At 38.2% G+C, this 64541-nt stretch overlaps 6 protein-coding genes and 1 pseudogene across 7 annotated transcripts in view; 1 reads left to right on the forward strand and 6 right to left on the reverse strand.

The window, feature by feature from the left end:
• The window catches only part of LOC149042524 (uncharacterized), an 11744-nt gene extending 10402 nt beyond the window's left edge, over window positions 1-1342 (reverse strand). Inside the window, exon 1 of one of the 2 annotated variants that reach the window (XM_089213072.1) lies at window positions 1166-1342. In XM_089213072.1, the coding sequence (XP_089069198.1) occupies window positions 1166-1238 (73 nt within the window). In that variant the 5' untranslated portion in view covers window positions 1239-1342. The remainder of the gene's footprint in view (window positions 1-1165) is intronic. The other variant, XM_089213073.1, reaches the window with a different exon arrangement.
• A 9675-nt stretch (window positions 1343-11017) lies between these two features.
• On the forward strand, window positions 11018-22010 carry LOC149042525 (zinc finger FYVE domain-containing protein 1-like; annotated as a pseudogene).
• A 2866-nt stretch (window positions 22011-24876) lies between these two features.
• Window positions 24877-26528, reverse strand: LOC149042526 (putative skeletal organic matrix protein 5). Its single transcript, XM_089213145.1, has 2 exons — window positions 26409-26528; window positions 24877-25395 (listed from the first exon to the last, which is right to left on the reverse strand). Exons 1-2 carry the CDS (start codon window positions 26526-26528, stop codon window positions 24877-24879), a joined length of 639 nt encoding a protein of 212 aa, XP_089069271.1.
• A 1044-nt stretch (window positions 26529-27572) lies between these two features.
• Window positions 27573-29396, reverse strand: LOC149042527 (uncharacterized). The gene is made up of 4 exons (XM_089213607.1): window positions 29249-29396; window positions 28528-28650; window positions 27997-28119; window positions 27573-27733 (listed from the first exon to the last, which is right to left on the reverse strand). Exons 1-4 carry the CDS (start codon window positions 29394-29396, stop codon window positions 27573-27575), a joined length of 555 nt encoding a protein of 184 aa, XP_089069733.1.
• A 10295-nt stretch (window positions 29397-39691) lies between these two features.
• On the reverse strand, window positions 39692-40496 carry LOC149042528 (uncharacterized). The gene is made up of 2 exons (XM_089213608.1): window positions 40470-40496; window positions 39692-40309 (listed from the first exon to the last, which is right to left on the reverse strand). Exons 1-2 carry the CDS (start codon window positions 40494-40496, stop codon window positions 39692-39694), a joined length of 645 nt encoding a protein of 214 aa, XP_089069734.1.
• A 15759-nt stretch (window positions 40497-56255) lies between these two features.
• LOC149042529 (uncharacterized) lies at window positions 56256-58837 on the reverse strand. The gene is made up of 2 exons (XM_089213105.1): window positions 58364-58837; window positions 56256-58259 (listed from the first exon to the last, which is right to left on the reverse strand). Exon 2 carries the CDS (start codon window positions 57902-57904, stop codon window positions 57194-57196), a length of 711 nt encoding a protein of 236 aa, XP_089069231.1. The 5' UTR covers window positions 57905-58259; window positions 58364-58837; the 3' UTR covers window positions 56256-57193.
• A 5463-nt stretch (window positions 58838-64300) lies between these two features.
• LOC149042530 (uncharacterized) overlaps window positions 64301-64541 on the reverse strand; it is a 10538-nt gene continuing 10297 nt past the window's right edge. Inside the window, exon 8 of the mRNA XM_089213143.1 lies at window positions 64301-64541. This exon is cut by the window's right edge and continues 278 nt beyond it. Within this exon, the coding sequence (XP_089069269.1) occupies window positions 64301-64541 (241 nt within the window).

Below are 64541 nucleotides of genomic sequence, written 5' to 3' on the forward strand. Positions count from 1 at the left end.
AGAACGTGTTTAGAGTGTTTTCAAACGTCGGTCAATCGAGAAATGGGTTCCTTGTTTATTCGTTCTCAATACCTGTGCAAATAAACAGTACCTATATCGCTGATTGCAGTATGCTTTCCAGATATCGCAACACCTATGTTTGTTTGGAAATATTTATTCTTCTCAATTTATATATTAAAAAAAACACTAGCTTCAGAGAGCTTACAGTGTTTTAGCATTTAAGCGTCCTTTGTTCGTTTTCATCCTACACAAGCAGACGTTAATAAAAGAGTGTGAAAAAAGGCGTGAAATACTTTACATTTCCCAACAAAACACTGAATACTATTGAGTGAAAGCTGAAACAACTAGTATTTTGGTCACGTTGCCCTATTTTTGCGTAAATTCTGGCACCTTTTGGCAATACTTCTTTTGCACTATTCCCACTTACACTGTTCGCTTCCATAGACAGCTTTTTAGGTCTTCCCGATTGAGGTAAATTTGCCACGGAACCGGTGAGACACAACTTTCTAATGATGCGCGAAACGCTTACTAGTAACCCTTAGCGATTCAACGCTTTTTAATGTTTCAGCTGGGTGGAGGCCTTGCTTGTGGAGGATACTGATTTTTTTTCTAGAATAATTCGAAACTTTTGCTACGATGACTACGAAAAGTAGAGTACGTAAATGATCCCAAATGCATCGACACAATTAATACCCTAAATGTTGCCATGGTTGTAAACGAAATGGGTCGCGCAGAGACTGAAATCGTAGCGGGAAATTCTATGGGAGTTTTACATGGATCAGTAACAAACCACAAATCCAACCAAATCTTTTTGAGAAGAATGAACAATAGCAACGAATTTTCGTTCCGAATATTCCCCACATAGAGCGAATTTTCGCCCGAAATTTCGAGTCGCATTAACACCATCAAGGAATATGTCGCCGAAAGTTCGAGCGGTTCAAAACAATACATGCCTCGGACACGAAAATATCATATTTCTTCAAAGTACTAGCTGTAGGTTGATGACTGAATATTTTAACGACAATTCTTCAGTTAATATAGGTGGATAAAGCCTTTTTTTTTTTTTACTTCATGACGATTTCTTATAATTGAACGTTTCCTAAAAAAAACCAATACTCGAACCAAAGGTAAACATGAATTGGATGTAAGTCATACTGAAACTAACCTTGTGATCTGACAGCCCTTTGTATCATAAAGCAGACTTCCAATAAGAGAAGGGAGACAGAAACAGAACGCATGTTACAGAAAAGGATTAGAAAAGTTGTGGCCCATTAAACGTATGCTTAAGAAACAAATTCTTTACTTGATATTACTTATCATGACAGGGGAAGTTTGAAACAATGGAAATTAGGTTATCGGCGGTTAAACCAATGGCAGTCAAATTATTTCGTATGCCACCTGTTGTGCCTTAGGTACTGCCAGTACAAATGTATAATTTGCCCGTCAAGTGTCATAATTAAGTTTTGTCACATCTTTTTGTGGCCTGACATGCTATCATGAAAAATTGATAAATAACAGTTGTAATTATGCAGGCATGTCACACGTCAGTAAATTCACCCCCACGACACCTTTCAAATCCACACGGTCGTCTCATTTTAGAAATGATAAATAAAAATTTGTTAAACACTGATATTTAAACTGTTTGTGCTGAACTAAGATAAATTGGACCTGAAATCATTTTTTTAGGTCACGCAACTTTCCTACAATTTTATATTCATAACAAAATCGGGCAGACGTTTAGACCGGTAAAGCTCGCAAAATTTCTGTGTCATAAAGTAATTGACTAAATTAGTTCGTCGTGGAAAATGTGTGCGTTAAAGAAATGGATAGATGTAAATCTAGTTTGTGAAAATGAAGAATTCATTTGATGGTTTCCAAGGTTATCGCTTTTCCACATGCACATCAGGTGGCATTGTGAAACTTTGCCAAATTATCATGCAACCACTGTTTATTTTGGTGGTGGTAAGAACTTCCTGTGTGTCATGATATTCGTGATGGATAAGTTTTAATTATCATGGAGCCTTGTTACAAGGTAAGTCAGCCAATTCACCTCCGCGACACCTTTCATATCCATATTTCTGTGAATATTTCCGTCTTCCCCTTTTTTTCGCTGAAAGATATGTAGAACAGCTGGGATTGTGATGCTTTGTTGAATTACCTTAACAATGTTTATTTTGGTTCTCTGGTAAGAACTTCCTGTGAATCATGTTCCTTCTCCATTATTTACTGCTCTCGTCTGGCAATAATGTCAATTAGAGGCAATGAATCAGCAGAAATTCATTTTCACAAGTTCAAATTAGCTTTGATATCTACACAAGTTTCAAACTTTTCACTTGATATACACTAATACACGGTCTGACTTCTTATCTTCATTATCAAAAACTGGAATGATGTTGAGGTAGAGATTGCTGACTTTTTCTTGTAATTATTATTATTATTTTTATTATTATTGTGATCATTTTTAGTCTCAGGAGGGAGAAGTCCTACTTAGTAAGCCCTTAGCTTTTTTTTACCAATTTAATTATCAAAACAAGTACCTCTTTCGGACTCTACAAGCAAACGTTCACTTATCGATAAGAAGTTCTAACGAACGAATTTGATGAAGTAAGTCCATTATATTCCGATTTTGTAACGAGTAGGAAGACAAAAAAATAAATAAAAAGGTGGGTTTTCAATAATCATAGAGTGCCATAGAAAATTGAAATGAGTTTCCGTTTATAGAAAGTTACTTCAACATCGTGGTGGCGCACACGTTAAAAAATGACCGTACAAAAAATATTGAAGGAATATTTCTCTGCAAATGAAATCTTTGAGGAGAATCAGTTGATTTTTTTTTCTATTAGTGGTAGTCTTTTGGCATACCTTCAATGAATTTACATTACTTCGTGTTTTCCCTCTAAAAATATAAATGTTGTCAAAATAATGTGCTCGTGTTTCTTAATTTGTTTTGATCACTTTTATTATTAAAGAGGTTATTTATATTGCTTTCGAGTTAAAAGCAGATAGAGCAACAAACCTGTCTCCTTGGAGCTGTATTGTTGCTATGGTAGCCTTGATTGTTAGAAAAACAAACACAGTTTGATTACAGTTTATTGGGCATTTTTGAACATCGATTTCGAGAAAACAAACAGAAAAGCGTAGAAGCTATTATCCATCAAAAAGAGTAAGTTTTTTTCCAAATAAAGAAACCATTTGAACCTTAACAAACTTTGAATCCAGACTCATTTGACCTCAGACTCTCGCAACCATCGATTCCCAGTAAACGGACGAATTTTTTTAGTTCAGGATAAAATTGATTTAGATAGTCTTTGAAATTCTAGTGCAAATCCTAGTTGCCATCCTTGTCCCCAACTTTATTAATATTATTACCTGTTATGAGCAAAATCAAGAAATGCTTCAACATTTTGCTAAATGATTTCATATCATAAAGAAACGAATATTTTTAGCTATACGTAGAGATGTTTTTACCACCAACGAACATTCTGAAATTTTCAAAAATATTGCATATCATAAATTTGTTTTACTGTAGTTTTATAATTGTTATTATTACTTTTTTCCATTTATTTATTTATTTATGGAACAATCAGCATTGTAAAATATGATATTTTGACTGATTTTACAAACACATATTTCTCTCCTTTACTATACAGCTATTTGCAGAGAATGCAGGAAAAGAGTAGGATTGCTACCGAACAGAGGGCGAAGTGAAGAAGACTAATTTGAGAAAGGTGGTGGTCGTACTGATAACGATGACGATGAGATGTTGGTGATGTTAATATCAGTTTTACCGAGTATGATAGCCGTGGTGCTGATAACGACAACAATGGGAGGAGTGCCAAAGATGTTGGCGATCTCAATATCAGTTTTAACGAGGATGATGAGGGCCGTGCTGATAACGAGGACAATGGGAGGTGCCAAAGATATTGGCGATGTTGATGTCAGTAAAAACGAGAATGATCGTGTAAATACTGTTAACGATGACAATAGGAGCGATGAAGACAAGAACAGTGATAGCACTTTAGAACCTGACAAATCATAGCAAACAGGACATGTACGTAAAAACTGCCCCTTTGTTTGATGTCCATGTTATGATGATCCTTTAACAAAAGTAATTACAAATCAGGTTAAGTTTTAATGCCAGTAAAGCACGGTATACTTAAAGAAGAATTAATCGATCAACATGGTGTTACTTTTAATTTTAAACAAAAAAAAAACATGAAGATAAAAGCCAAGAAAGTATACTGAAAGTGTATTTTCGTAAAAAACTCTGTGTCGGAAATGAGAATAAAGAATCTGCTATGTTCCGAAACTTCACGTTTCATTTAAAAAATCAACTTGATCTTTCCTCTCCCGTCTCATGCTCTGGTCTATCTCATTTTTAAAGACATAATATGATCCTGTTGTTCAATTATCTGACACATCGCAAAAAATCAACCGAAAATCAATTAACGCTGAATAATCTCTCAAGAAAAACACTAGAATGGCACACTCGATAAAAATTGAAATTCAATGAACGAGATAGAAATACCTAAATATCTCTAATCAGTATCAATATGTGAATGCGATGAGGAGCGGCTACCGCTGCATCCCTCCTGGGCCTGAATGTCGGGGCTTCGGGGTTGAGTTGCGGAGGAGTCTGTATATTCTCCCGATCGCAGGAAAGCTCCAGTGGGTAAAGGTGTTGTACTGCCCGTTCGAGTGTTCTTTTCCCCGCTCGAAGTTTGGCGGCGCGAACGATTCCGTCTCGTCCCGAAATCAGGTCTTCCACAAATCCAATTGTCCATTTATTGCAATTTCGTTCCTCGTCCTCGATGATGACCACCTCAATTTTGGCCAAGGGCGTGGTTTGACCCCTGTGTTTCATCCGGTGTCGTTCTCTCAAGCCTCGTAAATATTCGTCCATAAGGCCTGCTTGCACCTTCGCAGATATTGAGCTCTTCTGCGCGGATCAAATTCTCTTAGATGGTGTGGTTTCAGTTCTGGTAGCTGGTTTGATCGAAGAAATAGTAGTGAGTTAGGGGTAAGCACGGGTAACTGTATGTCGTCTTCGACGTAGCATAAAGGGCGAATATTCAAAACAATCTCCACATCCAGTACCACTTCACACAGCTCTGTCCAGGTCAACATTCCGTATCTGATAGTCTTGTTTAAAGCTGTTTTGACCAGTCCGATGAGGCACTCGAACTGTCCTCCCCACAAAGCGGCGCGGCTGAGGTTGAATTGCCACTTGATGTTCTCATGTGGTAAGTAGTTTTGTTTCTTCTCGTCACGCATAACTTGTTTGAGCCACTTTTCGGCGCCAACAAAGGTTTTGCCATTGTCGGAATATATCTTCTCCGGCGCCCGCGGCGCACGATGAGCCGTTTTAAACTTCTTAGGAATTGGTCGCCAGGTTTGGTAGTACTTCCAGGAATAATCCTTGTGTAAGACTGCATGCGCACAATGCAAGATAGGCCTTTCCTTCTGTTTTGGCTTTGATACGGTACTTGATGGGCCCTGCAAAATCAACTCCGATAACCGCAAATGGGGTGCTCCCCTCTGTGCGGTCAGTGGATAGGAGTCCAGGAGGCGGTGTTGTCAGTGCCATAGCCTGAAACCGCTTGCAGCCTGAACACGCCTTGAGAACTTATTCTACGAGTGCCCTTAAACGCGGTACCAAGTATAGCTCTCGCACTTTGGTCATGGTAAGGGTAACTCCTCTGTGCGGTGTGTCGACATGTGATCGGTGAACTAATTTGCGAGTGAAGGGCAAGGAGTCTGATAAAAATATGGGGTAATGGCCTTGAATTCTTCCCCTGCACTCTAACAAATTCCCTCCCGGTTTCCTTGCACATTCAACTGTAAACGGTCTTCAAATTTCTCGCTCGAATTTGCTTGTTGTTGAGCTCGCTTGATCCAGAACGTTGTCTGTTTCTGTATTTCTTCAGTTATAAAGGGACCAACGACTCTCTGTTTACGGACGGTTCTTATGTTGTGGAGGAATCTCCCGATCCAGGCACCCACTCGCAACACACGCCACAGCTCGTGCTTCTCCAGCAGCTCATCGAAGACGTCGTTGTTCTCTGTTTTCTCTCTCGCGCGTTTGTTTCGCTTCTTCCGCTTTTGATTCTTAAATAGATGTCGTTAGAAGGTCTGGCGGCCGGTCTAACGTCTGTTACTCGGTGGTCCGCCGTGTTCGTTTCTGATAATCGGGTCAATGGAGCATTTTCAGCGAATAGCTAAATGCATATGTTACAATTTTTTAATGAGGTACACTTTTTATTATTTAGCAAATAATTTGTTCCGTTATTTATTCAATCACAACTCTTCCCAAAAACTGCTAGGGTAATGCATATTAAAGAAGTTAGTAAATACCACACCTTTTTTCTTAAAAGCGAATTTGATCTGAGGGGCGTATACATAAATGTTATCATATCTTTTCAGTCTTTCCTGCAAACGCTTCCCTAAAAAGCGCTCTCTCTTTTACGACGCACAATTAATATAACTTTTTCTTTCAAAACTTGGAAAGTTAAACTACTAGACTTTTATTTTAATGAGACTTAGTAAACTATAAGACCACGAGTCCAGCTCCCGTCTCAACTATGATAACCTGCATAAAAGAAGTATTTCCTTAGTTTTTTAGTCGATCGGACGCAAGCATGAGGCAGCGCAAAGGGCGGATAACACGCAAAGAAAGAGAGGGAAAAAAACTAAATAACTAATTAAGTAGATAGGATTTAGTATTTTTTTCTTACTGAATGTTATATAAGTCACAGCCATACATTGAGTGCCGCTTTCGTTAAGAGCGGTCCTCTCGATTTCCCGTCGAGAGTAAAGGTTTCTTTTTCTTTCTCTTTTTTTTTTTTTGCCCATGAAAAGGATTCAGGGCATATTTCAAAAATAGTTGTGTCGCCACAAGCCAAAGTTTATTTTTGGTTAGACCACCCAGTTTTTAAGAAAGGATTCTAAAAATACAGGCTTAAATCGGGCCATATCATAAAAAGGCATATCAGTGCACAGTACTTACACCAGTGAGGTCACCGATTGCCTCAAAACCCCAGGTATCTCTCTAACTTTCATCTACTAACATCTTTACAACAACACAAATGCGCGTGTTTGCTCAATTACGCTCGAGATATCACTTTCACCATCTAAACTTTGTTTGTTTATCTTCTATGTTGAAATTCAAAACAACTGGATGGAAAATGGATCCCAAGTTGTGCTAAAATGTCGCATAAACATGATCCGTGTGGTAACACTCCTTGACTTTCAAAGTAAACAAAGGTGACTAGATGGCGACTCCTCAATAATTATCGTTGAATCAGGCCATGAGCCACGCACAGTGTGGAGAAGATCAAAAATTAAAAATTGACACTCTGGTCCTTACAGTCATTCGACGTAACTTACAGGGACACACCAATAAGCAAAACTATGTTTCGGTGTTATTTTCAAAACAAGACGCATACACTCTGAAAGAATTCTTGAAGTTTCTTCTGATAATTTGCACACGGAACGCAATGAACTGGTCCTCCTTTCTGGAAATTTGTTTCCATCATTAATTATTTTATGTTGTTATGGACCACGACATTCTTCAGTGACATGCTTAACATTTTCCGTGGACCATCAAAACCTAATAAAAAAATATCCGGCTTGATGTATAGCATGACGTGATTATGCTAATTAGTTTCCCTCTTTTGCTTGTATAAAAAGTGAAACCAAACACCAGTTAATGCAACGAATTAGAATCTAAAGTTATAAAATGATTTAGAGAATTTTACATTTTACTAATATTTTATCTCTCGAGATGTTTGCCTGTTTCATGGAAGGAAAATATTTTAGTGGCTGCGGGAGATGGTTGCAAATATTGTAATGGATTACAAGCAATTGCAGACTATCGAGATTGTTGTGCAGACTATCCGAAAAGGTGTTTAGTGAGCGACATGAGTCTCTCAGCCGAGACGAAACACTAAGTCTGTATTCAAAATAGAAAAATATGGAAATCTTATAGTTTTAGAAATTCTGTTGGTCAGCATGTCATGTGATCACGTCGCGTGTAATAAACAAACCTAACCGTAGATTGAAATATGAGAGATGGTAAGATTTTTCTTTCTCTAAACCAAACGGTCTTCAACTAAACTCTTTCTAACTCTTTCTGCTGTTACAAGAGGATAAAAGTCGAACTAACACTTGTGTGAGAGTCTATCCTGGTGTTGTTTAATTACCCAGCTTAAAAGATAGGAGTCCAATTGAAAAAGGTGTTAATTAACCGACACTTTAATGATTGGAAGATATTTCATTCCTCTATTATGTTTTTCTGACAGCTAGTTATAATTCTAAATTAACATCTCACTGTCATATAATAGGCGAGCTTGAATTTGACAGTTCCCCTTTTTCCTTTCGTCTAACGGTTGTGTTTTTGAGACAGCTAATGATATTTTCAAATTAACACCTCACTAAGTAAGTGAAAGAGGATGAGCTTGAATTTGGCAGTTAGGCTTTCCTCTTTCGCCTAACTGATATAAACTTTAGACTTTCCTAAGAGAATCTTTTAAAAGTACAATTTGACCGGCTAAGCCGAGAGCCTGAATTTGCGAGGAAAAAAAAACAGTTGAAAGTGGAAATTTGTGGACAGCTTGCGTCGGCAAAGGAATAGGCATATGATGCAATGGCGGCCGAACGTGTTTAGGGAAGCTATCTAAAACTTTTGGTCTTTCTGTTCACAGTTGTATCTATAATTCTGGATAATATCATCACATTCAAGAAACAAGACCCTAGCGTCCCACAGACGGTTTCAACATCAGTCGAGGTGCTGGGGCTTGCCACCCACCCAACTCTTCGACCGAATGGCACGTTTAAATCTTGCGCCGGGCGTTTTCTGGCGCTCAGAGTGTAATACACAGTCAAAGAGACAAGCGGCTTAAACTGGCAGAGAAATTTGATGGTATGTGGGAATATATAGTCCAATCGTCGTCCTAAAAGAACGAAGATTTCGCCACAATACTCATGCGGTGAAGGTTGTCACAAAAGGACCTAAGACCTAAGACCTAAGACCAAAGACCAAAGACCAAAGACCTAAGACCTAAGAGGTAGGAACCTTCGAAAAACTTTTGGGTACGGGATATTTTAAAAGAAAGAAGAGGTCAAGGTGGTCTTTACAGTGTAGAGGAGCTACAGCTAGGAAGATCGTGAATTTTACTTGACGTGTTTACATGCAGGCTACCGAGCTGCAAAATTAAACGTTGAATATAGATAAGTAAACTTTTCACTTCTAAATTTACACCGTCTATTTAATTCAGAAAGAAAAAGTGAGCTTTCTGTTTCTCATTAGTGAGGACGGGGCCTGAGTTACCGAGTGCGTAATTAACAGTGAATTACGTCAGCGCAGCAGATAATGCTTTCGATGTACGCGTTTCGAGCGAAAGGCCGTTTTAATATATTCTGCTAGAATAAGTTGCCTGTTTCCAATTTTCGGGAAATTTCAAACGCAACTTTTAAGGTCAGTTTTTCGATCGCGGCTATCGTACGTGACCTCCGGTAGTATTTTTCATGCAGTAATGTGTTAAAAGGACAACAATTCATGACCAGCTCAGTTCATCTCCTTTCGCATGGTAGAGCTTTTGTAACTTTCCGCAATACGTTTGGGACGTTGGATATGTTGTGGTTTGTTCAGTTATACCTTTTTATGGAGGTCGGTTCATAGATCATTTGTTGTGGACAATATGCGAGAAATATTTCGACGTCGACAGAGCCCGCAATACTGCAAGCTCTTTAAATGCAACATGCTACAGTATGGATAAATATCCTGTATCTACATCAAGAATGTAACGATTTTGACGCAAACAGGAAGATGTTCCATGGAAGATGTTCTTGACAGGCTGGAAAATACTGTGCCTTCTTTTTGTGTGAATACTCACCTGCCTGTAAGCCAAGTCACTACAATTGATGTCATTGAAAGTCCTTCATGCCCCCTTTCTGGCGTGGGAGTGCCCATCGATGCAACCAACGCATGTGTTTTCCCTGCATTGTAAATATGCGACGCTATTTTAGGTGCCTCTGGTAACAAGAACAGTCTAGGAACATGTTTGAATGACACACCCCAGATTGCAACGGAGATGATCATTAGTTATCCCTTGGAATTAAATAAAATTCGTGACTTGTCATCTTTGCATACCGTCTTGGATGCCAACAAACTTATGAGAGATCACAACCATCTAAAGAATGAGTTCGAGTTTACAGAAGAACTGCCATACGCTGATGGAGTTTTGGCTGAGGTGAGCACAGATCAACTTCAATAGAAAATGCAGGAGCTTGCAAATGGCCAAATACACTTGTCGATCTACACATGCGAACCCTTTTCATTTCTAATTGGATCTCTGTCACGATAATTGTTCATACTGGATACTCACTCGGTTCCGGAACCTTGTGGAGGAGATGGAAATGGACTGCTCAAAGTTTATGAATCCACTTCCCTTGAATGCTACCGCGCTTTGTGTCAGTGGTTGTGAACCGTTTGACAGTTACTGGAGTAAAAGCATCTGAGGCCCAGTCTTTTGCAGTGATAATCAGGTAAATGTTATCACGCTATTCATAACACTGTTCGAAGTGTCTCGTTACCACTTCCCAATGTTTGGGAAATGGTAAAGGAGTTTTATTGCTTTTTACTACTGAGTATATCCCCTAGAATTGAGGAAATGTTCTCAGATGATATCGCCACTTTTCGGAAATGTCTTATTATTTGGTGATAATAAAAGGGGCAATTTTTTTCCTACCTTTACCTACTTGATAACTATCGTCAAAAATATTTTTCTGTCTTTTCACTATAGCAAACTCGGGTTTTTGAAAATTTTTGAAGGTTACGTTATTATTTAGGGATTTTATTTCGCTCCAGTCCCTGTTTGAAACAAAATTATTTTTTTAGTGGCACCCCTTTCAAATTTTTACTCGAGAAAATGGCTACTCTTCACAACCCCTCCCCCCTAAAACCCTAAAACCAGGTGAATTATTGAGCCCCTGAACGAAGGTGTTTTTCTCCTGCAGCATGACGCCGGGTAATGCATCTACGTCGTGTACACGTCCACATGGAGTCGAAGATGAGTCGTTTGTCAGGTCAGGCCAGGAAAACACACGAAAAACAGTAAGAAGTGCTAAAGTTTATTTTAGTTTTATACCATGCACCCCATCCTTGAAAAGTTCGTCGCTCTGAAATTCAATCCCTGTCTACCATTGAAGGCCACTGACTAGGACGAGCGAAAGTTTCTTTTTGAAAAATTGAGGAAAAATAATTGAACTTTAGTGTTTTCGTAAAAAGGGCGCTTTTTCCACTTCGGTTGACGTTTTTCCAAAAAGGTGTGTACATCTGTGTTTCAAAATGCCCAAGACGCGTCGCCAACTTGTTGATAATAAGATAGAAAATGAAACATTAAATATAATTTGTAAAACCAGCTGTAGATCTTGAGTACTCAAACTGCTTCTCGTGAGGAGAAACGGCGAAAAATATTACTTAAGGCGCTATGTTAGGTATGTAACTTAATTGCTAAAATAAATGAATTTTGTTTTGCGCTGACATTGACATTTTTTTTACTTCAAAAAGGATGACCTCATCATCAAAGTGACAGATGATGGGACGAGCACTTCCAGCGATCAAGTAAGTGAATTTCCTGTGTGTAAAGTTGTGTAATTATTGTTAACTTGAAAAATCCTGGTGACCGACAATTTTTGTCTGGAAGGGTATAACAGGAAACTGCATGTATATGTTAGAAACTAGCCACCGGGGTCGGGTATTATTTTAATTTTAATTGCAGTTCATGACGCCACAGTCGAAAAACCATTCGGCCGCGCCTATCCTGTGCAAGCGGAGAAACTTAAGAGCTTGAAGTTAACTGCAGGTCTCATTTATTTTAGTACATTCACCGATCGAGTTGTTCCTTTGAAAGTCTTGAAAATGATTTAGCGAGGTGTTACTTGTTTTTATTGCAGATATTAGAATCCCGTCAAGTTCTCAGCAAGGGCAAAAAGCGCAAGATGCCTGACGAGGTGCGTGCATCTTTTCAGGATAAAAATTAAAGTCGACTACAGTTCATGAGACGTTATAGCAGACGTTATAAACTAATCAGAAGAATTTACGTTTATCAACAAATTTATTGCTTGCCCTTCTATCCACTGAGTAAGTAAGTACTAAGTACAAAAGGACAAGGTATCATAACCGACTGGGAGAAAGCACTTCATGATGCAGTGCGAAAAACCACAGGCTTACGTTGTTTCAACCACTTCCGACGCAATTGTAAAGACAAATTAAACACTTAGGAAATCTGGAAAACGGAGGATCAAAAACTCTTTCTCGTTGCTGTTTTTGGGAACGACGAAAAGGCAGTCCTCGAGTCCGACTGTAAGAATTATCTGGAAGGACGCCTGAAATCAGTTCAGCCGCTTTTGGATGAAGAGGAGAAGCGCCTCACGTCCACTTCATCACCACTTCATCTATGCTACTGCGCAGAAAATATTAATAAAATTTTGAGAAAAACAACTCTAACAAGCTGCGGCTTTAATTTTCGTATGATCCTACTCGCTCTGCTTGTTAACCAGCATCTCTATGTTCGAAGGTAAACAAGGAATTGAACGCTTTTAAAGACTGTTTAGGTATTTGCATATTGAGAGGCATTTTTTTTTTCAGCTTCCGCGCACCGTACAGTACAATCAATAAACATGGTAAACTAAATAGCTTTTATGCTGAGGCACATCAGGGAAAGTTGAAAGAGTTCCCCATAAGAGGGGCTCAAAGAGGCTAACCGTTAGACAAAAAAAGGCCAAATAAATCAGCCGTTAGACGAAAATACAAACAAACTTTCATCGTTAGGGATAAATAAGTTTACCGTAAATACTTCTCTGATCGCAACCGAACAAAATTGACTGATAGCTATAAAATTATCAAAAATTCAAACGTTTACCGTAGAGTCATCACCCCAAGTTAAACTACCTAAAAAAATGGTTGGATGGAAAAGTTCTCAAATCAATTAATTCCAAATTCCTTTTCTGTTTGGTTGATACTACCCTTCTCTTGGTTGTAATAAGCTCGCAGATTAATAAGGTTTTATTTTTTTTGGCTTAATTAAGAAGGATCGAATGAAGACAATGATAATTATGCTAAAAAGTTATAGCTCATTGAAAGAGATCACGAGAATAAGAAAGGATTGAACAAATTGAAACAAGGACGAGAATGATGATGGAAAATAACATTCAGCAAACAGTGCAAACAAAGTTTGGTACAAAACAGGTGCCCCATGAAAGTGCGTGGAAATGCGACTTATAAATATGTTTTTCCCAAAACACAATGCTACGAAGATTTTTCGATGAAATTTTTGTATGATATGACTTATATAAATTTACAGAAACTGATCGAAATTTACTTTACATTCAAATGGTATAGGTTATTGCGTGAAGATAAAAAATGGGTTTCATATACAAGATATCTGATTGCTTGGAGATGCAATCCCTTTGGAATGAATTGAGATATAGTTTGGATATCATACCTCTCCGTAATAACGTTTGGGGGAAAACTGCAAATGGAAAAACGTTGTGCGCGTTTTTGGTTTACGTTTCTATTTGAAGAAAAGCCCTCATCTAGGGCGGAGGGGATCTAGGAGTAATAAAGGAACAAGGAAAAAATCTAAGAAAAGCTTGAATGAAACAAAGGATATAATATAGCATTTACCCGGAGAACAGTTATCTGCAGTGAAAATATAAGGCAAGAAAAAGAAAATGAAATGCCACTTGAAATCAGCAGACATGACGGATGGCTGATGCACTTGGCGAAGTTTAACTTTGCTTGAGCCTTACGTTTCCTTGCTAAGTCAATAGTAAAGGTGTCATGTCATCAAAATGAGCTCAAACACGCCAACTCTATACTACTTTCCATATTATGAAAGGGAAAGAATTCCGAGAAATGAAAGACAGTTTTGTTTCAAAGATATTTATATCTATATTTATTTTATTTATATTTATATCTATCGCTCTGACAAAGGGCTAACGCTCGAAACGTCAGCTTTTTTACCCTTTACGGTGGCTAATTTACGTTTTCAACCCAGTTGTTAACATTAAATTAACTGCTGTACTCTCCCACCGACGCAGCACCACAATTTCTTTAGAAATTTACCCCTTTATTCATTTGTTTCAAAGAAATTGACACTCTGATCTCGCGGTGGTGGCATTGAAAAACAGGAAGTAATACATAAGGGACTCTCTCGAGGAAATGAGTCATCAAATTGCTATGTTCTTAGGTCATGGATCTCGAGTAAAGTTTGTCAGTAAAGTTTGTCAGTAAAGTTTGTCAGTAAAGTTTGTCAGTAAAGTTTGTCAGTAAAGTTTGTCAGTAAAGTTTGTCAGTAAAGTTTGTCAGTAAAGTTTGTCAGTAAAGTTTGTCAGTAAAGTTTGTCAGTAAAGTTTGTCAGTAAAGTTTGTCAGTAAAGTTTGTCAGTAAAGTTTGTCAGTAAAGTTTGTCAGTAAAGTTTGTCAGTAAAGTTTGTCAGTAAAGTTTGTCAGTAAAGTTTGTCAATAAAGTTTGTCAGTAAAGTTTGTCAATAAAGTTTGTCAGTAAAGTTTGTCAGTAAAGTTTGTCAGTAAAGTTTGTCAGTAAAGTTTTTCAGTAAAGTTTGTCAGTAACCTTTGTCAGTAAACTTTGTTAGTAAATAAATATTTTCTATTTAAATTTTGCTCGCTTAGTATTGCGTGACAATCTCAGAAAAACAGGAAATCAATGATGCAACAGGAACTTTATCCGAAAAAATGTGTCACAAGATTTAATTTCATACGACAATGTTAGAACTAATTTTTTAACCTGTCCGACGCTTACATTGTATTTTTATCCTGTTTTTTCATTATAATTTTAAAGCATATCTTGAGAAATACAAATTTCGTGTAATTTCTGTGGGTACTCAAGATCAACTTCAGGAATAAATCCTTATTCATTTTCTTCTCTGTATTCAGCTAAGTTGACTTTATCAATAGCTTTTTCACTCAACCCTTTAAAACCACCAGTTGAAAGATACTAACTCAAAGCCCAACTATATAGTTTATTAGAATTGAGATACATCTGATTTGTCCCGATGATACCACAGCTGAGCTGACATTAAGGTCATGAGAATAAAGGAATGATTGTAAACTAAAGAAGCTATTGACCATTAACAAATTCCTCTTGTTCATACCATAGGAATTGTATATAGAACTGCAATGAGAATATAAATATTAATTTTAGGATGCGATGGGTAAAGTCTAGATTTTGCAAGTCATATAAGCTTTGACTTTATTGACTTCTGGAAATGTGTTCATTTAGCCCATCTTTAACTTTAGGAAAACTTTTTTTCTTACTTACAACTTCGGTTTTTCAGTGCTTTCTAACATGATTATTAATTTAACCCTTGAATCAAATATTATTTAATATTAATACTTGTAGAGCAAGCTGTCAAAAGAGCATGAATCACGAGAACGATGAATCATCAGCACACCACAGCGATGTCAGATGCCACTACCAAGCCCAGTTTGACAACAGGATTTTTACTTGTAGGGTGAGATGTAAAGCATATCTAATTAGGCACACTTTTCCTTCTTCTTGACATTCACAGACTCTTGGAGTTCTTGCCACAGGCTTTCTTTTTTCCGCTCATTATTTATCCCTTTAACTCCCATGAGTGACTAAGGTACAATTTCTCCTTACAATACCATTAATCAAGCAGACAAGTGATGAGAATAAAAACAAAATGTCAACAAGGGGATTATCGGTAGATCTAATACCAAATTCTCCAAACGAACATCATATGAACTGTATGGCAGACTCCAAGAAGAGTTGCTAAAGGAGATCTTGGTTGTGAAAGGTTACTGTAGTGCATAAGTTGCTGTTGATGATTTCTAGTTTCAATGGCTGGACAAGTGTGCGTACTTGACAACCTTACCAATGCTGTGAGCTATGAAATAATGAGCTTAAGGTTACTTCCCACCTTCGCGAGTGTCCTTTGGGAAAAAATTCATACGCGCGCTAGTTTGAGCGAAACCCTAACAAATTATATATCAAAAGAAAGCTGAGCAAATGTACTTTACGATAAAAATATAATTTAAGCGAGTTTTACTTTTAGGAAGTGTCAGGAGCCGGTAAGGGGCGAAACGACTGATGGTTCTTCTATTGAATTTATCGGGTACCGGAAACCGCAGCACGTACAAACTGGCTGCAAAGTCTTATTCACAAGGCATCAATTAACTAAAGTGTATCGGGCTTTTCCTATATTTTGATTGGTTGTCGATGTATCCCATCTGAAGTTGGAGTAGCTTAAAATATGCGAGACGTGATGCGTAATTGGACGGTACGGGAAAAATATTTTGAAAACACACTTTTGTTTTTCATTATCCTTGGAATATTTCGGCGAAATTTCACGAGAATCGGTCAAATCTAAATATGCTATAAATTCGCTCAAAGTAGATGTACTCCTCTCAAAATCAAATGGGAGGTTTTAGCTCATAAATGTTCGTAATCAACTCTCGCCACACTCGGAGATTATGTCGCCTCCTGAAACCGCAAACCAATGGGACAACGGGACCTTCCGACGTCAATGACAATAGATCAAGAATTCCCGCGAAAAGTATCGCATGGTAAATGCGGTTTTCTTTTTGGCTCTGTAGAACTTTGGGGAGGACGAAAATATAATGGGCAAAGTTGCCAAAGGCAAAAAAAGGAAAAAAACCCACGATAAAAAAGGCAAAGCTGGAAAAAATGCCGAAAAGCAAGACCAAGAGTCTTCAGACAGCTTAAGGAATACCCTTATTTCTGAAATTAGTTCACTCGGGTAGGTTTATTTATGATTTCGAAATTACGATTCGGGGCGATTGTTTGTGCTTTTGGATCGGTTCCGTCAGATTCCGGCGAACAATCTTGTTTGCGATCTGCATTGACTTTGATTTTTAAGCTGCTTGCTCCAATGATATTCGAATGTTGCGGAACTTCAGCAGTTGCCGAGCTTGTCAGAGGCTCTTGGTCAAACCAAGAACCTTTATCGCTTTCAGCAAGGATATTATTCTTTTCTTGGAGGAATGGTGCGCTTAATTTCTTCTTTGGGCCCCTTTTTTTGTTCATCCTAGCCCAAGGACTTTTTTCTGCTTTTGATTTTTCGATGAACGCAACGTGAACGCACTGCACTTCTACGTGAAAATTTTTTCAAGTGCGCGATGTATACAAAATATGCAAATAACATGACATTACTTTCAGGGGACTCGCTCAGTTTCCAGATTATGACACCTTCCTAATTTATTAACTTTTATTTGAAAATACGTTTTTCTAAATAAGTGAGACGCTTTTTGATATTTTTAAATTTTTCTTTTTGCAGATGTTAGGTAAAATGTCTGATTTCGTTTTAGTCAAAGAAAAAAAAAACGGTTGTTTCGGCCTCTGAAGGTGGGAAGTAACCTTAAATTACTCTCTGCCTTGCTAGTCACACTTATTTTTGGTATTCCTTCCATGATATTGATTTAAATCGGAAATTAACCTCACATATGACATGCATAATTTTTCAATACTTCCTTTCCTTTTTCGAATAAAGGTCTGTTAGGAGAAGGGAAAACAGAATCTGGTTGTTCCAAAAATGCGTTCCTCCAGTGGTCTGGGCAAGCACTTGCAATAAATAATTATTTTTATTATAAATTTGAATATAACGCGTGTTGACATTGATTAAAAGAGCGTACTCCATGAGAGTACAGAGCATAGAGCTGAGCTAAAGCTGTCACGCCATCTGCCAAATTGTACTATGTTTGACCTTTCCCGGGACTTCTCTCTGGCTTTTTTTCGCTAATTGAAAGTGAAATTTCGGAACAAGCGAGCCGGCAAGTAGCAACAGAAGAACCAAACAAAGGTTTTTTATAAGGCCAGGCGCCGTAATGTACGTTATTACAACGTGAGCAAGAACGAAAATGCTCCGGGAGAAAACGAAATGGACAGTCCGAGTTTTAGAGGTTTTCACGCTTAGTTAAATGGCAAGCTTATGTGCGGTAATAAAAATCAAACACAGCTAAATTCATACTAATCATGCCGGTGTCAGAGCTACTGCGATCACGCTGTGGTCCATTCTGACAGGGATTCTGATTGGCTTATTCTAGCGTACTTTATGAGAGTATAGAGCATGCTGACGACACTGTTGTTCGCTTCGGAAATAAATTTTGTTGTGAAAATTGGTCGTAATGCTTGGGAGTCGTAGTCGAGTGTTTCTCCCTACACTTCTTTCGTGCTCTAGCCACTTCCTGTGTGCTTTACAACAGAACAGAGCACAGTCAAGGCTTCTCTATTTGTTAAGTAATATTTAGATATCTTGTTTTCTTCTAAATTTGTTTTCTCTTAGAATTATGGTGCTTCAAAAATATACTCAGCAAGGAATTAAAAAGGATGGGGTTAACGATGTACAGTTTGTGCATAAAGGATTATTCCACACTTAATTCACAACAACAACAGTACTATCCAATGATTATCGTCATTATTTTTATTATTGTTATTTCATATTATATATAATTAAGAGTTATTCACTAAAGTGGAGATCATAAGAGGTGGATATTTATCTCGCCGCTTTGCAGCTCAGTAAATATCCATCAATGACACTGTGTAGTGCTATTGATGAGTATTTATCATACAGATACCAAAAAAATAATATATATTCTTGGATAAACTGAAAGATAGTCGGAAATTAAACTCTTCACGGGCAACTTGGTCTTATCGCATGCAGAGGTGAATAGTACTTGCTATTCACTTTCGCACTAGCGAATTGTGCGTGCACACAAAGCACTTTTCATCTGCGTGGTATATGTAAGTATATATATATATATATATATATATATATATATATATATATGTCAACAGTTACTTTAAAAATATAATTAGTTACAGTGGTGTATTAATAATAACTAACATCATTTGTACCAATATTGAAATGTTATCATTAAACTCTAGAACTTGCAATATGTGATTGGTGGGGCACCCAAAAATTTGCATATACATGTAACTCTGTATTTTTAGGAAGCCAAATTAGTCTGGTTCCCATAGAAAAATGTGCAGTGCCAGCATTAAATTTCTTAGGTCAACAGATGTACAAGTCTTAAACCTTTTGACCCCTAAGAGTGACTAGCAGCTAATTATTTCAAGGTCATGCAATGAAACGAATGACTCCTAATAGGGGGGCTCCTTTAAACAAATTCACCTTGCCAGTACCATTTAATTTACAGGGAACAGTAAGAAGAATAAGTACACTCATGTTAGCGTGTAAAGGGTTCAATTTCATTGAGTTTTCACTGTAACCTCAGATTTATTAAATCTGTCATGGTCAGGTATTGTTCTGGAGTGCTAAGGATGTGGGGTAATCTATAGTAGCCGTCAGTACTGGTTTGAAAAGGAGGACCCAGTTAAGACTGCGGTCCCGGACTGAGCTTCGCCATGCATGGCCTGGGGTAAGTTTTAAAGCTCGACCACGAACGATAAATTAAGCCAATTTTTCCAAATAATTCATTATAATCTGTGACATTGCTTGGAGAAACAGATTCCTGTGTTCTGTTTTAGCATTATACCACACTTTCTATTGGTTTACCATCATTATAATAACCATGCAGAATGTTGGGAGAACACATGAAAAATTGTTAATCACGAGCCGGAGGCAAGCGATTTTTAAACTTTCCTAGTGCTCACAACATCCCAATAGGGTTATTACGGCAGTAAAGCAATAAAAAGTGCGGTCTTTCTTTTAATAAAATAAAGTTAAAACAAATTTCAATTTTATAAGGGTGTTTAGGATGACAGGTGTATTAAATGAAAAGTTTTGACCAGCAAGTTCCAGCTATTTTATAAAGAAAAAATTCTTTTGCATCCTTTATTGCAACACGCTTTTTGCATCTAGCAAATGTTTGCTAAGCTGGATGTTGGCCATGGAACCAGACGGTTTTGGATCATATTAACTATGTCGATGATGCAGTTAGCAGTCTTCAATACTCCTTCCAGTCAGGCAGTGACCAACTGGATCATAGACAGAGTGGTCCAAGATTATTGGGTCTCAAATTCTGAAATAATAGTAAGTAAGACAAAATTTGGCTCAGTTTCCAGTGAACTTTCTGTACACTACGGTCATACACGATGAAGTCTAAGGCTCAATATGACAGCTTGTGGCTTCCATGGGCGACTTTCAGCAATAAATACAGACATTTTTTAACGCATCTTTATGATACATTCAATTTCAACAATCTCTGATACCAGTTGGTAGGATCGGTTAAAACTGTTGACTAAATAACGAGGGAAAACCTATTACAATTTAAATTAAACTAAATATGCTAAAACTTAATACAGTTAGGAAAATTACAACGAAAATAATGATGAAGCCTACAAAGTACCAAAACTTACATTTGTTGCGAGACTGAAGAAATAGAGCTGAGTTACTGCCAAACGGCGAAGAGGCTGCACTTAGTGCCATACGATAAAATATGATTGCAAGAAATATAATATGAAATATGATCGGAAGCGGAATTATTGAGTAAAACTAACAGTCTCAATGAACAGTACGTTCTAAATACATGCTACGTTACGCAACGTTACATTGCATAGCGCACGCAAAAATTTTTACTGTAAGCAGTGTCGTTGTATAAAAATAATAGACTAAAGAAAAAGACTTTTGTGATCTACACAGCTTATGAAACCTTTACAGTGGCCAATTTACCTTAGCAGCTCAGTTGATTAGGCTAAATTATCTTGTAATACCCTCCAATGACGCAGTTCCACAGCTCCTTTTATGTGAAATTTACCCCCTCTATTCATACGTGCAAAGCCTCTCACTTGGCAGTATCACAGCAGATTAAATGTCATCATCTGCACTACACTGAAAATGCAGGGCAGTATTAGCTGCAGTCGTGTAGTTTTTCTCAACTGTGCTTTGTACTTGTAGACTCCTAAAAATTCTTGTTTTTTAATCAACCAAAACCAGGAAAGATAACAGCTATTAAAAATTTCAAGATTGCGTCATTTTTTTACCAAATTTTGGTTGAGACAAATTTAAAAGCCAAATTAGTTTAAAAAAATGTCTTAACTTATTATCTTTTAGGCTTGTCAGGTATGCCGTCAAATATTCAGCAATGGAAAGACTAAGCACCACTGTCGTGCATGTGGAGGTGGGGTCTGTGATGCATGTTCAACCAATAAGAAACCCGTACCAGAACGAGGCTGGGGTGAGGAACCAGTGAGAGTGTGTGACCGCTGTTTTGGAAAAACATCAACCGTGGAGGCTCAGCCTCAACCCACATGTGACTTAAAGTAAGGTTGTCTTCTGAAATGAATTAACAGTAAAACGCTAATCCAGAACTCTAACTCCCTGAAGTGATTAACATGTAACTTCTATCTATGATATCCATACGTTATCGAGCAAACAGGTAATGAGAGTACACAAAGATATCAGGTATACGTTTTCATCTTGATCTAACACCAAGCTCTTGTAATTAATTTAGAGAGAATTGTGTAGCAGCTAAAGGGAAGAATTAACGATTACATCGTGAGTTAAAGGATTTAGTTTGGTTTTGATTTCTCTTCGATATTAGATACATATTTTGTGCTCGTTTGAACAGTGTTTTATCCCATGCTCTTGAAGAGGAAGTTCCTCAAGAAATTGTGCACCCTCAAGATGACCACAGTCTGTATTCTGAAAACCCTTTTGGATCAGTGGCTGCCAGAAAAGTAACAGAAGTTGTTCAGTCTGCTGTGGGTGTTTAAAAAAGCCATTGTTTATCCGAAGGAGTTCATCTTTAAAGCAGCAAGGCCAGGATACTGGGTACCAGACTCTCAAATTTTAGCCTGTAACTGTTGCCAAACTGAATTCAAGGGAAGTGATACCAAACATCATTACAGAGCCTGTGGTGTGGGTGTCTGCAACTGTTCAGAAAGTAGACCTGTGGCTTTAAGAGGTTAGGATCACCCAGTCAGAGTTTTTGACCAGTGTGCTGCTAAAAAAAGGAAAGCTTTAAGGTCAATTTGTTTTCAGTGAAAAGCCAGCCATGATAAACTTCCAGCTTATTGGCCCTTTATGATCAAATTTTTATTAAAACTGCAACCTTATGAGGTTTACATGAAAATTACTACTTCATGGCCTTGCATGGAGATGGAGAGCATCATCAATGGCTGTGAGATCAAGTTTGATTTAAGTCCATGGCATCCTTTGCTTGAAGTCTTTTAAACCAAAACTAGAGTCTTTTGAGGGCTTTCTACTTAAAAGACATAAAAACCAACAAAAAAATTATCACAGGGGCCTGTCAGACCTAAGAACAATAACCCAAAAAGGCAATGGACTCTCAAATTGAACACATGCAAACTGTCTGATATGCAGGAAAATGTTCACCATCAAGTCTTGATTGGTTTTAAGCTACTGCATTTGATTGATTGAGAGGGTGTCTAGAGTTTTGTAGACCATTCACTTAATGAAGCAAAGTAAAACCGGTGTAATGCTAGTTTAATTTTGATGCTAGAAAATTCTACATTATCCTCTTCACCTTTGCTCTCTTAAAGAGAACAAATGAGTAGGTTCTCTTAACAGAATCAATAAATTTATAAACCAACAGGTGATGAGAGTAAAGAAAATTATCAACCTTATAATAAAGCGATCTTTAATTTACTACCACCTTCTCAGAACTAACATTGAAAGAAATGTATAGCAAATGGTGGGGAGAAAATACACTGCGATCCAGGGAGTGACAGGGTACATGGGACCCACAGTAGTAGGTTCTTATTTAAAACGTTTTAAAAATGCTATACCTGAATGTTAGAAGAGGCTATAGGCTAATTTTGCTCTACCATATTTATTATACTTTTAAGAGATAATAATACAGGTGTATGAGATATTATAAGTTAAAATAACTAAATGCAACATTTCTCTCCTTGTAAAAAGTTTGGGTGAAATGTTTTCCACGTATATTTCCATGTTTGCATTTCTTGTGAGCATTTTCCTTAATAGGTTTATTTCTAATTTTTTTTAGCTAAAATTGATGTTAAACATTTTTCAGGCTGTTATGTGCTAAATTTTCTTTGGGATTTTTCCTTAGCTTCCAGGTTACTTCAATTTATACACATTAAACAGCTGAAAAAACAGTATTTAGGACCATTGTGACTGCTCTCATAACATAAACCGGCTGAGAAAAAGAAATCATGTCAAAGGTAACATCAGCTCATAAGTAAAAGTGTTGTTCCTGCCAGAGCTTATCTAGTTTTTATTGTTGTCGAGCAACTAAGGGCCTGTTATTTACACGAGGGCCCTTAGAGTTTTCCTGTACTCTGCCTCCAACTCCCGTTGGGTGGGATGCCAATCCATTGCAAGGTTAACCCTATCTGCTCTAAAATCAGGATGTATTTTTTCCACACCGTCCTTTATGTTTTCTGAGGAGCAGAGGAGGAGAATTAGTTTAACAGTCCACTGAGAGATTTAGTCGGTGATCAATTCCTTGATTTGAGTGACCTTAATGTCTGATCTAGGGGTGATAAGGTTGTTGCTTGTCTCTATTAGGAGTCAAGGGTTTAATAAGTGTTTGTTTTTTCATTTTCAATTGTTTAATTCTTTTAGAGGACAATGGATTCTGAGAATAGGAAAGGTAAGGCTTTGAGCTTTTCAGTGGATGGGAGGGATGTCGAAAACCAAAACAAAAGAAATTACAACAGCCTATTGGAATATAAGAAAACATCGGATGGAGCCAATCGAGATTTCAAAGCTGCCACAAGCAAACTTCCTAGGGGCCGAAATAGATGACACATAATTGGTTCAGAGAGCAGTGCAGGTTTTTTAGCTAGAGAAAAGTCAGGGCAAGAGGAAAATCACCCGTCTAAGTCAAAAGTGGAATATGTGTGCTGACCTCGTACTGAGGCTGGGCGTCAAAAAAAGTTATCAGCAAAAACAAAATAATATGACAATTTGCAGCGATTTTTTCTCTCATTTTATTGATGCCAAAGCACCATTTATTAGTCAGACAGGTGCAGTATCAAAAATTTAGTTTGAAATGTTTATGTCTCCGGGAGAAAACTAAAGTGAAAAAAGTGAAAAGCGATAAAAAGAGAATTGCATGTGGCTTTCATTTCAAAGAATATCATTTTAAGAGAGAGTCTGACCGTGAGGGAAGGGAAAATGGTGACCAGCAACGGGAGATAAGGCTCTGAGAATCAGTGGAAGAGTTGCAACGAGAGGGTAAAAAAAGTGGGAGAGGAAAGAGCTTAGAAAAGAGGGCAGCTATGTAAAACGGGCGTTGTGGTGGAGAAACAAGATTAGTTACGGAAGATTGTTACATATAAGCAGCTTGTCCAAGGTAGTTAGCAAATAAGTGCCCCGCCCGATCTTAGATGAGCTGATAAGTCCAGAACTGTGCAACTACATTTCACAGGAGGCAACGAAAGATAAAACTGCAACAAACTAGTCTATTTTATTGAAGTATCGTTTCAATTTCATTTAGGCCAGAAAGCATTGCTGTTCATTTCTTTAAAGTTTATAGTGATACACATAACAATCCAAATGCAGTGGGAGAGATTTTGACCCGTCCATCTCTTCCTCAAAGGATACACCTTCTGAAATTTTAGGATAATAATGGAAAACATTACTGGCCAATAATAATTTCTACGATAAAGTAAGCGAGTTGGACACCTTTGTTATCAGAATATTTGAATGCTGTTTGATATGCCGTTTTACATGAAGGAATGTTCAACTTGGTATCTCAAATTTACCTTTCTAGACTTAGTAGAAAGAATGGCTAGAGATTGATCTAGGGTAAAACCAAAATTATACACGGATATAAGTCCCTATCCGAGAAAACAGGAAAAATCTGTATAATGACTATTGCACTTGTTATAAGTGTTTTTTTGCGAAAACTGAGCCATATTTATTGTACCAAGATGTATCCCATGGCTTTGATGTGTTTGTATCCATTATCTGGAGAAACACCGGCCTCGTTACCGCACGTGTTTGAATTGTCAGGGCTCCCTCCCGTGCCAAATCCGATTCTTGAGTCACACGAGTCACACTTTTTCCCGCCGTTGCTAACAATACCAATTCTGGCTTTAGAATGTTTTTTCTTAGTACAAACGACATTGAACCCTTCTTTGTTGCAGTTGTACTGTAATGAGCCTTGGGAACCAATGAACTCTTTCCACTTCTCACGACCCAGTGAGGTGGCGCGGTATCGGCCATCGGCAATCAATGAGTGCAGAGAGTCAGCTCGCTTGTTGATGACAATGAACCCGAGCTGTTGGCCGATCTTCATTCTGAGACATATTTTGGAGAAGGGGGTGTTCCAGTAGGTGGGTAGCTTTGTTTCCTGTTTGTCAAACCCAGTCTCTCCACCGGGGCGGTTGTATTCATCGTAATTGCTCCAATACTGCGAGTCATAATGGAAGGTGGTCTGAAATGTAGTAACAATACATTTTTGTGTTTTCTCTGAATTGATGAATATTTGCTCTCTGCCTCCTGTTGTGTATCTGCATATATCTAGCTGTTAGTAGTAGTATAAATATTTATTTTTTTCCTCCATTTCAACAGATAAGAGTCTAATGAATAATTACAAGTAAGATAAGAGGGTGGAGAAGGGCACAATATAGCGAGCTAATTAGATACTCTTTACCTTAAATTACATTTTTTCATACAGTAAAAAGAAGCGATACAATAAGAGGTAAGATATAAGATACAAATGTAAGATACAATATATAAGAGAGGGAATAGGAATCACACCTTGAACAACAAATGTTTAAATAAAGCATGGTCAGAGGAAGACATTAATCAGTACTGGGAAAGGTAATGTGAGAAAAGTGCTCTTTTAAAAAGGTTTTAAGTGGCCTTCTCTCGTATAGATATAGGAATATCATTCGAATAGTAGCACTCTATAACTGTTGGAAAGAATTTATTTATTCTGAAGAGGCTGGGGTTCAGGTGTTGAGAAGATGTACTTCTAATGGCATAATCATGGATCTCATATACAAAAGAAAGGGTAAAATTAGAAGATTTTTGTCTGCAATATAACTGTAGAATAGTTGACACGTACTCAATTAAATTATGTCAGGAAGCTTAATTAGGCCGAGGCTTACATAATGGGGAGTAACATGGTCACGAATTGGTACGTTGTTGATGATTCTTATAGCTTTTTTTTGTAGCTTTACCAACTGAGACAATAGAACTTCGTAATTATTACCCCACCATATGCAGCCCTATGTTAAATAAGGATGTACAAGTGCACAGTATACACTTAGAAGAGATTGAACTGTTAAATATTGTTTCAGTTTTGCGATTATGTTTAGACTTTTGCTAATTTACATCTGTAAAACAAAAGTCATACTATGTGACATGCACGTTTGCAATTTGCAACATTTTGAAAGAGAGCGGGTCTATATACGAAATAAATCATTCATTAACAGTATGCACCTCATTTCCGTTAATCTTCATGACTGGCGTCCATCCTCCATTTCCACACCCAAAATTTCCCATGTGACAAAAAACGGACAATGGTTTCGAGTCAACAAGAAGGGTAACCACACCACTCATACTTGATCGTTTGAATAAAAAAGGAAAAAAAAGGAAACAAGAAATGAATTAGACAATGGTAGTGAAATAAAACTAAAGCTTATTAAATAAATATCATAACTACTATGAAAATGGCGAAGATACTGAGTGATAACGATAATTATCCAACAAATACACAAATGAAAAGTTGATCCCTCAGGAAAATACGTTGATAACTCCGTAATATAAACAACAGCCTTCATAGCAACAATGCTCGGTTATTTGTCCTGCAAGTAAACAGGTGTCCGATGACAAAGGGCATTTTTCACTTCTTCTTTGAGGGCAGTAATAACTCCACCAAAATGAGTCAAGATTTAAAGGAGGACTACTTCGCGTATAGAATATGGTTTAAAAATTTTTGTAGCTCGGTGGCGAGCCAAATTGTAGGCATGCGAAATATTTGATGTACTATGAAAATAATATCGAGTATCAATTTTACTTACACGTGATTAATTTCTTTACACGAGTTAGCTCCTGGAAGAAGTTTAAAAATATCTTTGATTAGAGGGAATTGCAAATTTATTTTAGCTATATCTTAATCCATCATTGGGAAACTATATTGAGCCCAGTCTGACTGACTGACCGAATAATTTTGTCATGTTCCAGGCTCTGCTTTGTGGCTGAAAACAGTTCTCAGTTTTCTTTCACTTTGTTTGGCAGCACGTACGTTTTCTTCAAATACACCTTTGATAAAAAGCGACGTCGGGAGGGCATCGATTGTTGTTATCTTTATAAAACAGTCTTATTTTTTACTTAGCCAGAGGGGCTTTGAAATTAAGTAGAACGTGAACTCGAAACGATAACTGCTATACCCGCTGCGGATATTGTGTTATCATGTCAACTCTACACGCTATAGTATATTGATTGAATGCTCTCAACCAATCAGATTTTTCATAATTAGTTTAATGTTTAAAAGTAGTGGTTTCCTGCACCTTTGGTATAGTATGATAAAGGTAGTAAGATTCTGAAAATTGCGTTGCAGTGTTTACTTTGTAATACCTGTAAATTCTCAACTAGTGTTTTTCATCAGCCGATTTCCTCTATATTTCGACCCCAACGTTTACCTTCACATTCTCGTCCATTTCCAGCGAGTCCATGTTTACATGTGCAGCTGTATGACCCTTTGGTGTTATTGCAAAATGCGTGAGGACTGCAGGTGTGTAGCGTGCTAAGACACTCGTTGATATCTTAAAAATAAGTAATAAAAATAATGGAAAAAATAAACAGACAAATAAATTAACAATTAAGAAAATAGCAACATATTCGGATACAAGACGCATAAGTGTTTATTCTGTACTATTTGGTTTTTCAGCCAAAAGGCAAAGTTTTTGGTTTGTATCTTTTCTGCCCGTGGGTGTAGCAACACTGTACTGGCATTTCACACATTTTATAAGAAAGTTCGAAATTAGAAAATCCTCCTTTGCTCAATATTCCCAAAAGTAACGCTCACCCTTACATTCTCTTCCACTCCCAGTGAATCCAGGTTTACATGTACAGTTGAAAGACCCCTTTGTATTGTTGCAATAGGCATCAGGGCTGCAAGAGTGTGACCTTGCGACACACTCGTCGATGTCTGTAGATATAAAGCCGACAAACAATTGACAGAAACACATAAATAATTTAAAAGGTTAGCAGCATTACTTGATATTCGTATTTGATTTGTACAGCATTGATACTTGTTGTTAAGAATATCAAATAGATTTCTGTAACCATAAGACAGTCTGTGCAACAAAAGATGAATGAAACTAAGAAACAGTGATCAGTAGATTGATTCCATTTGGTGCGAAAAACCTTTCATTATCAAGAGTAATTTTTTTCAATGTGATTTTGTCTACATGTATCTCTGCTTGCGTTCAGTTTCACTATGTATTTTTCTGCTGAGAGAATCGAGATGTAAGTTAATTACGATTCCTTTGTTGATAATTTACAGATGTAAGCTTCATTTTTTCATCACATAATTACTATTGAATCCAATGTCTACCTCTACATTCTCGTCCATTTCCCGTGAATCCATGTTTGCATGTGCAATTATATGAACCTTTAGTATTGTTGCAAAACGCATCAGAGCTGCATTTGTGTAGTCCACGAACACATTCATTAATTTCTGAATAAGAAAAAATACACCAATAAATGAAAACACATTATCGTACAAAAAAGAAAAAGACATGGAAGCACCAAAAACTTTAAAAAAAAAAGACAATAAATGTAGGCTTTCTTTACATACTGTTCTTAGCATGGTAAACGTAGTCTTTTTTTTATCATGATCACCACAGTTACCTTGTAAGTCACAAGCAGTACTGATGAGCTTAAGAAAGTGATATCTCTTTTTTTCTTTTAATCCGGAAAGCTCTGCAGTTAGCCAATTATCTTTTTGCTTGTGGTTACTGTATTTTACTGTTGATTCTGTCCACTTTCAGTGCAGCTCAGCAGAAGATATGTGAAGACGAATCAGGAGAAGGAAGATGACGAGAAGAAATGACAAAAAACCAAAAATTCGCCTTTGAGTTGTGAAGGTGAAGAGACCGCAACAAAGGCCTGTTGCGCTTCGGTTTTACTGGCTAGTAAGAGCGGTTTACGCAACACAAGGACGGAAAAAGCTGAATTATTCCTTATTGCGACCCATTTAGCAAGCAGCAGTAAAGTTTTTCCTCGTCTTTGTTAAACTGAACGTCTCAAGATATAAAAATAAAAGTCGTGTTTACCTCTTTCGCAAAGTGGACCCTCAAATCCAGCGATACACAGACACCGATAACCTTTCGTAGTAAATCCACTTTGACAAGTAGCATTGTTGTTACATGGATTTTGAACACAATTGCTCTGACAGAAGAAACAAACCGTTGTCATTGTCATTGTTATTATCATCATGATAATCATTTTTATCATCAACCGTCAACTGCACCGCCACCATCATCAATATTGCCATAGTTATCCTTATATCATAGTTGTCCTTCTATTACTATATTTCTCTAATAACTTTAAAATGTGTTGTCTTTTAGGAAATTTTGATGAAGAGCACAGACACAATATTACCGCTAATATCTTAAAAGAGAGAAAACAACTAGAGTTCGCAAGTAAAGGTGAACATGAAATTAAGAGTTTTAAAAAAATCAACAAAGTAAACCAATCTGACTCTTACATTGAAAGTTACATTTACCTCAGCTGCGTGATAAGAAAACATTTTTTGGTCTATCAACTTTTCTTCGTGTCCTTCATGAGTAGCATTGTTCAGTTCACATTTATAGTTTCCTTTTCCATCTGCCCGTGTATAAAGATTAACGCTGACGCAGTAGGGCTCCATGTAACACAAGTTTTCACAGAACCTGGAAACTGTTATTTCTACGGTGCGAATTGTGTGGTTTACGAGGCGTTTCCCTTCAAACGCCTTCTCAGGTCCAAACTCCAAATTACGACATTGGTCTGCGATGCAGACATCTTTGAAGTGGAAATAATAATACATCAAATGTAACGTTATTGCTTATGATGATATGTTACGAATAACGGATAACTTGGTAGGTGATATTTTATTATCGGTTGTGTTAGACTTGAATTTTTTCTTCGTCTATTTTATTTCTATCTTGCAGAAAGTGTTACAAGAAAAGGGATATACAAACCCTCGGCCATGTTTCGGGTGTTATTATGAGATTAGGTAAACACGTACACGGCAATTCTCTATTGTTCTTAATTAAATTGGAAATTATCTCATTCCTGTTTCGCTTCTTTTGAGGGCTTGTATTAAAGGCACGTATCTTCGGAAAGACGGCAATCTCTGGACAGCTTGGGTCAGCGGAGGAATACGACTATGGGGCTTCAAATTCCTCGGCAGAAGTTCTGACATCGATTTTGTAATCGTCTGTGCTTCGCTTTGTAGAATTCTTACTTAATTACAGTATTGTGCAAAAGTAATGCAAACGGAATTCGGCACATTAGGTTATTTGTTCTGACGATCTTTCGTTGAAAGTTCGAAGCCTGTTAGGCGATATTTCGTTTGAACAGAGAAAGCTTTTTCGTTGAATTTTCGCCACGACGCGAAAATTCTGCGCCGGAAAGTGTCTTTCGATCATTAGTGTTAGAAACTTCGCTTCAAACTGACAATAGCCTTCCACGAGTGATCAAGTTTGTTTATTATTCATATATGCAACAAAAAATATTTTTAAAGGTATTTCCAACCTTTTGGACAGACAGAGACATTTAATAATTGAGACTAAATACAGTAGACAAAAGGACTAAACATCAAAAAGTTATCACGTCCGACGGACTCTGGGCTCGATCTGTGGATGACAACGAAATCGAGCAAATTGTACCGAGCGTTCGCGTCTTACGGTAATTCCGACCATGATACATGTACTTAGCTGAAATTATCTCCCTGACGAATCCAGATATTTTACACATCAACTCCAGCTTCCTGATGTTGAAACAAGCCTAAGCCATGATGATTTTAGAGATATGAAATTCATATGTTTGCATAGCGGTGAAGAAATGAAATTAAGAGATCCTCGCAGCTATGAACACTACTGAAACGAGTAGTTGAAAATAGGAGGTAATTAGTGTTAACAACTGGGTTGAAAACGTAAATTAGCCACCGTAAAGGTAAAAAAGCCGACGTTTCGAGCGTTAGCCCTTCGTCAGAGCGATTAGAGGGATTGTGGGTTGTGTGTGGATCTATATGCAGAAAGTGGGGCTACGCCATTGGTGGGAATATGGTGACGAGAAAACAGGAATAAATTAGTTGAATGAAAAGCGCTCCTTGATTCCGTGGGGATTAAGGGTACCGATTTGGAATACAAATTTTTGTTCAAGTGTTTTACGGCTTTCCGAACTGCCTAGATGTAAGGAAAGGCCGCAAACTACCATATGCTGTTTAGAATGATTAGGAAGATTAAAGTGTCTAGCGACTGGTTTGGATGCGTCCTTGTCATTTCTTTCCACATCGCGAAGGTGTTCTCGGAATCGGTCACCCAGTCGTCTTCCTGTTTCGCCGATGTATATCTTATTGCAATAAGTGCAAGTAATGCAGTAAATAACATTGGCGGAGGTTCACGTAAAGTGATCAATGATCTTAATGGATCTTTTAGGTCCCGCTATTTTCTCTACGTTGTGAATGAAAGGACAAGTTTTGCATCGTGAGCGAGCGCATTTAAAAGTTCCAGAGTGGTCATTGGTTTGAAATGAACTCCTGACTAAAAAGTTGCCTATGTTTTTGTCACATTTGAATGAAATAAGTAGGGGTTGCGAAAAGATAGTGCCAGTCTCTGAATCGTTTTGGAGTAATTTAAGATTTTTAAGAATGATAGATTTAACTGCGTGAGGGTGAAATGTAAGAGTAAATGGAATGCGGTCAGTGTTTTCCTTCTCGGCCGTTTGTAGTGCTGCCTGTCGATCGATTTGTTGGGCACGGTGGTAATTTTCCAATTTTTCTTCGGAAGAGTTGTCGGCACTAAAAAGTCTAAAAAAACGCAAAGACAACTTCATTAAGGCGGCCGACAAAGGCGGTGCAGTTGTTGTTTGGCGGGCCGACCTCTACCAAAAAGAAGCTTTGCGGCAACTTTCTGACACCTCCTTTTATGCTAAAGTCGACAAAGATCTCACTTTAATTAACCAAAACATTGTCAAAAATACGATTAACGATCTTATAGCTAATCAAGAATTGCCGGCCACTGCTAAAATGCCCCACTTTCTGCATATAAATCCACACACAACCCACAATTCCTCTAATCGCTCTGACGAAGGGCTAACGCTCGAAATGTCGGTTTTTTTACCTTTTACGGTGGCGAATTTACGTTTTCAACCCAGTTGTTAACACTAAATTACCTCCTATTTTCAACTACTCGTTTCAGTAGTGTTCCTAACTAGCCTTTACACTGCGGTGAAGAAATGAAATCAAGAGATACTCGCAGCTACGAACACTACTGAAACGAGTAGTTGAAAATAGGACCTGAAACAAATCAGGCCCATCCGGGATTTGAACCCATGACCTCTGCGATATTGGTGCAGCGCTGTACCAACTGAGCTAACAAGCCAACTGGGAGCTGAAATCTAAAATCATCATTCATCGCCTGGATGGTTTATTTGGACCCAACACATTATCCAGCTCTCCGTTGGCTTGTCAGCTCAGTTGGTAGAACGCTGCACCGGTATCGCAAAGGTCATGGGTTCAAATCCCGTTCGGGCCTGTATTTTTTCAGGTCCTATTTTTAACAACTCGTTTCAGTAGTGTTCTTAGCTGCGAGGATCTCTTAATTTCAAGCCTAAACCATGATATCCGATTCAGTGTTCGATCAGTTTACAACAACAAAAGTAAATCGGGATGAAGAGCAATTCCGACCAAGAGACATGTATTTGGTGGAAATAAACTCTCAAATGATTGGAATAGTTTTTAACATTAACTTCAGTACTCCACTTTTCACCAGAGAGAGCAGAGAACGTGTTTAGAGTGTTTTCAAACGTCGGTCAATCGAGAAATGGGTTCCTTGTTTATTCGTTCTCAATCCCTGTGCAAATAGACAGTACCTATATCGCTGATTGCAGTATGCTTTCCAGATATCGCAACACCTATGTTTGTTTGGAAATATTTATTCTTCTCAATTTATATGTTTAAAAAAAACACTAGCTTCAAAGAGCTTACAGTATTTTAGCATTTAAGCGTCCTTTGTTCGTTTTCATCCTACACAAGCAGACGTTAATAAAAGAGTGTGAAAAAAGGTGTGAAATACTTTACATTTCCCAACAAAACACTGAATACTATTGAGTGAAAGCTGAAACAACTAGTATTTTGGTCACGTTGCCCTATTTTTGCGTAAATTCTGGCACCTTTTGGCAATACTTCTTTTGCACTGTTCCCACTTACACTGTTCGCTTCCATAGACAGCTTTTTAGGTCTTCCCGATTGAGGTAAATTTGCCACGGAATCGGTGAGACACAACTTTCTAATGATGCGCGAAACGCTTACTAGTAACCCTTAGCGATTCAACGCTTTTTAATGTTTCAGCTGGGTGGAGGCCTTGCTTGTGGAGGATCTTGATTTTTTTTCTAGAATAATTTGAAACTTTTGCTACGATGACTACGAAAAGTAGAGTACGTAAATGATCCCAAATGCATCGACACAATTAATACCCTAAGTGTTGCCATGGTTGTAAACGACATGGGTCGCGCGGAGACTGAAATCGTAGCGGGAAATTCTATGGGAGTTTTACATGGATCAGTAACAAACCACAAATCCAACCAAATCTTTTTGAGAAGAATGAACAATAGCAACGAATTTTCGTTCCGAATATTCCCCACATAAAGCGAATTTTCGCCCGAAATTTCGAGTCGCATTAACACCATCAAGGAATATGTCGCCGAAAGTTCGAGCGGTTCAAAACAATACATGCCTCGTACACGAAAATATCATATTTCTTCAAAGTACTAGCTGTAGGTTGATAACTGAATATTGTAACGACAATTCTTCAATTATTATAGGTGGATAAAGCTATTTTTTTCTTTACTTCATGACGATTTCTTATAATTGAACGTTTCCCAAAAAAAACCAATACTCGAACCAAAGGTAAACATGAATTGGATGTAAGTCATACTGAAACTAACCTTGTGATCTGACAGCCCTTTGTATCATAAAGCAGAGTTCCAATAAGAGAAGGGAGACAGAAACAGAACGCATGTTACAGAAAAGGATTAGAAAAGTTGTGGCCCATTAAACGTATGCTTAAGAAACAAATTCTTTACTTGATATTACTTATCATGACAGGGAAAGTTTGAAACAATGGAAATTAGGTCATCGGCGGTTAAACCAATGGCAGTCAAATTATTTCGTATGTCACCTGTTCTGCCTTAGGTACTGCTAGTACAATTGTATAATTTGCCCGTCATGTGCCATAATTAAGTTTTGTCACATCATTTTGTGGCCTGACATGCTATCGTCAAAAATTGATAAATAACAGTTGTAATTATGCAGGCATGTCACACGTCAGTAAATTCACCCCCACGACACCTTTCAAATCCACTCGGTCGTCTCATTTTAGAAATGATAAATAAAAATTTGTTCAATGATAAGCACACTGATATTTAAACTGTTTGTGCTGAATTAGGATAAATTGGATCTGAAATAATTTTTTTAGGTCACGCAACTTTCCTACAATTTTATATTCATAACAAAATCGAGCAGACGTTTAGACCGGTAAATCTCGCAAAATTTCTGTGTCATAATGTAATTAAAGTTAAAAATCCGAGCCCCAGATGGGATTTGAACCCACGACCCTCCGTGATCTAGTCGGATGCTCTAACCACTGAGCTACTAGAGACTCTATGGTGAGCAAGGGTCAATTTATGGGTCTTGACTGGAACCGCATCACGCGGTTACACAGCCAAGTAATTAGTGCGGACTCACTAACAGCATCGCGCTGTCACGTTAAGGCATATCAAGACTAAATTAGTTCGTCGTGGAAAATGTCTGCGTTAAAGAAATGGATAGATGTAAATCTAGTTTGTGAAAATGAAGAATTCATTTGATGGTTTCCTAGGTTATCGCTTTTCCACATGCACATCAGAGAAGCATTGAGAAACTTTGCCAAATTATCATGCAACCACTGTTTATTTTGGTGGTGGTAAGAACTTCCTGTGTGTCATGATATTCGTGATGGATAAGTTTTGATTATCATGGAGCCTTGTTACAAGCTTAGTCAGCCAATTCACCTCCGCGACACTTTTCATATCCATATTTCTGTGAATATTTCCGTCTTCCCCTTTTTTTCGCTGAAAGATATGTACAACAGCTGGGATTGTGATGCTTTGTTGAATTACCTTAACAATGTTTATTTTGGTTCTCTGGTAAGAACTTCCTGTGAATCATGTTCCTTCTCCATTATTCACTGCTCTCGTCTGGCAATAAAGGCAATTAGAGGCAATGAATCAGAAGAAATTCATTTTCACAAGTTCAAATTAGCTTTGATATCTACACAATTTTCAAACTTTTCACTTGATATACACTAATACACGGTCTGCCTTTTTATCTTCATTATCAAAAACTGGAATGATGTTGAGGTAGAAATTGCTGACTTTTTCTTGTAATTATTATTATTATTTTTATTATTATTGTGATCATTTTTAGTCTCAGGAGGGAGAAGTCCTACTTCGTAAGCCCTTAGCTTTTTTTTTACCAATTTAATTATCAAAACAAGCACCGCTTTCGGACTCTACAAGCAAACGTTCACTTATCGATAAGAAGTTCTAACGAACGAATTTGATGAAGTAAGTCCATTATATTCCGATTTTGTAACGATTAGGAAGACAAAAAAAGAAATAAAAAGGTGGGTTTTCAATTATCATAGAGTGCCATAGAAAATTAAAATGTGTTTCCGTTTATAGAAAGTTACTTCAACATCGTGGTGGCGCACACGTTAAAAAATGACCGTACAAAAAATATTGAAGGAATATTTCTCTGCAAATGAAATCTTTGAGGAGAATCAGTTGACTTTTCTTTCTATTAGTGGTAGTCTTTTGGCATACCTTCAATGAATTTACATTACTTCGTGTTTTCCCTCTAAAAATATAAATGTTGTCAAAATAATGTGCTCGTGTTTCTTAATTTGTTTTGATCACTTTTATTATTAAAGAGGTTATTTATATTGCTTTCGAGTTAAAAGCAGATAGAGCAACAAACCTGTCTCCTTGGAGCTGTATTGTTGCTATGGTAGCCTTGATTGTTAGAAAAACAAACACAGTTTGATTACAGTTTATTGGGCATTTTTGAACATCGATTTCGAGAAAACAAACAGAAAAGTGTAGAAGCTATTATCCATCAAAAAGAGTAAGTTTTTTTCCAAATAAAGAAACCATTTGAACCTTAACAAACTTTGAATCCAGACTCATTTGACCCTAGCCTCTCGCAACCATCGATTCCCAGTAAACGGACGAATTTTTTTAGTTCAGGATAAAATTGATTTAGATAGTCTTTAAAATTCTGGTGCAAATCCTAGTTGCCATCCTTGTCCCCAACTTTATTAATATTATTACCTGTTATGAACAAAATCAAGAAATGCTTCAACATTTTACTAAATGATTTCATATCATAAAGAAACGAATATTTTTAGCTATTCGTAGAGATGTTTTTACCACCAACGAACATTCTGAAATTTTCAAAAATATTGCATATCATAAATTTGTTTTACTGTAGTTTCATAATTGTTATTATTACTTTTTCCATTTATTTATTTATTTATGGAACAATCAGCATTGTAAAATATGATATTTTGACTGATTTTACAAACACATATTTCTCTCCTTTACTATACAGCTATTTGCAGAGAATGCAGGAAAAGAGTAGGATTGCTACCGAACAGAGGGCGAAGTGAAGAAGAATAATTTCAGAAAGGTGGTGGTCGTACTGATAACGATGACGATGAGATGTTGGTGATGTTAATATCAGTTTTACCGAGTATGATAGCCGTGGTGCTGATAACGACAACAAAGGGAGGAGTGCCAAAGATGTTGGCGATCTCAATATCAGTTTTAACGAGGATGATGAGGGCCGTGCTGATAACAAGGACAATGGGAGGTGCCAAAGATATTGGCGATGTTGATGTCAGTAAAAACGAGAATGATCGTGTAAATACTGTTAACGATGACAATAGGAGCGATGAAGACAAGAACAATGATAACGCTTTAGAACCTGACAAATCATAGCAAACAGGACATGTAAGTAAAAACTACCCCTTTGTTTGATGTCCTTGTTATGATGATCCTTTAACAAAAGTAATTACAAATCAGGTTAAGTTTTAATGCCAGTAAAGCACGGTATACTTAAAGAAGAATTAATCGATCAACATGGTGTTACTTTTAATTTTAAACAAAAAAAAAACATGAAGATAAAAGCCAAGAAAGTGTACTGTTCCTCGATCTATGTGATTGATTACTTCTATTCACGGGGTCCCACCTTCTCCTGAGGTAGACAGAAGTACCACCGGATGGCATTCCTTTAAAGAACGACAAAGTCTTGCAGCAGATACAGAGACATTTTGTTGAGAGCTTCCGGAAAAAGGAGTTGAACGAATTCCTCAGTATTTGTGGAGTAACCCCAGTTACAATGATGGACACAGGCCTGCAGTCAGCAATGGAGTGAACCAAAAGAAGAAACATCACCGAAGCAAGCGGCGCTATGGTTGCAAATTTGCAGACTTTGTCTCCAAGTTATCACGGTGAGTTATGGGACGAGTTAGGAAGATCCGAAAATTTGTGTGAAGCATTCAAACCGCCAAGAAAAACAAGTTTGGGTCATCACAGAGTGTTATTTAGTATCTTCCTTGCAGAAGCGCAGAGCAACGCCAGGTAAAACCATCCGAAAACAAATTATTTCTATAATGGTGAATGTTTCCACTTACGAAGAAATACGACCTTTCATCCCTGGCCTCACAAAATACACGTTTTGCGAGGTAAGGAAGTACAGCTCAAATCATGGGTGTGGGACACTCGTGGCACTAAAATCGGTTCCTCGTTGTAAAATTGATCAGGCAGGTAATTTTCTGAGTTTTCTCACTAGTCCATCCATCGTGCAAGACTTTCCCTTTAGTGAAAAGGTTCTGAAATTGTTATCCGGGGAAGTAGTGCAGACGCCAAATGTTATCAGGATGTCGGTCAACGAGCGCATGATTAACCAGTATCTACAATACTGTGAGGAGAGCGGGACATACTCCCTTAGTAGGAGCACACTTCCAGGAATTTTAACATTGTCTAAAGCATCAACAACAACATCTCTTCAAGGCATTGATTGAATTCGTAAGAGTCTTCTTTATATATTTTTCGTTCTCAAAACGGTAAGCAAAATCCATCCCTCCGAGTGTTAATGGCAAATCGATTGTTTACACTCTTCCAAGTAAATGGCAATTTCTGGATTGGGGCACTGGGTAACATTGGAGATGTCAGGCTAACAAGCTGGGGTAAAATTTCCACTCTTCAAGACGGCGCAAAACGTCCTTCGAACGTTGAGATAACTTGTCATCAAAGTATGTCATTTCCCACATTTTTCCAATACATGCAAAGAAAAGGGGTAGATTTTTATTAATTTCAAGAGATGTTAAAAAATCTTTACGACAAGACTCGAGTTGAAGTCGTATGAACACCTTCGATACGCCATGTTGCCGACCAAGTATGGCAGACTAGGCCGGCTTTAACGATAATTTGCAACTTTTTAATACCCATTTCGTGGTTAGACGCTGAAATCACCCTTCCTGCCAAATTTCAGCCAAATCGGTGTTGTTGAGTGGCCGCGATTTTTTGAAAAAGCTCGTGATTTACAGACTATTGCTCTCAAAAATCTATTTTTTTTCTACAAAAACAGTTAATTTTTTCCTTTTTTTGATACCATTCATCTTCAATGTAAATTTAACTCACGCTCTATTTCTTTCTCAGACTATTTTGTGTTTTCCACAATAGCCTACATTTCGATAGATCAATAGTTTTCCTTTGTATATTCAAGAAAACTAGCAAAATTAATCAAATTTTGCGGAAAAAATTTAAAAAGATTAAAAATATTTTCCTCTGCATCATTAACATTTTCGTAAAAAACTCCGTGTCGGAAATGAGAATAAAGAATCTGTTATGTTCCGAAACTTCACGTTTCATTTAAAAAATCAACTTGATCTTTCCTCTCCCGTCTCATGCTCTGGTCTATCTCATTTTTAAAGACATAATATGATCCTGTTGTTCAATTATCTGACACATCGCAAAAAATCAACCGAAAATCAATTAACGCTGAATAATCTCTCACAAGAAAAACACTAGAATGGCACACTCGATAAAAATTGAAATTCAATGAACGAGATAGAAAGTTAGTCCAGTATATCAGTTCAGTGTACCTAAATATCTCTAATCAGTATCAATGTGTGAATGCGATGAGGAGCGGCTACCGTCGGGAGTCTGTATATTCTCCCGATCGCAGGAAAGCTCCAGTGGGTAAAGGTGTTGTACTGCCCGTTCGAGTGTTCTTTTCCCCGCTCGAAGTTTGGCGGCGCGAACGATTCCGTCTCGTCCCGAAATCAGGTCTTCCACAAATCCAATTGTCCATTTATTGCAATTTCGTTCCTCGTCCTCGATGATGACCACCTCGATTTTGGCCAAGGGCGTGGTTTGACCCCTGTGTTTCATCCGGTGTCGTTCTCTCAAGCCTCGTAAATATTCGTCCATAAGGCCTGCTTGCACCTTCGCAGATATTGAGCTCTTCTGCGCGGATCAAATTCTCTTAGATGGTGTGGTTTCAGTTCTGGTAGCTGGTTTGATCGAAGAAATAGTAGTGAGTTAGGGGTAAGCACGGGTAACTGTATGTCGTCTTCGACGTAACATAAAGGGCGAATATTCAAAACAATCTCCACATCCAGTACCACTTCACACAGCTCTGTCCAGGTCAACATTCCGTATCCGATAGTCTTGTTTAAAGCTGTTTTGACCAGTCCGATGAGGCACTCGAACTGTCCTCCCCACAAAGCGGCGCGGCTGAGGTTGAATTGCCACTTGATGTTCTCATGTGGTAAGTAGTTTTGTTTCTTCTCGTCACGCATAACTTGTTTGAGCCACTTTTCGGCGCCAACAAAGGTTTTGCCATTGTCGGAATATATCTTCTCCGGCGCCCGCGGCGCACGATGAGCCGTTTTAAACTTCTTAGGAATTGGTCGCCAGGTTTGGTAGTACTTCCAGGAATAATCCTTGTGTAAGACTGCATGCGCACAATGCAAGATAGGCCTTTCCTTCTGTTTTGGCTCTGATACGGTACTTGATGGGCCCTGCAAAATCAACTCCGATAACCACAAATGGGGTGCTCCCCTCTGTGCGGTCAGTGGATAGGAGTCCAGGAGGCGGTGTTGTCAGTGCCATAGCCTGAAACCGCTTGCAGCCTGAACACGCCTTGAGAACTTATTCTACGAGTGCCCTTAAACGCAGTACCCAGTATAGCTCTCGCACTTTGGTCATGGTAAGGGTAACTCCTCCGTGCGGGGTGTCGACATGTGATCGGTGAACTAATTTGCGAGTGAAGGGCAAGGAGTCTGGTAAAAATATGGGGTAATGGCCTTGAATTCTTCCCCTGCACTCTAACAAATTCCCTCCCGGTTTCCTTGCACATTCAACTGTAAACGGTCTGAATGTTATATTAGTCACAGCCATACATTGAGTGCCGCTTTCGTTAGGAGCGGTCCTCTCGATTTCCCGTCGAGAGTAAAGGTTTCTTTTTCTTTCTCTTTTTTTTTTTTTTTTGCCCATGAAAAGGATTCAGGGCATATTTCAAAAATAGTTGTGTCGCCACAAGCCAAAGTTTATTTTTGGTTAGACCACCCAGTTTTTAAGAAAGGATTCTAAAAATACAGGCTTAAATCGGGCCAAAGAAGGCATATCAGTGCACAGTACTTACACCAGTGAGGTCACCGATTGCCTCAAAACCCCAGGTATCTCTCTAACTTTCATCTACTAACATCTTTACAACAACACAAATCCGCGTGTTTGCTTAATTACGCTCGAGATATCACTTTGACCATCTAAACTTTGTTTGTTTATCTTCTATGTTGAAATTCAAAACAACTGGATGGAAAATGGATCCCAAGTTGTGCTAAAATGTCGCATAAACATGATCCGTGTGGTAACGCTCCTTGACTTTCAAAGTAAACAAAGGTGACTAGATGGCGACTCCTCAATAATTATCGTTGAATCAGGCCATGAGCCACGCACAGTGTGGAGAAGATCAAAAATTAAAAATTGACACTCTGGTCCTTACGGTCATTCGACGTAACTTACAGGGACACACCAACAAGCAAAACTATGTTTCGGTGTTATTTTCAAAACAAGACGCATACACTCTGAAAGAATTCTTGAAGTTTCTTCTGATAATTTGCACACGGAACACAATGAACTGGTCCTCCTTTCTGGAAATTTGTTTCCATCATTAATTATTTTATGTTGTTATGGACCACGACATTCTTCAGTGACATACTAAACATTTCCGTGGACCATCAAAACCTAATAAAAAAATATCCGGCCTGATGTATAGCATGACGTGATTATGCTAATTAGTTTCCCTCTTTTGCTTGTATAAAAAGTGAAACCAAACACCAGCTAATGCAACGAATTAGAATCTAAAGTTATAAAATGATTTAGAGAATTTTACATTTTACTAATATTTTATCTCTCGAAATGTTTGCCTGTTTCATGGAAGGAAAATATTTTAGTGGCTGCGGGAGATGGTTGCAAATATTGTAATGGATTACAAGCAATTGCAGACTATCGAGATTGTTGTGCAGACTATCCGAAAAGGTGTTTAGTGAGCGACATGAGTCTCTCAGCCGAGACGAAACACTAAGTCTGTATTCAAAATAGAAAAATATGGAAATCTTATAGTTTTAGAAATTCTGTTGGTCAGCATGTCATGTGATCACGTCGCGTGTAATAAACAAACCTAACCGTAGATTGAAATATGAGAGATGGTAAGATTTTTCTTTCTCTAAACCAAACGGTCTTCAACTAAACTCTTTCTAACTCTTTCTGCTGTTACAAGAGGATAACAGTCGAACTAACACTTATGTGAGAGTCTATCCTGGTGTTGTTTAATTACCCAGCTTAAAAGATGGGAGTCCAATTGAAAAAGGTGTTAATTAACCGACACTTTAATGATTGGAAGATATTTCATTCCTCTATTATGTTTTTCTGACAGCTAGTTATAATTCTAAATTAACATCTCACTGTCATATAATAGGCGAGCTTGAATTTGACAGTTCCCCTTTTTCCTTTCGTCTAACGGTTGTGTTTTTGAGACAGCTAATGATATTTTCAAATTAACACCTCACTAAGTAAGTGAAAGAGGATGAGCTTGAATTTGGCAGTTAGGCTTTCCTCTTTCGCCTAACTGATATAAACTTTAGACTTTCCTAAGAGAATCTTTTAAAAGTACAATTTGACCGGCTAAGCCGAGAGCCTGAATTTGCGAGGAAAAAAAACCAGTTGAAAGTGGAAATTTGTGGACAGCTTGCGTCGGCAAAGGAATAGGCATATGATGCAATGGCGGCCGAACGTGTTTAGGGAAGCTATCTAAAACTTTTGGTCTTTCTGTTCACAGTTGTATCTATAATTCTGGATAATATCATCACATTCAAGAAACAAGACCCTAGCGTCCCACAGACGGTTTCAACATCAGTCGAGGTGCTGGGGCTTGCCACCCACCCAACTCTTCGACCGAATGGCACGTTTAAATCTCGCGCCGGGCGCTTTCTGGCGCTCAGAGTGTAATACACAGTCAAAGAGACAAGCGGCTTAAACTGGCAGAGAAATTTGATGGTATGTGGGGATATATCGTCCAATCGTCGTCCTAAAAGAACGAAGATTTCGCCACAATACTCATGCGGTGAAGGTTGTCTTAAAAGGACCTAAGACCTAAGACCTAAGACCAAAGACCAAAGACCAAAGACCAAAGACCTAAGAGGTAGGAACCCTCGAAAAACTTTTGGGTACGGGATATTTTAAAAGAAAGAAGAGGTCAAGGTGGTCTTTACAATGTAGAGGAGCTACAGCTAGGGAGATCGTGAATTTTACTTGACGTGTTTACATGCAGGCTACCGAGCTGCAAAATTAAACATTGAATATAGATAAGTAAACTTTTCACTTCTAAATTTACACCGTCTATTTAATTCAGAAAGAAAAAGTGAGCTTTCTGTTTCTCATTAGTGAGGACGGGGCCTGAGTTACCGAGTGCGTAATTAACAGTGACTTACGTCAGCGCAGCAGATAATGCTTTCGATGTACGCGTTTCGAGCGAAAGGCCGTTTTAATATATTCTGCTAGAATAAGTTGCCTGTTTCCAATTTTCGGGAAATTTCAAACGCAACTTTTAAGGTCAGTTTTTCGATCGCGGCTATCGTACGTGACCTCCGGTAGTATTTTTCATGCAGTAATGTGTTAAAAGGACAACAATTCATGACCAGCTCAGTTCATCTCCTTTCGCATGGTAGAGCTTTTGTAACTTTCCGCAATACGTTTGGGACGTTGGATATGTTGTGGTTTGTTCAGTTATACCTTTTTATGGAGGTCGGTTCATAGATCATTTGTTGTGGACAATATGCGAGAAATATTTCGACGTCGACAGAGCCCGCAATACTGCAAGCTCTTTAAATGCAACATGCTACAGTATGGATAAATATCCTGTATCTACATCAAGAATGTAACGATTTTGACGCAAACAGGAAGATGTTCCATGGAAGATGTTCTTGACAGGCTGGAAAATACTGTGCCTTCTTTTTGTGTGAATACTCACCTGCCTGTAAGCCAAGTCACTACAATTGATGTCATTGAAAGTCCTTCATGCCCCCTTTCTGGCGTGGGAGTGCCCATCGATGCAACCAACGCATGTGTTTTCCCTGCATTGTAAATATGCGACGCTATTTTAGGTGCCTCTGGTAACAAGAACAGTCTAGGAACATGTTTGAATGACACACCCCAGATTGCAACGGAGATGATCATTAGTTATCCCTTGGAATTAAATAAAATTCGTGACTTGTCATCTTTGCATACCGTCTTGGATGCCAACAAACTTATGAGAGATCACAACCATCTAAAGAATGAGTTCGAGTTTACAGAAGAACTGCCATACGCTGATGGAGTTTTGGCTGAGGTGAGCACAGATCAACTTCAATAGAAAATGCAGGAGCTTGCAAATGGCCAAATACACTTGTCGATCTACACATGCGAACCCTTTTCATTTCTAATTGGATCTCTGTCACGATAATTGTTCATACTGGATACTCACTCGGTTCCGGAACCTTGTGGAGGAGATGGAAATGGACTGCTCAAAGTTTATGAATCCACTTCCCTTGAATGCTACCGCGCTTTGTGTCAGTGGTTGTGGAACTGTTTGACAGTTACTGGAGTAAAAGCATCTGAGGCCCAGTCTTTTGCAGTGATAATCAGGTAAATGTTATCACGCTATTCATAACACTGTTCGAAGTGTCTCGTTACCACTTCCCAATGTTTGGGAAATGGTAAAGGAGTTTTATTGCTTTTTACTACTGAGTATATCCCCTAGAATTGAGGAAATGTTCTCAGATGATATCGCCACTTTTCGGAAATGTCTTATTATTTGGTGATAATAAAAGGGGCAATTTTTTTCCTACCTTTACCTACTTGATAACTATCGTCAAAAATATTTTTCTGTCTTTTCACTATAGCAAACTCGGGTTTTTGAAAATTTTTGAAGGTTACGTTATTATTTAGGGATTTTATTTCGCTCCAGTCCCTGTTTGAAACAAAATTATTTTTTTAGTGGCACCCCTTTCAAATTTTTACTCGAGAAAATGGCTACTCTTCACAACCCCTCCCCCCTAAAACCCTAAAACTAGGTGAATTATTGAGCCCCTGAACGAAGGTGTTTTTCTCCTGCAGCATGACGCCGGGTAATGCATCTACGTCGTGTACACGTCCACATGGAGTCGAAGATGAGTCGTTTGTCAGGTCAGGCCAGGAAAACACACGAAAAACAGTAAGAAGTGCTAAAGTTTATTTTAGTTTTTTACCATGCACCCCATCCTTGAAAAGTTCGTCGCTCTGAAATTCAATCCCTGTCTACCATTGAAGGCCACTGACTAGGACGAGCGAAAGTTTCTTTTTGAAAAATTGAGGAAAAATAATTGAACTTTAGTGTTTTCGCAAAAAGGGCGCTTTTTCCACTTCGGTTGACGTTTTTCCAAAAAGGTGTGTACATCTGTGTTTCAAAATGCCCAAGACGCGTCGCCAACTTGTTGATAATAAGATAGAAAATGAAACATTAAATATAATTTGTAAAACCAGCTGTAGATCTTGAGTACTCAAACTGCTTCTCGTGAGGAGAAACGGCGAAAAATATTTGAACAGGTCAACTATTACTTAAGGCGCTATGTTAGGTATGTAACTTAATTGCTAAAATAAATGAATTTTGTTTTGCGCTGACATTGACACTTTTTTTGACTTCAAAAAGGATGACCTCATCATCAAAGTGACAGATGATGGGACGAGCACTTCCAGCGATCAAGTAAGTGAATTTCCTGTGTGTAAAGTTGTGTAATTATTGTTAACTTGAAAAATCCTGGTGACCGACAATTTTTGTCTGGAAGGGTATAACAGGAAACTGCATGTATATGTTAGAAACTAGCCACCGGGGTCGGGTATTATTTTAATTTTAATTGCAGTTCATGACGCCACAGTCGAAAAACCATTCGGCCGCGCCTATCCTGTGCAAGCGGAGAAACTTAAGAGCTTGAAGTTAACTGCAGGTCTCATTTATTTTAGTACATTCACCGATCGAGTTGTTCCTTTGAAAGTCTTGAAAATGATTTAGCGAGGTGTTACTTGTTTTTATTGCAGATATTAGAATCCCGTCAAGTTCTCAGCAAGGGCAAAAAGCGCAAGATGCCTGACGAGGTGCGTGCATCTTTTCAGGATAAAAATTAAAGTCGACTGCAGTTCATGAGACGTTATAGCAGACGTTATAAACTAATCAGAAGAATTTACGTTTATCAACAAATTTATTGCTTGCCCTTCTATCCACTGAGTAAGTAAGTACTAAGTACAAAAGGACAAGGTATCATAACCGACTGGGAGAAAGCACTTCATGATGCAGTGCGAAAAACCACAGGCTTACGTTGTTTCAACCACTTCCGACGCAATTGTAAAGACAAATTAAACACTTAAGAAATCTGGAAAACGGAGGATCAAAAACTCTTTCTCGTTGCTGTTTTTGGGAACGACGAAAAGGCAGTCCTCGAGTCCGACTGTAAGAATTATCTGGAAGGACGCCTGAAATCAGTTCAGCCGCTTTTGGATGAAGAGGAGAAGCGCCTCACGTCCACTTCATCACCACTTCATCTATGCTACTGCGCAGAAAATATTAATAAAATTTTGAGGAAAACAACTCTAACAAGCTGCGGCTTTAATTTTCGCATGATCCTACTCGCTCTGCTTGTTAACCAGCATCTCTATGTTCGAAGGTAAACAAGGAATTGAACGCTTTTAAAGACTGTTTAGGTATTTGCATATTGAGAGGCATTTTTTTTTCAGCTTCCGCGCACCGTACAGTACAATCAATAAACATGGTAAACTAAATAGCTTTTATGCTGAGGCACATCAGGGAAAGTTGAAAGAGTTCCCCATAAGAGGGGCTCAAAGAGGCTAACCGTTAGACAAAAAAAGGCCAAATAAATCAGCCGTTAGACGAAAATACAAACAAACTTTCATCGTTAGGGATACAAAAGTTTACCGTAAATACTTCTCTGATCGCAACCGAACAAAATTGACTGATAGCTATAAAATTATCAAAAATTCAGACGTTTACCGTAGAGTCATCACCCCAAGTTAAACTAGCTAAAAAAATGGTTGGATGGAAAAGTTCTCAAATCAATTAATTCCAAATTCCTTTTCTGCTTGGTTGATACTACCCTTCTCTTGGTTGTAATAAGCTCGCAGATTAATAAGGTTTTATTTTTTTTGGCTTAATTAAGAAGGATCGAATGAAGACAATGATAATTATGCTAAAAAGTTATAGCTCATTGAAAGAGATCACGAGAATAAGAAAGGATTGAACGAATTGAAACAAGGACGAGAATGATGATGGAAAATAACATTCAGCAAACAGTGCAAACAAATGAAGATTTAGATATATGAAAATTCACATATTTGCACTGCGGTGGAAAGATGAAATTAGAAGATCCTCGCAGCTAAGAACACTACTGAAACTAGTAGTTGTAAGTAGGACCTGAAATTTTTTTTCAGGTCCTACTTACAACTACTAGTTTCAGTAGTGTTCTTAGCTGCGAGGATCTTCTAATTTCATCAGTGCAAACAAAGTTTAGTACAAAACAGGTGCCCCATGAAAGTGCGTGGAAATGCGACTTATAAATATGTTTTTCCCATAACACAATGCTACGAAGATTTTTCGATGAAATTTTTGTATGATATGACTTATATAAATTTACAGACTTATGCCTTATTTAAATTTTTTGCTTGGAGATGCAATCCTTTTGGAATGAATTGAGATATAGTTTGGATATCATAACTCTCCGTAATAACGTTTGGGGGAAAACTGCAAATGGAAAAACGTTGTGCGCGTTTTTGGTTTACGTTTCTATTTGAAGAAAAGCCCTCATCTAGGGCGGAGGGGATTTAGGAGTAATAAAGGAACAAGGAAAAGATCTAAGAAAAGCTTGAATGAAACAAAGGATATAATATAGCATTTACCCGGAGAACAATTAGCTGCAGTGAAAATATAAGGCAAGAAAAAGAAAATGAAATGCCGCTTGAAATCAGCAGACATGACGGATGGCTGAGGCACTTGGCGAAGTTTAACTTTGCTTGAGCCTTACGTTTCCTTGCTAAGTCAATAGTAAAGGTGTCATGTCATCAAAATGAGCTCAAACACGCCAACTCTATACTACTTTCCATATTATGAAAGGGAAAGAATTCCGAGAAATGAAAGACAGTTTTGTTTCAAAGATATTTATATCTATATTTATTTTATTTATATTTATATCTATCGCTCTGACGAAGGGCTAACGCTCGAAACGTCAGCTTTTTTACCCTTTACGGTGGCTAATTTACGTTTTCAACCCAGTTGTTAACATTAAATTAACTGCTGTACTCTCCCACCGACGCAGCACCACAATTTCTTTAGAAATTTACCCCTTTATTCATTTGTTTCAAAGAAATTGACACTCTGATCTCGTGGTGGTGGCATTGAAAAACAGGAAGTGATACATAAGGGACTCTCTCGAGGAAATGAGTCATCAAATTGCTATGTTCTTAGGTCATGGATCTCGAGTAAAGTTTGTCAGTAAAGTTTGTCAGTAAAGTTTGTCAGTAAAGTTTGTCAGTAAAGTTTGTCAGTAAAGTTTGTCAGTAAAGTTTGTCAGTAAAGTTTGTCAGTAAAGTTTGTCAGTAAAGTTTGTCAGTAAAGTTTGTCAGTAAAGTTTGTCAGTAAAGTTTGTCAGTAAAGTTTGTCAGTAAAGTTTGTCAGTAAAGTTTGTCAGTAAAGTTTGTCAGTAAAGTTTGTCAGTAAAGTTTGTCAGTAAAGTTTGTCAGTAAAGTTTGTCAGTAAAGTTTGTCAGTAAAGTTTGTCAGTAAAGTTTGTCAGTAAAGTTTGTCAGTAAAGTTTGTCAGTAAAGTTTGTCAGTAAAGTTTGTCAGTAAAGTTTGTCAGTAAAGTTTGTCAGTAAAGTTTGTCAGTAAACTTTGTTAGTAAATAAATATTTTCTATTTAAATTTTGCTCGCTTAGTATTGCGTGACAATCTCAGAAAAACAGGAAATCAATGATGCAACAGGAACTTTATCCGAAGAAATGTGTCACAAGATTTAATTTCATACGACAATGTTAGAACTAATTGTTTAACCTGTCCGACGCTTACATTGTATTTTTATCCTGTTTTTTCATTATAATTTTAAAACATATCTTGCGAAATACAAATTTCGTGTAATTTCTGTGGGTACTCAAGATCAACTTCAGGAATAAATCCTTATTCATTTTCTTCTCTGTATTCAGCTAAGTTGACTTTATCAATAGCTTTTTCACTCAACCCTTTAAAACCACCAGTTGAAAGATACTAGCTCAAAGCCCAACTATATAGTTTATTAGAATTGAGATACATCTGATTTGTCCCGATGATACCACAGCTGAGCTGACATTAAGGTCATGAGAATAAAGGAATGATTGTAAACTAAAGAAGCTATTGACCATTAACAAATTCCTCTTGTTCATACCATAGGAATTGTATATAGAACTGCAATGAGAATATAAATATTAATTTTAGGATGCGATGGGTAAAGTCTAGATTTTGCAAGTCATATAAGCTTTGACTTTATTGACTTCTGGAAATGTGTTCATTTAGCCCATCTTTAACTTTAGGAAAACTTTTTTTCTTACTTACAACTTCGGTTTTTCAGTGCTTCCTAACATGATTTTTAATTTAACCCTTGAATCAAATATTATTTAATATTAATACTTGTAGAGCACGCTGTCAAAAGAGCATGAATCACGAGAACGATGAATCATCAGCACACCACAGCGATGTCAGATGCCACTACCAAGCCCAGTTTGACAACAGGATTTTTACTTGTAGGGTGAGATTTAAAGCATATCTAATTAGGCACACTTTTCCATCTTCTTGACATTCACAGACTCTTGGAGTTCTTGCCACAAGCTTTCTTTTTTCCGCTCATTATTTATCCCTTTAACTCCCATGAGTGACTAAGACACAATTTCTCCTTACAATACCATTAATCAAGCAGACAAGTGATGAGAATAAAAACAAAATGTCAACAAGGGGATTATCGGTAGATCTAATACCAAATTCTCCAAACGAACATCATATGAACTGTATGGCAGACTCCAAGAAGAGTTGCTAAAGGAGATCTTGGTTGTGAAAGGTTACTGTAGTGCATAAGTTGCTGTTGATGATTTCTAGTCAATCAATGGCTGGACAAGTGTGCGTACTTGACAACCTTACCAATGCTGTGAGCTATGAAATAATGAGCTTAAGGTTACTTCCCACCTTCGCGAGTGTCCTTTGGGAAAAAATTCGTACGCGCGCTAGTTTAAGCGAAACCCTAGCAAATTATATATCAAAAGAAAGCTGAGTAAATGTACTTTACGATAAAAATATAATTTAAGCGAGTTTTACTTTTAGGAAGTGTCAGGAGCCGGTAAGGGGCGAAACGACCGATGGTTCTTCTATTGAATTTATCGGGTACCGGAAACCGCAGCACGTACAAACTGGCTGCAAAGTCTTATTCACAAGGCATCAATTAACTAAAGTGTATCGGGCTTTTCCTATATTTTGATTGGTTGTCGATGTATCCCATCTGAAGTTGGAGTAGCTTAAAATATGCGAGACGTGATGCGTAATTGGACGGTACGGGAAAAATATTTTGAAAACACACTTTTGTTTTTCATTATCCTTGGAATATTTCGGCGAAATTTCACGAGAATCGGTCAAATCTAAATATGCTATAAATTCGCTCAAAGTGGATGTACTCCTCTCAAAATCAAATGGGAGGTTTTAGCTCATAAATGTTCGTAATCAACTCTCGCCACACTCGGAGATTATGTCGCCTCCTGAAACCGCAAACCAATGGGACAACGGGACCTTCCGACGTCAATGACAATAGATCAAGAATTCCCGCGAAAAGTATCGCATGGTAAATGCGGTTTTCTTTTTGGCTCTGTAGAACTTTGGGGAGGACGACAATATAATGGGCAAAGTTGCCAAAGGCAAAAAAAGGAAAAAAACCCACGATAAAAAAGGCAAAGCTGGAAAAAATGCCGAAAAGCAAGACCAAGAGTCTTCAGACAGCTTAAGGAATACCCTTATTTCTGAAATTAGTTCACTCGGGTAGGTTTATTTATGATTTCGAAATTACGATTCGGGGCGATTGCTTGTGCTTTTGGATCGGTTCCGTCAGATTCCGACGAACAATCTTGTTTGCGATCTGCATTGACTTTGATTTTTAAGCTGCTTGCTCCAATGATATTCGCACGTTGCGGAACTTCAGCAGTTGCCGAGCTTGTCAGAGGCTCTTGGTCAAACCAAGAACCTTTATCGCTTTCAGCAAGGATATTATTCTTTTCTTGGAGGAATGGTGCGCTTAATTTCTTCTTTGGGCCCCTTTTTTTGTTCATCCTAGCCCAAGGACTTTTTTCTGCTTTTGATTTTTCGATGAACGCAACGTGAACGCACTGCACTTCTACGTGAAAATTTTTTCAAGTGCGCGATGTATACAAAATATGCAAATAACATGGCATCACTTTCAGGGGACTCGCTCAGTTTCCAGATTATAACACCTTCCTAATTTATTAACTTTTATTTGAAAATACGTTTTTCTAAATAAGTGAGACGCTTATTGATATTTTTAAATTTTTCTTTTTGCAGATGTTAGGTAAAATGTCTGATTTCGATTTAGTCAAAGAAAAAAAAACGATTGTTTCGGCCTCTGAAGGTGGGAAGTAACCTTAAATTACTCTCTGCCTTGCTAGTCACACTTATTTTTGGTATTCCTTCCATGATATTGATTTAAATCGGAAATTAACCTCACATATGACATGCATAATTTTTCAATACTTTCTTTCCTTTTTCGAATAAAGGTCTGTTAGGAGAAGGGAAAACAGAATCTGGTTGTTCCAAAAATGTGTTCCTCCAGTGGTCTGGGTAAGCACTTGCAATAAATAATTATTTTTATCATAAATTTGAAAATAACGCGTGTTGACATTGGTTAAAAGAGCGTACTCTATGAGAGTACAGAGCATAGAGCTGAGCTAAAGCTGTCACGCCATCTGTCAAATTGTACTATGTTTGACCTTTCCCGGGACTTCTCTCTGGCTTTTTTTCGCTAATTGAAAGTGAAATTTCGGAACAAGCGAGCCGGCAAGTAGCAACAGAAGAACCAAACAAAGGTTTTTTATAAGGCCAGGCGCTGTAATGTACGTTATTACAACGTGAGCAGGAACGAAAATGCTCCGGGAGAAAACGAAATGGACAGTCCGAGTTTTAGAGGTTTTCACGCTTAGTTAAATGGCAAGCTTATGTGCGGTAATAAAAATCAAACACAGCTAACACTTGTATAGTAAGTAAAGTTTCGAGATCAAAAACAAAACAAAACAAAAGAGGAATGATGAAAAATATAACCAAACTGGCATAACTGTCAAAATTCATACTAATCATGCCGGTGTCAAAGCTACTGTGGTCCATTCTAACAGGGATTCTGATTGGCTTATTGTAGCGTACTTTATGAGAGTATAGAGCATGCTGACGACACTGTTGTTCGCTTCGGAAATAAATTTTGTTGTGAAAATTGGTCGTAATGCTTGGGAGTCGTGGTCGAGTGTTTCTCCCTACACTTCTTTCGTGCTCTAGCCGCTTCCTGTGTGCTTTACAACAGAACAGAGCACAGTCAAGGCTTCTCTATTTGTTAAGTAATATTTAGATATCTTGTTTTCTTCTAAATTTGTTTTCTCTTAGAATTATGGTGCTTCAAAAATATACTCAGCAAGGAATTAAAAAGGATGGGGTTAACGATGTACAGTTTGTGCATAAAGGATTATTCCACACTTAATTCACAACAACAACAGTACTATCCAATGATTATCGTCATTATTTTTATTATTGTTATTTCATATTATATATAATTAAGAGTTATTCACTAAAGTGGAGATCATATGAGGTGGATATTTATCTCGCCGCTTTGCAGCTCAGTAAATATCCATCAATGACACTGTGTAGTGCTATTGATGAGTATTTATCATACAGATACCAAAAAAATAATATATATTCTTGAATAAACTGAAAGATAGTCGGAAATTAAACTCTTCACGGGCAACTTGGTCTTATCGCATGCAGAGGTGAATAGTACTTGCTATTGACTTTCGCACTAGCGAATTGTGCGTGCACACAAAGCACTTTTCATCTGCGTGGTATATGTAAGTATATATATATATATATATATATATATATATATATATATATATATATATATATATATATATAACTAACTGCAGACAGTACTGTTTCGGCCTTCTGGGCCTCATCAGTGCAGTGCTGATGCTAGGATGGAGGAAAGACTATATAGCCACCTCAAGTGATCTCACATATGTGGGATCATCTAAGCCATGCCAGAGTGCTCAAACTAGAAAAACTAGTGAGCATGCATAATGCTAGCAGCAATGACTCATCCTAGTAGAGTGCTCAATTTGGACATGAAAGCAAAGCTTTGTATGCCAAAGAGCTATATCTAACTGCAGACAGTACTTTTTTTTTTTTTTAAAATATAAAAGCCTGGAGACCAGGCAGTTTTATTTCGTCAATGATATCTATTTACAATTCTAATTGATCAAAGTATTCGAATTAAATTATGAGTTATTTAGGTAATTACAGGTCTCAATTAACTAATGATATTTTCTCTTACAGGCGGCACGAACAGCGCACGGGCTATAACAGCCCGGAGTAAGCGCCCACCTGTAAGAGGTAACAAAGTTCTATTTAAAAGTTTTCTATTTACTATTTACAAAGAGATATTTCAGACCATGTGGGGCGCAAACAGCGCGCGGGCCTGTAGCCCGGAGTAAGCACCCCCCATGGGCGAGATTTAACAAACTTTATTATATACAAAGGTTCAGGGGGGAGCAAGAGAGGGGAAGAAGATGGGCTTACCAGCGTCGACCGAACAAAGTACGTTTTTAAAAGACCAAAAATTCCTTAAGGTATCAATGTCGTTACTAAGAATTCTGAGTTGGACATCTTTCTTAATTAAGTCTATAATCGCGTTGGAGCTCAAAAGAGAACCTTCGAAGGTAGCTTTATTTCTGGCAAGCCAACACCAATATATGATGGTTGCCTTGAGAAAGTTAGATAAGGATATAGCGGTGGTAGATTGGTCTAGGGAAAAAGGGTAGTAGATAGATGCAGGGGAGATAGAGAAGGGGGAGTCGAGTAGAGCACGGAAAAGGGGGGAGAAGTGGTCCCAGACTTTCACAACTCTGGGACATCCCAAGAAGCAGTATTCAATAGTTTCCGTTTTTCCGCAGATCGCGCATTTGTCATTATTGATGTATCCCCAAGACTTAAGGAGATATCTTACGCGGATCATTCTATGGATCAATAGCCAAATTAGATCGTTCTTCTTGTTTTCAATTAGCTTTAGGCGAGACTTGCGCCACACCCAGGCCCAACGATTGATGGGGCGGTCCATAGCAGACGCCCAAAAACCGGAGCACCGGGGTGCAACGCAGACGGGGTCAAGCAACAAAAGATATAAATTCTTACCGGTGAGTAAATCAGGTAAGGCACCAGTTTTCTGATGCAAGGTACGGAAATTATCTAGACAAAGGCGGTAGTAATTGGAAGGAAGGAGGGAAGAGGGAGCAGAATTGGTGGGAAAAGAAAAACGGGGATCTAGAATAGTTAGCTTATGTCCTAAAAAATATCGAGCTAGGTAATGCCATTTGGATGTGCCAAAGTCATCCCTTAAACTGGAAAAAACAGAAAGGCGCAGGCTAGCGCACTTAGCTTTAAAATTAACGACGTTGAGGCCCCCGGATGATGGGGGCGCACAACAGCGATCGCGACTAACATTTTCCATTTTTCCTCTCCAGATAAAAGGCCAAATGATCGACTTAAAGCTATCGTGCACCCAACGGGGTGGGGGGATGACTTTAGCAACGTGCCATAAACGGCTTGCGCCTAAAGTATTTACAATTAAGGTCCTACCGATAAAAGACAGGTCTCTTTGTTTCCAAAGATCTAGAACCGAACTTAGTTTGTCTAATTTGGCCCGCCAATTGTCGTCGTCGACGTTGACGAGGCCGTTTGAGAAGTAAACACCAAGCACTCTCATTTTAGTGACCCATTTGAGGCCATAGGGAGATTCAATTCTAGTTCGCCATTTTCCTAACCACATTGCTTCAGATTTGGACGTGTTCAGTTTAGCGCCAGATCCTTGTTCAAATTTTGATACGACTCGGAGAAGTGAAGAAAGAGATCTTTCGGATTTTAAGATGCAAGTAGCGTCGTCAGCGTACTGGGATATTTTATATTGAAGGCCCCCTGCTCCGGGGAGCAGGAAACCTTCAATATCTTTACAATTACGGATTTGCGTTGATAATACTTCTGAAACTAGCACATAAAGGAGAGGAGATAATGGGCATCCTTGTCTCACCCCTCTTCTTAAGTGGACAGGGGGGGACAGGGAGCCATTAACAATGATTCTAGAGAAGGCTTTAGAATAAAATAGTTCGACCCACCCACAAAAGGAGGGGCCGAAACCAAATTTACGCAATACTCTCATCATGAATTCGTGGTCAACTCGGTCAAAAGCTTTTTCTTGATCTAAGGAAATGAGAATACCCGGTTCATTAGTTTTGTCAATCATGTCGAGGGCATCACGAAGTAAGGCCAAATTTGAGAAGATAGTGCGGCCGACCACGCCGCACGTTTGGTCTGAATGCACGATGGAGTTCATGACTTTTTTCAGTCGTTCAGTGATGATTTTAGATGCTAACTTGTAGTCAGTGTTTAACAAGGAAATTGGGCGCCAATTTTTTGCGAGGCGTCGATCATCTTTTTTGTGGATGAGTCGTAGGAGGCCCTCGTACTGGCTATCCGCGAGGGAGCCAGCAAGAAAGGCCTCGTTCAAAACCGAAAGGAGAGATTCGCTCAAATCGTTCCAAAAACACGAGTAAAATTCTGTTGGGAGACCATCAGAACCGGGTGACTTGCCGGTCTGAAGGCCTTCCAATGCAGTAAGTAATTCTTTATTAGAAAAAGGGCCTTCACATAGATTGCGCTCATAATCAGTCAGTGAAAATTCGAGACCGTCAATTATTTCAGTTTGAATTCGCATATCAAGAGGATCTTGGGTGAATAAATTCTTGTAGAAATTGGTTAAAATTCTTTCAAGATCATTTTGAGAACTTCTGAGAACACCGTTCTCGTCAAAAAAAGATTCAAAACTATTCATGTCAGCTCGTTTTTTCTCCAGACGGAAGAAATAGCGTGTTGGTTTCTCACCTTCTTCGAACCATTGTGCTCGGGAGCGGACTTTAGCTCCTTCGGCTTCTTTCGAGATCAGAGAGGACAATTGGCTTTCCAAATCGCTAATTACACCTGGGTTATTTAAGCGATTAAAATGTAAAGCGTTTTTAGCATGGGTTAATTGCTTAGTAATTAGGATTCTTTGGGCATTTGCTGTTCTCTGTTTACGGATACAGTATGAAATACTTGTTTTGCGGATTTCAATTTTTAGAGCATCCCACCATTCGCGGAGGGAGGCGAATTCGGGGATTTTAAGCTTAAAGTTGTTAATCGATTTTGACATAATGTTTTTAAATTCTACATCTGAGAGTAAAGAGCTGTTGAACTTCCAAATTCCAGGACCGTGATTAGAAGGGTTAGTCGTTAGTTCAATTTTTACAAAGTCATGATCGGATAGGTCGTATACGCATGGAAGAATATTACATTTCGTTACTAGGGTTAAGCCTTTAGCGACGAGAAAGCGGTCAATTCTAGATGCCTGGGTATGGTCTTTATTAGACCAGGTGAAAGTTACTTTGCGCGGGTTGTTTTTGCGCCAAATGTCCGTAAGTGAGAAGTCAGCACAAAGGGATCGGAGAAGTTTTTGATCAGACAATAGGATGGCGGAACAATTTAATTTATCTAGGACATTGTCCACACAATTAAAGTCTCCCCCGATCACTAGGTCCCCTTGGGGGAGAAAGTAATTGTGCAGACAAGAGAAAAAACTTTTACGATCCGAAATAGTATTGGGAGAGTAAATGTTTACTAAATTTAGTTTAGAATTATAGTAGTCAATGAGTAAGCTCAATATTCTTCCTTCGGAATCAGTCAAAAAGCGGATAATTTTGCCTGGAAAGTTTAGAGAAAAGAGGATGGCAACACCGGCAGACCTGCCAGTCCCGAAGGACCACAGACATTTGCCGCGCCAGAGTATTTCGAATTCCTCCGCTTGTTTTTTGCATGAGACATGTGTTTCTTGTAAAAGGATTATGTCACAGTTTGAATAATTTAATTCTTGAATAATTTTTCGACTTTTACTGGAGGACCCGAGTCCTCGCACATTTAGAGAAATTATTTTAAGCTTACCCATTGAATATAAATAAAAAATTAATATCTGTACCGCCTTCTCCTAGGTTTAACTCTCTCCCATCCATCATCATCAGTTTCGGAGCCAGAGTAGTCACGGCGGGAAGATCTATCGCGGTCATCGCGGCCGCGATAATAATCTCGATCGCTTCTATCTCTCCCTCTTCTGTCGTCTCTCCGGTCATCTCTTCGTTCTTCTCGATCGTCCCTCCCTCGCTCGTCTCTTCGTTCTCTTGGTCGTTCTCTTCTACCTTCGTCGCGTTGTTGTTCTCGTTGTTTCTCTTGATCTTGTTGTTTCTGTTGTTCTTGCTGTTCCTGCTTTTCTAGTAATTTCTGTTGTTCTTCTTGTTGTCGCTGTTGTTCTCTCTGTTGTTGTAGTTTTTTCTGCCTTTCTTCTCTTTCCTTGGCGCGCTGGGCTCGCTCTTGTTTCTTTTCCTCTTCAGTTTTAGGTGGCGTTGGCTCACTATCGACGTTCGCGCTGAAGAGCAGGAAGGGGCATTGAGGCATGGAATGGTTGTCCGCTAAACAAACGGAACATCTTGGCGAGTCTTTACATTCTTGAGCTCGATGCCCAGGGCATTCACAATTAAAACAACGGACTGCAGAGCAGTCTTTGGCCATGTGGTCAGTAGCTCCACAATTCCGGCAAGCTTTTGGCTGATTTGGGTACCATATTTTGATAGGTTCACCAGCTATGTTGATGTTGGCAGGGATAGTTCGATGTAGCGCCATTCGAGCCGTTCTCACTCCATTCTCGATATGTTGTGCAATTTTGTCGCGCCGAAATGAAAGGACACGACCGTAGTGGCTGAGTCGGCCAATCACGGCAGTGTCGGGTAGTTCAGCGGGGGCTTCATGGATCTTGACGAGGACCAAACGATTTTCGCAGTCGCCCAGGAACACTTTGAGACCGGCAATCACGACAAAAGGTGTTTCAAGAGCGGCTTCTTTAGCTGCACGGCTCTTAAAAGTCACGATCCAAGATCTATTGGACGCCTTTCTCTGGATTCCGGTGATAGCGTCAATATCGATTTCTGCCGCGTCAAAAGCTTCGAGAATTATTTGCGATGTGACGGTTGTATCAACGCTAAAATAAATAGAGCGATCCTTCGTGATTCTACTTTGACTAGGAGCATTCAAAAAAGGCACGGCCTGAAATTTCACACCCTTATTTTCCAGATTTTTTAGTACCTCAGGGATTTCGATTTCCACGTCTGCGCCCCAGGACTGTGAACCTTCTACCACGCTTGCGTCTACGACGTCTCCTGGATTCGCTGCCGAGTTATCTGTAGTAAACTGGCTGATATTTTCACTTTCCTGGCTGTCCATGTTGACCAATTGCTGCAAAAGCAAGGAAAATAAACTTTTCATAAGCCTTTTAACCTTACCCAAAAGGCCGAGAAGCTTTCAGTACTTTTTCGGCCTTCTGGGCCGAATCAGTGCAGTGCTGATGCTAGGATGGAGGAAAGACTATATAGCCACCTCAAGTGATCTCACATATGTGGGATCATCTAAGCCATGCCAGAGTGCTCAAACTAGAAAAACTAGTGAGCATGCATAATGCTAGCAGCAATGACTCATCCTAGTAGAGTGCTCAATTTGGACATGAAAGCAAAGCTTTGTATGCCAAAGAGCTATATCTAACTGCAGACAGTACTGTTTCGGCCTTCTATATATATATATATATATATATATATATATATATATATATATATGTCAACAGTTACTTTAAAAATATATTTAGTTACAGTGGTGTATTAATAATAACTAACATCATTTGTACCAATATTGAAATGTTATCATTAAACTCTAGAACTTGCAATATGTGGTTGGTGGGGCACCCAAAAATTTGCATATACATGTAACTCTGTATTTTTAGGAAGCCAAATTAGTCTGGTTCCTATAGAAAAATGTGCAGTGCCAGCATTAAATTTCTTAGGTCAATAGATGCACAAGTCTTAAACCTTTTGACCCCTAAGAGTGACTAGCAGCTAATTATTTCAAGGTCATGCAATGAAACGAATGACTCCTAATAGGGGGGCTCCTTTAAACAAATTCACCTTGCCAGTACCATTTAATTTACAGGGAACAGTAAGAAGAATAAGTACACTCATGTTAGCGTGTAAAGGGTTCAATTTCATTGAGTTTTCACTGTAACCTCAGATTCATTAAATCTGTTATGGTCAGGTATTGTTCTGGAGTGCTAAGGATGTGGGGTAATCTATAGTAGCCGTCAGTACTGGTTTGAAAATGAGGACCCAGTTAAGACTGCGGTCCCGGACTGAGCTTCGCCATGCATGGCCTGGGGTAAGTTTTAAAGCTCGACCACGAACGATAAATTAAGCCAATTTTTCCAAATAATTCATTATAATCTGTGACATTGCTTGGAGAAACAGATTCCTGTGTTCTGTTTTAGCATTATACCACACTTTCTATTGGTTTACCATCATTATAATAACCATGCAGAATGTTGGGAGAACACATGAAAAATTGTTAATCACGAGCCGGAAGCAAGCGATTTTTAAACTTTCCTAGTGTTCACAACATCCCAATAGGATTATTACGGCAGTAAAGCAATAAAAAGTGCGGTCTTTCTTTTAATAAAATAAAGTTAAAACAAATTTCAATTTTATAAGGGTGTTTAGGATGACAGGTGTATTAAATGAAAAGTTTTGACCAGCAAGTTCCAGCTATTTTATAAAGAAAAAATTCTTTTGCATCTTTTATTGCAACACGCTTTTTGCATTTAGCAAATGTTTGCTAAGCTGGATGGTGGCCATGGAACCAGACGGTTTTGGATCATATTAACTATGTCGATGATGCAGTTAGCAGTCTTCAATACTCCTTCCAGTCAGGCAGTGACCAACTGGATCATAGACAGAGTGGTCCAAGATTATTGGGTCCCAAATTCTGAAATAATAGTAAGTAAGAAAAAATTTGGCTCAGTTTCCAGTGAACTTTCTGTACACTACGGTCATACACGATGAAGTCTAAGGCTCAATATGACAGCTTGTGGCTTCCATGGGCGACTTTCAGCAATAAATACAGACATTTTTTTTAACGCATCTTTATGATACATTCAATTTCAACAATCTCTGATACCAGTTGGTAGGATCGGTTAAAACTGTTGACTAAATAACGAGGGAAAACCTATTACAATTTAAATTAAACTAAATACGCTAAAACTTAATACAGTTAGGAAAATTACAACGAAAATAATGATGAAGCCTACAAAGTACCAAAACTTACATTTGTTGCGAGACTGAAGAAATAGAGCTGAGTTACTGCCAAACGGCGAAGAGGCTGCACTTAGTGCCATACGATAAAATATGATTGCAAGAAATATAATATGAAATATGATCGGAAGCGGAATTATTGAGTAAAACTAATAGTCTCAATGAACAGTACGTTCTAAATACATGCTACGTTACGCAACGTTACATTGCACAGCGTACGAAAAAATTTTTACTGTAATCAGTGTCGTTCACAGGACGAAATCACATGTTTCCGTATTTCTGAAACGTGGCGGAAACATGCAACTCCATGTTTCAGTTATGTTTAACATGCACAAAAAGTGGTCCGGTTCCGTTGTATACGCAGCAACAGAAACGCGAGAAAACGTCACGAAACCGGTAACGGAAACACAGGTTATCCGTCGTGTTTCCAGAACGGTTTAACATGTTTCTGCCACGTTTCCGTTTACGGATTCTTGCAATTTCGTCCTGTGGTTGTATAAAAAGAATAGACTAAAGAAAAAGACTTTTGTGATCTACACAGCTTATGAAACCTTTACAGTGGCCAATTTACCTTAGCAACACAGTTGATTAGGCTAAATTATCTTGTAATACCCTCCACTGACGCAGTGCCACAGCTTCTTTTATGTGAAATTTACCCCCTCTATTCATACGTGCAAAACCTCTCACTTGGCAGTATCCCAGCAGATTAAATGTCATCTTCTGCACTACACTGAAAATGCAGGGCAGTATTAGCTGCAGTCGTGTAGTTTTTCTCAACTGTGCTTTGTACTTGTAGACTCCTAAAAATTCTTGTTTTTTAATCAACCAAAACCAGGAAAGATAACAGCTATTAAAAATTTCAAGACTGCGTCATTTTTTACCAAATTTTGGTTGAGACAAATTTAAAAGCCAAATTAGTTTAAAAAAATGTCTTAACTTATTATCTTTTAGGCTTGTCAGGTATGCTGTCAAATATTCAGCGATGGAAAGACTAAGCACCACTGTCGTGCATATGGAGGTGGGGTCTGTGATGCATGTTCAACCAATAAGAAACCCGTACCAGAACGAGGCTGGGGTGAGAAACCAGTGAGAGTGTGTGACTGCTGTTTTGGAAAACCGTCAACTGTGGAGGCTCAGCCTCAACCCACATGAGACTTAAAGTAAGGTTGTCTTCTGAAATGAATTAACAGTAAAACACTAATCCAGAACCCTAACTCCCTGAAGTGATTAACATGTAACTTCTATCTATGATGTCCATACGTTATCGAGCAAACAGGTAATGAGAGTGCACAAAGATATCAGGTATACGTTTTCATCTTGATCTAACACCAAACTCTTGTAATTAATTTAGAGAGAATTGTGTAGCAGCTAAAGGGAAGAATTAACGATTACATCGTGAGTTAAAGGATTGAGTTTGGTTTTGATTTCTCTTCGATATTAGATACATATTTTGTGCTCGTTTGAACAGTGATTTATCCCATGCTCTTGAAGAGGAAGTTCCTCAAGAAATTGTGCACCCTCAAGATGACCACAGTCTGTATTCTGAAAACCCTCTTGGATCAGTGGCTGCCAGAAAAGTAACAGAAGTTGTTCAGTCTGCTGTGGGTGTTTAAAAAAGCCATTGTTTATCCGAAGGGGTTCATCTTTAAAGCAGCAAGGCGAGGATACTGGGTACCAGACTCTCAAATTTTAGCCTGTAACTGTTGCCAAACTGAATTCAAGGGAAGTGATACCAAACATCATTACAGAGCCTGTGGTGTGGGTGTCTGCAACTGTTCAGAAAGTAGACCTGTGGCTTTAAGAGGTTAGGATCACCCAGTCAGAGTTTTTGACCAGTGTGCTGCTAAAAAAGGACAGCTTTAAGGTCAATTTGTTTTCAGTGAAAAGCCAGCCATGATAAACTTCCAGCTTATTGGCCCTTTATGATCAATTTTTTATTAAAACTGCAACCTTATGAGGTTTACATGAAAATTACTACTTCATGGCCTTGCATGGAGATGGAGAGCATCAATGCCTGTGAGATCAAGTTTGATTTAAGTCCATGGCATCCTTTGCTTGAAGTCTTTTAAACCAAAACTAGAGTTTTTTGAGGGCTTTCTACTTAAAAGACATAAAAACCAACAAAAAGGTTATCACAGGGGTCTGTCAGACCTAAGAACAATAACCCAAAAAGGCAATGGACTCTCAAATTGAACACATGCAAACTGTCTGATATGCAGGAAAATGTTCACCATCAAGTCTTGATTGGTTTTAAGCTACTGCATTTGATTGATTGAGAGGGTGTCTAGAGTTTTGTAGACCATTCACTTAATGAAGCAAAGTAAAACCGGTGTAATGCTGGTTTAATTTGGATGCTAGAAAATTCTACATTATCCTCTTCACGTTTGCTCTCTTAACGAGAACAAACGAGTAGGTTCTCTTAACAGAATCAATAAATTTATAAACCAACAGGTGATGAGAGTAAAGAAAATTATCAACCTTATGATAAAGCGATCTTTAATTTACTACCACCTTCTCAGAACTAACATTGAAAGAAATGTATAGCAAATGGTGGGGAGAAAATACACTGCGATCCAGGGAGTGACAGGGTACATGGGACCCACAGTAGTAGGTTCTTATTTAAAACGTTTTAAAAATGCTATACCTGAATGTTAGAAGAGGCTATAGGCTAATTTTGCTCTACCATATTTATTATACTTTTAAGAGATAATAATACAGGTGTATGAGATATCATAAGTTAAAATAACTAAATGCAACATTTCTCTCCTTGTAAAAAGTTTGTGTGAAATGTTTTCCATGTATATTTCCATGTTTGCATTTCTTGTGAGCATTTTCCTTAATAGGTTTATTTCTAATTTTTTTTTTAGCTAAAATTGATGTTAAACATTTTTCAGGCTGTTACGTGCTAAACTTTCTTTGGGATTTTTCCCTAGCTTCCAGGTTACTTCAATTTATACACATTAGGCAGCTGACAAAACAGTATTTAGGACCATTGTGACTGCTCTCATAACATAAACCGGCTGAGAAATAGAAATTATGTGAAAGGTAACATCAGCTCATAAGAAAAAGTGTTGTTCCTGCCAGAGCTTATCTAGCTTTTGTTGTTGTCGAGCAACTAAGGGCCTGTTATTTACACGAGGGCCCTTAGAGTTTTCCTGTACTGTGCCTCCAACTCCCGTTGGGTGGGATGCCAATCCATTGCAAGGTTAACCCTATCTGCCCTAAAATCAGGATGTATTTTTTCCACACCGTCCTTTATGTTTTCTGAGGAGCAGAGGAGGAGAATTAGTTTAACAGTCCACTGAGAGATTTAGTCGGTGATCAATTCCTTGATTTGAGTGACCTTAATGTCTGATCCAGGGGTGATAAGGTAAGAGAAATTAGGTGCTTGTCTCTATTAGGAGTCAAGGGTTTAATAAGTGTTTGTTTTTTTTCATTTTCAATTGTTTAATTCTTTTAGAGGACAATGGATTCCGAGAATATGAAAGGCAAGGCTTTGAGCTTTTCAGTGGATGGGAGGGATGTCGAAAACCAAAACAAAAGAAATTACAACAGCCTATCTTCCTCAAAGGATACACCTTCTGAAATTTTAGGATAATAATGGAAAACGTTACTGACCAATAATAAGTTCTACGACAAAGTAAGCGAGTTGGACACCTTTGTTATCAGAATATTTGAATGCTGTTTGATATGCCGTTTTACATGAAAGAATGTTCAACTTGGTATCTCAAATTTACCTTTCTAGACTTAGTAGAAAGAATGGCTAGAGATTGATCTAGGGTAAAACCAAAGTTATACACGGACATAAGTCACTATCTGAGGAAACAGGAAAAATCTGTTTAATGACTATTACACTTGTTATAAGTGTTTTTTTGCGAAAACTGAGCCATATTTATTGTACCAAGATGTATCCCATGGCTTTGATGTGTTTGTATCCATTATCTGGAGAAACACCGGCCTCGTTACCGCACGTGTTTGAATAGTCAGGGCTTCCTCCCGTGCCAAATCCGATTCTTGAGTCACACGAGTCACAGTTTTTCCCGCCGTTGCTAACAATACCAATTCTGGCTTTAGAATATCCTTTCTCAGTACAAACGACATTGAACCCTTCTTTGTTGCACTCGTTCTGTAAT

This window comes from Pocillopora damicornis, chromosome 7 (assembly GCF_964200805.1).
Source record: "Pocillopora damicornis chromosome 7, jaPocDami1.2, whole genome shotgun sequence".
Classification (NCBI taxonomy): domain Eukaryota; kingdom Metazoa; phylum Cnidaria; class Anthozoa; order Scleractinia; family Pocilloporidae; genus Pocillopora; species Pocillopora damicornis.

Excerpts from the sequence above, each read along its gene's own strand:
- LOC149042528 (XM_089213608.1), bottom strand. The coding sequence starts at position 40,496 with ATGACCAAAGTGCGAGAGCTATACTGG. Across the intron at positions 40,310-40,469 it reads AAGTGCGAGAGCTATACTGG|GGCCCATCAAGTACCGTATC; the intron begins GTACTGCGTTTA and ends TTGATTTTGCAG.
- LOC149042527 (XM_089213607.1), bottom strand. The coding sequence starts at position 29,396 with ATGACAATGACAACGGTTTGTTTCTTCTGTCAGAGCAATTGTGTTCAA. Across the intron at positions 28,651-29,248 it reads GGGTCCACTTTGCGAAAGAG|AAATTAATGAATGTGTTCGT; the intron begins GTAAACACGACT and ends TTTCTTATTCAG. Across the intron at positions 27,734-27,996 it reads GAGTGGAAGAGAATGTAAGG|ATATCAACGAGTGTCTTAGC; the intron begins GTGAGCGTTACT and ends CTTATTTTTAAG.
- LOC149042529 (XM_089213105.1), bottom strand. The coding sequence starts at position 57,904 with ATGGCGCTACATCGAACTATCCCTGCCAACATCAACATAGCTGGTGAA.
- LOC149042526 (XM_089213145.1), bottom strand. The coding sequence starts at position 26,528 with ATGAGTGGTGTGGTTACCCTTCTTGTTGACTCGAAACCATTGTCCGTT. Across the intron at positions 25,396-26,408 it reads TGAAGATTAACGGAAATGAG|ACCACCTTCCATTATGACTC; the intron begins GTGCATACTGTT and ends ACTACATTTCAG.